This window comes from Hydractinia symbiolongicarpus, chromosome 12, assembly GCF_029227915.1.
Source record: "Hydractinia symbiolongicarpus strain clone_291-10 chromosome 12, HSymV2.1, whole genome shotgun sequence".
Lineage (NCBI taxonomy): Eukaryota > Metazoa > Cnidaria > Hydrozoa > Anthoathecata > Hydractiniidae > Hydractinia > Hydractinia symbiolongicarpus.
In genome coordinates this window covers 10,873,075-10,928,245 of record NC_079886.1, presented here as the reverse complement: position 1 = coordinate 10,928,245, position 55,171 = coordinate 10,873,075, and the positions used below count along the sequence as shown (strand labels likewise).

The following is a 55,171-nucleotide window of genomic DNA, read 5'->3' as shown; positions in this document are numbered from 1 at the left end:
TTTGCTAGCGAGTATGCCAGGGAGTGAGAGCAAATTTTGGACGCAGTCTGGCTGGTTTACGCATGCGCGGAGGAGTGGCGTTCGTTGGCAATCTTATTTCCAGGGCTTTTTTTACTTTTCCGTATTGAAAAAACTCAACAATTCCTTCCAAGATTGTGCATGCATCTGCATGTGCGTGCGTGCATGCAAGTGTCACAAAGACGTTTTAAAGACATCTTTTTTGAAGATTATTTGCTCACGAAATATGCGTGCAGCCAAATTACGTCTTAAACCTGCGTCGTGTTAAAAAGACGGGTGCCTAAATATATCGGAAATCAGGCAAAAAAGCTCCCATTTTGCCCGCTATAAGTCCTGAGGACTAAGTTGTCTTAAAAGGTGATCTGCATGTTCTTGAAAGAAAATGATCAGGCTACTCAAACAAGCATGAACCGACCAGGTATTGTCCTTAGTCACCAATCGTGGCTCAAAATTTAAGAAGCTGATTTTTTGCTTCTTGAAAAAAATGGTCTTTTCATTAAAATGGTCTGTCCTTTAAGGGTTAATGTCCTGATTTGTGTAAAGGTCCAATTATTGTATTGCATGAGGCATGGTTACTAAAAACAAATCTAATTTTAATATAATTTTAAAAATACATTTGCACAAGCCAAGGAGGTATAAAAGAGATATACTTTATGGAACAATGGATAACACAACAATTATGTTTCTTGGAGAAATTTTCCAAATAACAGTTTGCGCTCTAAGTAACATGACATTTCAATTACTGAACGAATGTAAACCTTGATATTTTTAAATTAAGGAGCCATTTAATTAGCAGAGATAGAAAGGTGTTCAAAATGAACATGACTAAGACTTTCCGTAAAATTAAACTAAGTTAATAAATGCTTGAAAAAAGCATCATACACAGCATTTTGCAGAATATATTTGACCATATGAGCGGAATTCATTATTTGTTTTAACAAACAAAATAGGAGAAATAACTTTGACTTTTACAGTGCCATCCTCAGATTATGTTTACTGTTATCATTGTTTCTTTGCGGAAATCGTCTCTTTGAACAAAGTAGCGATTATTGGAATTATATAGTGCCGTCCTTAAAAGAAGGGCAAAAATAAATCCGAGCCGACAAATACAGAATTTTTCGCTTCGATCTTGTCAAATATAAAAAAGCCATGGGGCATGGTTTTCCCATAGTTTCCCTGTGGGGAAAAAATAATAAAAAATTTCTATCCCTCGTGTTTTTCTAAGCCTAAAATACAGCGCACCTATCTCAGGGGTGACTGCAAATTACAAGGCTGATCTCTAGAATATAAGATGGTTAATTTTTTTTTGCCGTTGAAGAATTTACAGTTTTCCCTAACAATAAAATACAAATCTTTAGCTATTATATCGTATAATCTAAAGATAGGATTGCATATGCTGAAAATATTAGCTAAAAAGGTAAAAAATAACAGGAGCGAGAAGAAGGCTATAATAGCCTTATCACCAAGCCCCCAACCTATAAAAGGTTAGCATTGAAGATGATGAGGAGTTGTGTTATATGTGTCGTACGTTGTAACTGTCGTGTGTTCTAAAATAAATATAGATTGTCAGTAGTCAATAGTTTATGTTTTAGTTTATGTTTGAATTCGTTAAGTGATGTAATAGTTTTCATGTCGTTACCAAGAAGTGTATTCCATAATTTAGGTCCTCTGCTAGTTATAGAGAACTTTGTGAGTGTATAATTTATCCTAGGTTGAAAAAAACTGTTAATTAAAAATCTGGATGGATATTTATGTTGTATCTTCTGAAACATATTATTAAATACTCTTGGTAACATATTGTTTTCAAGCTTAAACATAAAAATAAGAGTTTGATAAATATTTAGTTGGTATACATTCAGTACATTGAGCTTTTTTTTAATAACTCTCTGGAGTTAGTGTATCTGTCAACATTTAAAATAATTCTATTGCATGTTTTTGTTTATTTTGTAATTTCGTCAATTTTGTAGCGTTGGTGCTGCACCACGCAATATTTGCATAATTTAGATAACAGTGAATGAAAGAAAAATATATGTTTTTTAAACACTTCTGATCTAGAACAAATTTTGCTTTAAATAGGATGCCAATATTCTTTGCGACCTTTTCTTCTAAAATATTTATATGTTCTCTCCAAGTAAGATTTTCATCAAGAATAACTCCTAAAAAATTCATGGATTGTGCTCTTTTTATACTTATATTATTATTAGATAAATCAGGAAATTTCAATGGTATATCATCCTTTTTATTTTGCCCGTGAAAAAGTGTGTACTTTGTTTAAGAAATATTTAAGGACAGTCTGTTTGCCTTAAACCATTGTGCCAGTTTAGAGAGTTCATTATTGATTGTGCGAAATAATGTTTTTATTTCTTTATGTGCATAAAACAGATTTGTATCATCTGCAAATAAAATTGAATGTAAAAGCTTTGTTTAAATCATTTACATATATAATGAATAAGAGTGGTCCTAATATGGAACCTTGTGGGACTCCACAGATGATTGTTTTGTAATTTGTACTTCTACCGTCAAAGAAAATGTACTGTTTTCTATTGGATAAATAACTTTCGAGCCACCGAATGTTTGAGTTTTTAGTTGATACCATAGTTTTTAAGTTTTTCTAGTAGAATTTTATGACATCCTGTGTTGAGGGAAAGCCTGCATAAATATCAAAGTAATCATTTGTGAACCAAAAAATTCGAGTCCGCCTTTAAATCCTGCCCATAATGTCCGACCGAGGAATATCATCAAAACGAGAATAATGAGCCTGGAAACGAAACTGCTTTAACGTTTAGTGCCATGTCAACGTAATTTTTGTCTTCCGAAGATGGCGGACGCTTTTCTGTAACGGAAAATTTGTAAGTAAAACTTAAAAACCATGAAGGATTTCTGAACCTGATCCTGATTATCATTTATCTTGCGAAAAATTGCATGTGACGATAGATGTAATTGGATTTGGTCAGTTTTCAGCAAACAATCATGGCAGAAATAAGAATTAGTGAGAATGAACGTAACGAAAATCGGAATATTAATGATGTGGATGAAAACGAAAGTCATGAAAACGAAGATCAGGCGCTATCATACTGCGAAAGGTGTGGAAAAAGATGCAAGTCTGCCCGTTGGGTCCTGCAACATCTACGTTTCTGTAAATCAAACGAGGTGAATGAAGACGAAGTTAGTCAACCTCCACCACAAGCTCCAAACAACTCGTTAGCAGTGGCAGACCAGCGAAACAATTTCGAGATTACTGAAAAATTCTATTGGGGAGATGTGAGAGGAAGCATTGCTAAAGAAAACCTTAAAACGTGTTATGAGAAAATCGTGTATTGGAGACGCAACTTGTTCATGTTGCCAAACGGTGCGGTCGGTAAATCGTTCATTCGTGAAATCACCCGATTGTTAAACTCCTGGTGTGAGAATAGTCCACTAAAAGAATGTGTAATGACAGCTATACACGTTATGCCAGCATTGCTGTTACAAAAACCAACAAAGACCTCAAAAAGTCGTGATCACGTCAATGCTCTTGAGCGGAGGTTAGTATACTGGCGAAATGGAGACTTTCTAAAGCTACTTGCTGAGGCAGCGGCTATACAGTCAAAAATGTCAAGCAAAAACACAAAAAGGGACATCAACACTATATCTCGGAGGTTTAAAGATTTAATGCAGAAAGGTAACGTTAATGGAGCGATTAAACTGATAACGAACAACATGACAGGTTGGGTATTGCCATTAAATAATCAGACTATCGATCTGCTACGGATGAAACATCCCGAAGCAAAAGAGGCTGACGAAGACGCGATAATGCAAGGACCAACGAAAACAGTCGAGCCGATTATCTATGACGTGATAGATGAAGCCATGGTTTTAAAAGCTGCACTATTGACGAAAGGTGGTGCAGGACCCTCTGGTATAGACGCCGATGGCTGGAGAAAGATCCTCACATCCAAAATGTATGGTGAAGGTGGAAAAGATCTTCGAACTGCATTTGCAAATGTAGTCAAGAAGATGTGTATTGAAGAATTTGATGATGGTACATTGGAAGCTTTGTTAGCATCAAGACTTGTACCATTAGACAAAAACCCAGGTCTAAGGCCAATTGGAGTTGGAGAAGTTTTGAGGCGAATTGCGGGGAAAATTGTTATGAGTGTTGTTAAACAAGATGTCGTTGCTGCATCATCTAAATCTCAAATGTGTGGACAAAAAGCAGGCAGTGAAGCATCAATCCACGCAATGAAAGTGATGTTTGAAGATGATAACTCAGATGCAGTTTTACTTGTAGATGCAGCGAATGCTTTTAACAGCTTGAATAGATCGGTATTACTACACAACATCGGAATTATCTGTCCTGAAATATCGACTTTTGTAAAAAATTGCTATACGCGACCAGCACGACTCTTCGTCATTGGAGGTGCTGAATTGCTATCTAAAGAAGGTACAACACAAGGCGACCCTGTTGGTATGGCGATATATGCAATAGGAATTACACCCCTTCTCGATTCTCTGGTGTATCTCATTGGTACAGATCATAACAAGACAGTGGCTTTTGCTGATGACCTCACCGCATCCGGCAATCTTGAGTCAATACGAAAATGGTGGGACAATCTGACGCGAATCGGTCCCAGTTTTGGATACTTCCCACAACCAGTAAAATCTTGGCTGATCGTGAAATCAAGTAAACTTGAACAAGCCAGAAAGCAGTTCGAAGGTACATGCATTCAAATTACTGTTGAGGGTGAAAGACACCTGGGTGCTGTAATAGGAAGCGTTGAATACAAAGAGACGTATGTAAAAGCGATGGTGACCAAATGGGTCAGGGAGATCAATCTACTGTCAGACATAGCAGTAACGCAACCTCAAGCTGCATACATGTGCTTTGTAGATGGCTACAAGAACAAATTTACATACTTTCTAAGAACGATCTTTGGCATAGAAGAGTTCCTGACACCTCTCGATGAAGTTATTCGACACAAGTTTATCCCTGCGGTAACTGGTGGTCACATCGTTAACGATAACGAAAGGAAACTTTTAGCACTCCCTCCGAGGCTTGGTGGATTGGGAATAGATGTGTTTTGTAAAAATGCAACGATCGAGTATGAGAACTCGAGAAACATGACAGCCTCGCTGAGAAGTCAAATTCTCATGGTGAACAATGAAGAAGGTGACAAGTCCAAACAACAAATTCAATCAGAACGACGCAGACGCTATCAACAAGATCTTGAAGCATTGCGAGCTGAGATGACAGACGAGGAGAAACGAATCAATGAATCTAATATGCGAACGGGAGTCTCAAATTGGTTGACAACGCTTCCACTTTTAGAGTGGGGGTACGATTTGACAAAGCAACACTTCTGGGATGCAATCAAGATTCGATACAACTGGCAACTGGAACGATTGCCCTCCAACTGCATATGTGGTGTTCGGTTTGATTTAAGCCATGCATTGTCATGTAAAAAGGGTGGACTAGTCACACTTCGACACAACGAGATTCGCAACATAACTGCAGACCTTCTCAAGGAAGTATGTAAAGATGTAAGAGTAGAGCCGAGTCTTCTTGAAATCAATGGCGAAAGATTCCAACAACGCATGGCAAACGACGGAAATGAATCAAGACTGGATGTGAGTGCACGCAGTTTCTGGATTCCTGACCAAAGAGTATTTTTAGACATAAGGGTATTCAATGCCTACGCTCAGAGGTACAGGAATATGGAAATAAGCAGAACCTTCCAGAAAAACGAAACGGAAAAGAAGAAGCAGTATAACGAGCGCGTACTTCAAGTGGAGAATGGTTCCTTTACACCTCTTGTATTCGCGACAAATGGTGCGATGGGCGATGAGTGCAAAGCCTTTTTTAAACGCTTAGTCGATATGATTGCTGAAAAACGGTCCATTCCGGTATCTTTAGCGACGAATGTCATACGAACAAAGATATGTTTCTCGTTGCTACGGTCGACAATTCGATGTGTTCGGGGTTCTAGATCGACGCTAGATAGGGATATTAATCTCAATGACTTTGCGTTGGCGAATAGAGCTTCAATTTACGATTGCATCTAAATGTACTGTTAAATCAATATTAGTTATATGTCGTTTCGTATTGTAATGTCACCCTTTCAATGTTCAAAGTGTTATCTTTCCATGTATAATGTCTTTAGTCATTTGTGTTTTATATTGTAAATTCTAGGTTGGTTTATGTTAATATATTATTAATTGGTTTATTATAAAAAATTTTTTGTCTATTTTGCTCGATCGAACGTTTGGATCAAAACATGTTATAAAATATGGCGCACTGAGCTGCGAGAAAAGTTAACGTGTTTTAACAGGAAGAAAAGTTTATCAGACTTTCATGCTAAAATATAACTTGTTTAAACTTGTTCATTTATCTTATTATATATATACTTTCTTATAAATGTAAATTAGGCAAAAGAGGTACATTTTCCTAACTATTAATTAGTGATAACACTAAGGCTTTTTTGTTTTCAGATTATTTTGTCTTAAAATGAAAGGTAACCTTTAAGTTTTCCCCAACCTCTTCCCAGGGATTGGCTGTGGTAACATTTTTATTGAGGCATTGTCATCCCTCATTTACAAAATAATCTTGTAAAGTATGACAAAAAGTTTACACCCAAAGCATAGGTGTAAACTTTTCTTACCAATATAGCGTATGATCCGCAAACTCTGTGAATCTGATAAACTCCATGAAACTGCTTTCGAAGCCTACAACAACTTACCAGAGCTCTGTCTGTCATTTTTAATGAATGAATTCGAATCAGGGGGTTTGATACTACCAATTAATCATTTTAGGGGTGTCGGAACTCGCGCATGACAAAAATTTGACGGTAAGGCCACCTATGTTGTGTTTGCGTCCTGAGGACCCCGCAAAAATGACTCAGTCAGGCGGTCTGGCGTAATTTTTCCCAGGATTTTCAGATTGGAGCAAGCAAATTCGTTTCCAGGGCCAAGACAGTATAGGGCCACTCGACATCGTTTGTAGAACATTTTTGATGCCTGTAAACTGTAAGTAGCCACAGGAGTGCAGTAAAGGAATTAATTTTTACCGAAATTATTTTTCGCAACTTTTTGTCAATTTTGCATAAATTAGTTCTGGCGAAAAATTTTTTTTGAAGAATATCTCGCGAAATTTTTTCCCGGTCTTTTTCCCACTTACTGACTCGGGTTTTTATTACCAAAAGTGAGTCGGTCTGAGGACGCAAACACAACATATTTTTGATGACGGCTCAAGTTCAGTCAGCTATGCACCTTTTTGTGATCTTAAAGTCATGCGTGACGGTGGTCATTTTGTCTATATATTGTTATGTCAGTTAATTTATTATAATTATGGTTATGTTATACTTTATACCATGATTTGAGAATGTTTTCTAACGAATATTTTTTTAAAAATATTTTTGCTAGTTATCAGAAAGCAAAAAAACATGTTTTTCAAATTTTACGGAGTTGAAGGAACCATCACGACTTTATTGGATGATAGTACATGTTGGGTCGGCTTATTTGTCCACTAATAAACAATGAGTTGCGAATGTTTACAAAGTTCCGTATAACCGCACACATCCTGACAGGCAAGAAAAGAAGGACCACATAGCCAAATTGAATCTTTATGCTAATTTATAGATTTTCAGAAATATAAGGTTAAAATGAATTGGAATTGATTTTTCTCAACTATTATTTTCTCTGTTTGAGACATTACCAATTTTGTGTCAGTTTTTTTTACACTAAATTTTTTCAATCGTTGCAGTCTGTTGATTTTTTTTTGCCTGTGCACATGCATGCGCATGTCCATTGTTCTCAATGCAAAATCAAAACATTACATTACGCCGCAACTTATCTATAATAAGTATATAGATGACTTTCAATGTTTACTTTTTTGGGGATTCTTACACATGCGCTGAAAAATTATAAACAACACGCGTCACGATGAAAGTCATCTATATTTACGATAGTTTCAAGGCAATTAAAGAATTCTATAAATTTCGAAAAAAATTGTCATATGTGAAGAAAAAAATAACCTCAGCAAAATTTGTGCCAACATGAATTTAGTTTTTTTTCAAATCACCTTGGCATTCACCTCGCTGTGCCGACGTGAATTATAAAGGCTGCAATCCTCTTTTGTTCGGTTTCCCTTTAGCTTTCCCTTTGCAACAAGGAATTCCTGCAAATGTTTTTTTTAATCTACTTCAGCATGTGTTGCTGATCTGTATGTTTTCACAGATGCAACAAAAATACTTTTTTGACAATCATTTATTGCTGATGCTACTTTCAGGGGCGTAAATAACGTGTTTATAAAAACAATCAAAAATTCAAATTATTTATTTAAAAATAAAGTAGATTGCACTATGGTGAGAGAGGAAGATTTACCAATTGATATATATTATAACAAGCTTCAAGGTAGTTTATTATTATTATTATTATTATTTTAAAACTTTGTAGATTTTCTAAATTGTGCATTCCATAAATTGTATCATGCAAATTCTAGGTATATGTATAAACGATAAACACTGATTAGAACTAAGATTATAGCTTGAACGTTTTCTTATTATGAAAAAAATTGTGTGACCAACTTCTTGTAAGTTAGCATGGAAAGAAGTCTTAGTGTGATACTTACGAATTGAGCTAGCAACTACCATTTAGATTGGTTAATTGATAGACGCCACTGCAACACAAAATGGCAAGATCAGGCTTCTTCCATCCGGGAGAAAATAAATACAGCAATACAAGATATGCCCCCTAACGAAGAAATCACTCACCTGCTTTCTGGAACCTGTAAGTTTTATATGTTTCCATTGATTTCAAGCCATAAAATTTGTAGTAAATATTATGCAGCCATTTTTAAAATGTTGTTTCACAAAGTTGTTTACAGTTATGTTGATAGACTCAGTATGTATTTTAAGTGAAAGGAACTCAATTTTGCTCTTATATAAAGAACATTGCCTCTAGATATCAATTATTTTCATTGTAAAAGAATAATTGAGTTACTAAAAGACTGTGGGGAGGGGAGTACAAATTTCTTTGGACAGTACTCATCAAAAAGAATGAAGGTAAAACTTTTTCCTGTCTAAAAGTGTATTTAATAATTATTTTACATGATAAAATTACCATGATTTGATTACTTTTTGTCCAGGATTGGCAAGAGATTATTCAGCTGTATGTTCAAGATAATGTGTACTTAGGTATTGTGAAATTTTTTACATCGATATTACCTAACTAAGGATCTCATGTTGATGTTGATTATACCAGTGTTTTTTTATTAAGCTGAAGCTGCACACATGCTGATGAGAAATGTAAATTTCGAAATACCAGCTTTAAAACGACAAATTGGTAAATCCCAGCAAACACAAAGGGTAATTAATAACTCATATATCTGATATTTTTTTAATTTTTAAAGACTCACTAAATCATTTGTGTGAATTGAAAAGATTCTCTTAGGTTGATCACTTTTTCTTGTATGCTATTTGGAAATCTGTTTTAGTTTTTGTTTAAGTTTTTATGGTATATACCATTTTAATAATGACTTATACCAAACTGTAAGTTATATGGCTCTATAAAAAAACCCAATCAAATCATCAAAATTTTACATACTTACAGGTGTTTTGTGTCCATCAGGTTATAATGCTAAATACTTAAGTCATACTAAAAATATTTTGGTTAGAGAAAATATGTTTTCAAAACCCAACAATTTGTCCCGAAAGAGGCTGTTATACACAGCTTTGTTTGCTAGTTTTTTTAAAGTAATTAACAGAGACATTACAATTTTTTTTGTAGGAATGTGTTAGAAAAGAAAATGATTGCAAAGCGAACTCTTTGCTTTTCAAAGACAAATACCTGCATGTCTGTAAGCAAATGGGGATCACAGTAAGTTTTTTTTTGTGAGAAATGCACACAAATTTTATGATTCTGGCTAAATGCAGGTTTCAGTTCAGTTGTTTTGATGTTCCGTTTTAAAAAAAATTAATGCACTCATACTTTTAAGCAAGTGTTTTGAAAAATTAAACCACTTGTAACTATTTTCACCTTACTCTATGTTCTGAATTTCTTATGTTCAAAAAAGCAAATATTTGTTCGATACACTTCATTTTTCAATTCATTTAACAAAAAGAAATGAATATTTTACATAGTTCTGGGATAGCTCATGACAAGATTTATTGATTCTTTATTTTAGGGTGATAACCCTCGGAAAGAATTGGTGCAGTTAGTGGATAAACTTCCAGAAATTTTCATGGAAATTGCGGAGAAAGTAAAAAGTTTAGATGAAGTGATAACATATTATCGTTCATTTGTCAAATTTGTTGTCCACAAGTATGTATTTTCAGAACTACTAATGTAAGAGTGAAGCCATGTAAACAAACACTAAAATGTGGGATAATTGAGACAGGGCAAGAAAATAATAATGAAATGGTATATTGTTGAAAATTTCATTTAAGCAACTATTTTTTCCAGTGGAAACCAACTTTACACCGATTTTGCGGGAAATCTTACTGCATTTTAAAATGCACCTTGTCTTTTAGTAAAACCACAGAAATAAATGATATTACACCGCTGCTGAAATTTGTAATAGACAGTGGTAATGCGACAGTGTATCAGTGGAAAACAGGAGAAGTTCCTTCTAAAGTGGAAGAAAATATTCAGAAGGTTGATTTAGAAGCTATGGCACAAATATCTGATCAAGATGTCACTGCTGACCAAGAAGATGTAATTGAGATTTCTGTTTTTTGTTGATTTCTTTCCAATTATGCATGTAACATAATTTTAGGACTCTTATTAAACTTTTATCACCTGACTCATACAAAAATGTGGTTATAACGAGTATATCCGATGATTTGATTGGTTTAAGGCTTATGTATGGAACAATAGTAACCAATTTGGAAACCATTTTTAAAATGGTACCATAAAAACGGAAAGAAGTAAAAAACAGATTTCCATCACTAAGAAAATTATAAAATTCTTTCCCCTAAAATTATATTTTTGCTTTAGTTCACATAAACAAATATTCGAATTTATTTTGTGAACTTGCAAAAGTTTAAAATCGAACAATCTTAAATTCCAATATTAGCAAAAACAAACTTGTGTTTTTTCTTCCTTTGACGACTTATGTTGAGTTTGGGTTGGGTTTCAAATTTTTGTTTAAATCAGAAAAATTATTTTCCAAATGGATACAGTCATTAGTAAAACGGATACGAACCAGTTTAAATTCTGCACTCTAAAATACAAAGCCCTTGTTCAAGAGACCAAACTTGGTCTATAATTCTGACCTTGTGCTCTGAATTTCACAGTACAATATCAAAACCGGTCAGTACCTGGTTGGTATTTTCCAAAGGAGCATTTTTAAGAATGTGCTTTTGCATAATGAATATTTATACTCATAGATTGACTGGGGAGCAGACGATGGTGCGATTGATTATGGAGATGCTGACATAGATTATGGAGAAATTGACTATGGAGATCTAGGAGAAAATGATGGAGATAATATCGACATATCAATATCAGCCATAACCATTGAAGATGCTGGCCTGGGTAAAAATATTTTTTGTGTATAAATATGTTATAGTAAGAGTTGTAAATAAGGTCTAAATACTCTGATATGATCGACGGGGGGTAAGATCAAAACATAATAGTTTTATTTTCTTTGTATTTATGTATATGAAATGGTGTATTCATATTCTATTGATTCCTTCTTTCAGAGAATCCAGAAGGCGGAGTGGCAACCGGGGAAGAAGCACGGTCTGTTTTAGAAAACACAGCAACGAGGAATGTTTTTATTGACGAGCTGATGGAGGTGGGTGAAATGTGCCTCAGCACGGTCAAATTTGATGTGTTTAAATTATAACTTTATCAGAAAGTTTCGCAATGAGAAACTTTCACTATTTTTCTAAATCCACCTTAATCTGTTTGCATTTAAAATTTTCAATTTCCTTAGTTACGCCCAAGAGCGTCAAAATAAATTCCCGGGAAATTTCTAAATTCGATTGATTCGCGAGAATTATTTTTTGGGGAAAAAATCTATAAAATATCGCGAATATTGCGACAAAAACTTCTATGGATTCGTATAAAAGGAGTAGAGATGAAAAACAGATTTAAATCTACTGAAAGAGTGGATTTCTTCTTTTTCAATTCTCGATTGTAATAATAATGTTTATTTCTATTCAAGTATCACAAGTAATAAGCATATAAAATTATTCCGGACATCCCTAATCTTATTAATATTCGTATTCTGTCTGTCTGTCCCCCCCCTCCCCCACAAAAAAGTGCACACGAAATAGCGTGGAATTTAAAGGACGGGCGGCCCCGTTGGTTTTTAATTAACAACTAATTTCACTTATTTTTAAAATTCTGTTTGAAGGCTATATTAGTATTTTAAAGCAACTTAAGATGGCCAAACAGAAAATAAATAAATAAAAGTCGTGTCAACATTTTCTCCTATTTTTATTAAAAGGTGGAAGCATTTTTAGAGCAACGAATAATTGAAATGAGCTCCGAAGCGGATATGATTACTGTGAATCAGGTAAAGATTTAGTGTATGTCTTTACGTAAGACGGGAAAAATGTAGAGGGCGCGACTGTATACATGAAGGGCTAGCGATGTATTTGCTGTGTTACTTTTAAAATGATTTCTTCAAATATTTGTTTTTTGTTAGGTTATATTTTTCAACTCAGGCGACTAAAGTTTTAATGGAAGAAGAAAATATAGCGTTAATTTATTTTTGAATATTTTTGTCTGAATACTGTACATACTTTCCCATACATTTCACTGTATATATCTTTCACTCATCATTCTGGGAACAGTGCCGTCACTACTATGAATTATTAGAAATGATTTTTGTTTTCAGCTACAATCAGCTCCTGAAATTATACAATACCAAAATAAACAGAAGTTGCAAAGTATGTTGGGTAAAGTGTCTTCTTTTATACGAGAACTGACAACTATGAAAATGCAGAATCTTTATCTTATCCAAAACTCACCGAGGTATGCTTTTGTATCATGCGTACGAATATTTGTGCGGGCCTGATGCGCAAACAATTGGTTGCGCGATAATAACAACTTTTTGCGCATTGGGCTGCGCGAATATTTGATGTCCGTGGAATATTTCTTTCTAGAAGGTGCGCGAATATTTGATGTACGTGGAATATTTCTTTCTAGAAGGTGCGCGAAAATTAAATTGAGTAAATTTTAAATAAGCGAAAAACGAGATTGACAATATCATGATAGTTTTTCCACACAAGATAATAAAAAAAATATTTATTTTGAGTTCTACATAAACAAATCAAGGTGTGTATTAATAACTTTGAAAAACCAAAAGCTCGGGGATGGTTTCGTTTGGATTGATTTAAAGAACCTGGAAAGTTTCTAGAATTCGTGAAAAGTCTTTAAATGGTAATCATATCCAATCCATAACTGCTAGCTTTGATATTTCTTTTTGTCGACACAACGGTAGGTTATATGGGCATCACCATTTTAACATGTCTGCGAAATAATTAGTGTTAGCTTTTGTTTTGAAAAAGTGTGTTAAACAGAAATAGCCAAATGAAAATTATTATAAACAAATGTAATAATAAGAATAAATAAGAGAGTTTGTACTTTAAATTATATAAAAAAAACATCAATAAAGTTTTAAAATCTTAACGATATGAAAAGATTTTGCGGCAAAGCACCGTCCATCTGAATGTAACACGTGTAAACGAAACTGACCAATCTGTTGTCATCGTTTAGATATGTGGATCGAATTGTGGAATCGTTAGAACAGAAATTAAAAATCTCGAAGAACTTGCTGCATCAGGTAGAAGCGTTGCAACAACGACACAAAAACGCTGTAGAACTTCAATTTGAGACGGAACCAAAACACGAAAATTTAGTGAAAAAGACCAAATTGTTGCAAAAACAGGTATGTGTTTTATTTTGATAATGCTTACATTTTAACGGTACTAAGCCCGCGAAATGATCTTTAAAATAGCATTTGCGAAAGTTAATATCTTATGAATTTATTTCATTTCATTGAAATCACTAAAGATATAACTGCAATGTAATTTCATTCCAATTCCAGTTATTCCTCCACCCTTCCCCTGGGTGGATTTCTTTTCAAGTACAGAATATTTAAATTCGTTTATTCTTTAACGACTTAATCTTAATCAGCTAGAAAAATCTTTCCGGTCAATGCTTCTCAGAAATTTGACAATCTGTTAACATTGTGTTAATTGCTTGTTTAAATTTTGTGATAGAAAGGCTGTGCATGCATGTCTTCGTCTGTTTTTAGATTGAAGAAGAAATATCGCGACGATATAAAAATCGGAAGGTGAATGTTATGGGTGAAATCAACACAATATAAATAAATTTTTACAGTTATTTAATTTAAGAGAATATTTCACTATCAAATTTTATGTCTTCTAAACCATACGGAGAGATTTTTTATCCGTGACATGGTGATGAAATGGAATATTGCTTGATGGGTATTACCGCGGGAATACGTTTTTCTTAAACAAATTAAAATTTTCAATTTTACAAATATTCAATGGTAGCTCGTTGTATAGTGTAACACCATTGAAAAGAAACAAATGGGAGATATTTGGAGAGGCTTAAGGGGATGACCTTTCAGTGCAGAACATCGTTATTGATGCTTAAGGGTCCTCGTTCAGGGTTAAATTTCCAGATATCTTTGTCGACTATGAATTCCATTCTGGCACTAGCGGTCTAGTGAAGTAGTGGAACAGCCACCCTTACAGTCTCTGGTCCACTCAACTTAATTTTGCTACCTACTGTGCAACATCTGCTTGTGGCATTTCCATGCAGCATCTTACCTCCGAGTTGCCTATGGTTCGTGCCATATATCGATTTCACGCCTATTTCCAAATCCGTAAAATTCTATCGGAGCTTGACATTTCTCTACCGGGCTCAGTTAGATTTCGACGTCTAAACAACCCCTTCAACAAACAAAAACTCCAGCAACTGGCTCGCGAGTTTGGAGTACCCGGCGGTGAGCAGGAGTGGAGGAAGGAAACCATCTTCAGTAGTTGGCAACTTTATCGCAAAGATTATCCTGGTTCAGGCCCCAGCTATCTTGACGAGGACTCGTGGAGTCGCTGGATCATTGAAAAATCCCGGGGCCTCACACGTATTGGTATTGAACGGTTATCCCAAAGCGTGCTCTTCTATGCCTACCTAATTCTCGAAAGCCAGGCAAATGCAAGATCTGGAGTCATTGGCAGCGCAATTGATGCTCACCGCCTGTACCTGACGACATTTGAGGACCTGCTAATTAGACCTAGCGACACGGGTAAGGAAATTGCCGAATTTCAAAATGTGCTGAAATATGCGCGGTCCAAGGTAGATTTTAGTGTTGCTCATGGCGTCTATATGATTCCCAGTGACATGAGCCTTCATATTGGAAATGTTGTGAATTTCACGAACAAAATTCTCATCAGCAGGGAGTATTTCTCTATCGGTGTTAACCCGAAGATTAACGCGACTACCCCCTTGGAAAGGCTAGGGAGTCGACTAAACATCAAGCACCAAGGCAAGATATTCTAGGGAAGGATACCACCCTACCCCTTGGAAAGGGTGGGGTGCGTTTGCCACACCCCCTTGAGAGAGGTAAGCATGATGACAACAAAGCTACCTTGATTACAATGGGGGTAGGGCTAATCATTGCCTACATCTGGCTCAAAAAATAGGTCTAATCTGTTGATCAACAAATTAGACTCGATCTTCGCGATCTACGATTTCCCCCTCTTTCCAACGTAGGCCACAACAAAAGCGACGGCAGCAGCGATTGTCATGTAGAGGTGTTTGGCTGCGTATTCGACAATTTTTGCTGCCACTCTAAAAAAAAACGAGACAACCGTGCCAATAATCCCCGGTAGCGCCACACCTGCCTTACCTGCCAGGTATTTCAAAAAATTTCCAAGCCTTTCCAGCTCTTTTTGCAAAAAGCCCTTCCCTGCGGCATTTCCGCCTGCGCCTGTTGCGGAACCGCCACCTGTAACTACGAGTACGATGATGGAAATCAGTAGACCAACAGCCGAGACGATGCTTGCTATAGCAATCCCTTACTCCTTGAACAAGATTCTATGCTTTTCAACCAGAGACTTATCGCCTTCTGTGATTTTCATCAGCGTTTCCTTAATTGCTTTCAGTTGGCTCTGAGTGTCGGGTGATAGTAAACCGTGTGCTTCTCGTACTGCTTCCTTTTGATCTTGGAGTCGTTCTAGATTTTCCCTAGCCTTGGCAATGTCATCGTTCCAGATAGTTTGCTGTTCCTCAGATAGAGTCGCAGACTGTGATAGCACTCCAGGTGTAGCTTTCTTCATCTCAAGCCTTTTCACCTCGGCTTCTGCTTTGGCGATCTCGCTGTCGTAGAAGATCATCTTGCTTTTCAAGTGCTTCAGGCTTCAGGTTACCCCTTAGCGTTTGAAGCTCAACGTTGAGCCCTCTTCTTTCACGCTTTGTGAAGGGTTCGCTGCCGCCCAGGAGAGTCTCTTCCATAAGGCTCTCCGTTTCATCAAGGACGTTCTCGAGCAGCGGCATCATTTCGATATCATCGGCCTTTTCTTCAACGTGAACAATCTCGTTAAGGAGTTTCTGAGCCATCGCTTTACTGCCTTTGTTTGGTGTAGTATATTCGGTAAACCCATGGCTCGGAAGGGATTTATACCTAACCTCCTCTGTATCTCGGCAACTCTCCTCAATTCACCATTCCTTTTCGTGATCTCTATGCCATCAAAAAGAAGCTGGTTTCCTCATGCCTCAAACTCGTTGTAATATCTCGCGATTGGCTGCCCCAGCTCCTCACCAAGGTGTTCGTAAAGATCGTCGACCTTTGATTTTAGTAGGTCTTCCCTCTGCCTTGTTGTTGCATCTTGTTGACCCTGCTCTTCTGGCGTTAAATTGGCATCAGGCTGGACGGGCCGCGTTAGCCTTCGCTCCTCAGGCCTACTGAAAGATCCATCCTCCTCTGGAATGTTTTCCTCTGGTGTAAAGTCGTCTCCTTCGTATATTGGATTAATCGGCATTGCATTTATTTGAAACAAAAATCAGCTAATAATAAAGCATGAGTAATATGTTCGGAACTAAGCTCAATCCCTAAGCGGAGATTAAAGCGATGCTGGCAATGAAAGGAAAGAACCAACTGACGAGAGACTTGCCGTTCTACCAGGCAGAGCTTTACGACAGGTTGCAGTTTGTCCTACATTTTGCATCGTATGGTGACGTTATCAAAGATAGAGGCACAGCAGCTGTTGGAAATACCGCGGCTAAAGCACCGGATGCCGCGTACAAGATCACTAATATCGCACTTTGACAAGGTCAACCACGAGGGTCTCGCTAGCGCTATGTTGTCGCGGTACAGCCGTCTCGCGCTACCCTTTGAAAGAGTACTGCAAAGTAAGGTTGTCACCATGAAAAAGGCTGATACCAGCTACAATGTGCAAATCGACACCCCTGCAAAAAGTTTGAAATGCGTTTTACTGCTCTTTGTATACCCTGGAAAAGTGAAAGCGTACTCGAGCGCTAACGAGGTGTTTTATAACCCAAAGATCAAAAAAATCTCGATCACTGTCGAGGGGGAGCCTAATGAGCTCTACTCACACGCGATGCTCCCAAAAGATCACCTCGAGCAGATCGTAAACTTATTCGGCAGTCACGATTGTATGGTGACGATTGGGCAGTTCTTCACGGAAAGATACGCTCTGTTTGTTGATTTTCGAGCATCACCTGACCACAACCTGCACGGTTCTGGAAGGCCATTACAGAGATTGTCAGACGGTATAACGTTGCATATGACAAAGAAAGCCGATGGAACTGGGGATATCCGCTGTTATGTGTATTTGCTGCAGGACGCCCAATTGAACATTCTGGATGTTAGATTTCAGTGTGGAGTACTAAAAAAGTCGCAGATCGCCTTGCGACTCAGCGTCAGCACACGCAGTAGCACTTCGCTAGCAGCACACGCAGTAGCAACGCGGAACATGGTTCAAGTAAATGGCAACTATCGGTGTTCTTTTAGCAGGTGAGGGGATTACTGCATTAGTATTTTCTGGATCAAACTTTCTATTCAGTAAGCTGTCAGGCCATGGTAAAGAAGAACGGAAACGGCACGATAAAGCGAATGAACAACTTCAAGCAGCTCAGCAACAGTGGGTGAGGGATCGGCAGGCAAAGATCGATTGGTATAACCATCAACGAGAGCTGAAAAGGCAAGCTGGAGAGAGCTTGAAGGAGCTCGGTGAAGGCATGAGGGAGTACTATATCGCAACAATCGAAAAAGCTCCAAAACTATCCGATTTTTACACACCTTCCAAGCAACAACAAGACGGAGAGGTGACGTTTATTGTTGGATCCTTAGCCCCTCTCGGGTTTGCAGCGTACAAGTACATGTAAAGTTGGAACTGTGTGGCAAAGCGCGTAGCTCTGCGTTGCTCAAGATCGCGATAGAACGTTTTTGACATCTAATAAAGATGTCAAAAGGAGTAACACATATCCCTACAGAGAAGGAGGCGGAAAAACTAAGTAAAATTTACTACAATCCAGAGTATCTCTGGGTTGCGCGAAAAGCCGTTAAATTGCTCGCTGAGCAGAGCGGACTATCCAAAAGGAAGGTCACTCACTGGCTGTCTCGACAACTCCTGTGGCTCCGACATATTCGAGGGCAAAAACACATCAACTATCCCCATTTTACAATCACGGAACCAAACAAGATGCACCCAGTTTGACATCTTGTACATGACAAAGTCTACGGCAACGTGTACAAATACATTCTCACAGGCATCGATGTAGCTTCGAGATACAAGGTGGCGATGATCGAGGACATTTATAAAGCGGGACCTCTCCGCTATCCGAAGATTTTTCAGTGCGACAACGGGTCAGAGTTCAAGTCAGACGTGACGAAGCTGTTAGAAAGCAAAGGGGTCGTGATTAAGCGGGCAACCACCAAGTACCACCATACTTTCACGGTCTTTGTCGTGTCACATAACAAGGTGCTTGCGGAGAGGCTCTTCAAACCTCAGGATGCACAAGAGTTGGTTTCTGACGAGACTAGTAGCATCTGGGTGAAAAACTTTACACTATCGTCAAAAATTTAAACAACACCAAGACTGCCATGATCGGTATAAAACCTTTGAAGATCCTCAAGAAAAGGCGAGGCACGAAAACCCACTACCTGAGGATGGTCTCTATCTCTATCTATTGCAGCCAGGAGAAGAGCATGGTGATGCGAGAAGACGTGCAACGGACGCCTGGTGGAACAAGAAACCGTATAGACTCGATCTTATAGTAGCGGGTAGCCGTCTGTTGTACTATCTTGATCGCCTAGCAGCTCCGCAGTAACGCCAAGGTGGATCGCCTAGCGGCTCTCCGGGAGCACCCGAAAGAAGCTTTGTGTCAGAGGAATTGATGCTGATTCCAGATGACGTTGAAGTACTTCAGAGCATGTCAAAGAGTGGTGAACGTGTAATGTGTCCCATGGGCTCGTGCCAATTTTGACCTTCCATAAGGGAGGGGTTTAGACCCCCTCCCCCTACAAGCGTGATCCGTGGCGTGGTTTCGACGCCTTGAAACATTTGGCGAATATCACCAACTGTTTTTTTGACTCACAAGAGTCACAAAAAGTCTGCATGCTTACGGCCTAGTCTTCTAGTGGTGAAACACCTAGATCGTACAAATCATCGCGAGTAAGGTTGATAAGCCTGAAGTGCTCCACGTTCCCTTCCTCTTCGAATCTATTGAATGCGTGTATACAATTAGGATTGTCTATTACTACAATCTCTTCGGAATTTGGAAAGTTGTCACTTAATCATCTCCTTTTGGTGGGAATAACACGTCTTTGAACACGCGCACAGTAGTACGGAAGATGGTGGTACTCGTCGTCGTCCTGCACGGTATGCTTCCGATGGATTATGATCACATTGTCTTTCCTTGGATCCCGCGCATGTAGTACAAACCTTTCTCGAAGCCTTGTATTTTCCTGGCTCTGTACTGCAAGTTGTCGATCTTTTTCCTCAAGATCGTCCTCCAGCACCATAAGTTGTCTATCCCTGTCATCAAGGTCATCTTCAAGGAGCGCCAGGACCGTATCTTTTTCTTCAATTAGCTCGCGCTGCTCCCTAACCTCATCTTGTAATTTTTCGACGCCTTTTCTCGCAAGCCATCTGGTAAGCTGTGCTGCCTTCGGTTTTCTAGAACGATGCACAATCTCTAAAGCACCGTCGAATGTGACGAAGGCATCGTGCCAATTTTGACCTTCCTTGAGGGGTACGGCTGCCGCATCCCCTATGATACCACGACGAGGTGTGGTTTCCAAGTCTCTGTATGTTGCTTTTATATCACCTATCCCTAAGAATCTCCCGAGATCAGCACTCTTGAAATGAGGTTGCGAGTGCTCATCGAATAAAGTCTCGATGGCTCCAGCAGATGCTCCTGGAACTGTGTTCCCCATTGCTGTTGACCTGCTAGGCGAAACGGCGTTAAACAGAGTAAGTTGAGAAGACATCTTTATTGGAGCAAAATGGTCCAACTACGACTTTTGTATAGACGAATCTATACAAAACACACCTCAGGGGAAGGTGTAAACGCCAGGTTTTGTCAGTAAAACATGTTTTGGTTGGAATGCCTAATACGACGATAAATTTTGTTAATGATGTGAAAAATGGAGAAGTTGGGGGCATCAGGGTTATATCGTATAAAGGTGCATCGCAAGGCTTGCTCGATATGTTTTTGTGTCTTTACCTCATAACCTATATCTCTATCAGCATGTCCAAATTCATTACATTTGATAGCTAATCTGTACTTTGGGAAGTACAAGTCGATCCTATATCCATCCACAATGAATTGATGTCTCATATCTTCACAAACACACAAAGCTTCTTTTGGGTGCTCCCGGAGAGCCGCTAGGCGATCCACCTTGGTGTTACTGTGGAGCCGCTAGGCGATCAAGATAGTACAACAGACGGCTACCCGCTACTATACGATCGAGTCTATACGGTGTCTTGCTCCACCAGGCGTCCGTTGCACGTTTTCTCGCATCACCATGCTCTTCTCCTGGCTGCAATAGATAGAGATAGAGACCATCCTCAGGTGATGGAATTTCGTGCTTCGCCTTTTCTTCAGGATCGCCTTTCGTAAGTGGGACTTCATCTAGCTTGATCGCCTTCGAAGGTTTCATACCGATCATGGCAGTCTTGGTGTTGTTTAAATTTTTGTCGATAGTGTAAAGCTTTTTCACCCAGATGCTACTAGTCTCGTCAGAGACCAACTCTTGTGCATCAACGACGACAATTTTCCTATTCATTCGAAGAGCTGATCCTTGGGGTCTATCAGAAAGACATATTCATATTTCCATAGCGAAGATCTTTCAAGGTATGTGCTATTCCACTGTATGGTAGGGCATAGTATCACTTTGTTGTAGTAGTGTCGCTTATAATCGTTCTCAAGCAAGTCCAGGACACGCTGGGTTTTCCCGCAGCTTGTCGGCCCAGTAAAGTTTGCCATGTGTGGATCTTTGACAATGTCTATCATTTCATTCAAAGCCGTGTTTGTCCTCCACGACAAACACGGCTTTTTCGCTGGACAGTTATTTCGGAGGCATTAGGGAACGTTTATACCAGCCTTGTTTGCGCAACACGGCCTTCGTTCTTCTTCTTGGTTAGAACTGGATTAGTAGACTCGTCACTCATTTCTTTTAACTCTTTTCTTCTCGACCATCGTTTTCCTTTTTCGTGAGCTGAGTGGTGTGATTCACGGTGTGTGCAGCGACTAACAGTGGAGCTAGAAATTTCCCGAAGGCGAAATACACAAGGATCCCCAAATCGGCCATGGAGTCCTTGATGATTGGGTCTTCCTCGATATCCTTTCTCAGACCCTCAGCACTATCGAGTTGAACAACGTTCCCTACAGCCTTCGCGTACATGCTAATGGCGTGCGAGGAGAGTGCCTTGGCGGTCTTTCCACCTTTCTCGTGGATCTTACGTTGAACGAATTCCGTATACGCTTTCTCGACTGCCTTGTTTGGCGTCTTGTCGATAGGTTTTTCGCGATGTTCAAAAGCTTCTGCTGGTGTATCTACTTCATCAAATATTTCTGAGATTGCAGACATCTTTATTAGAAGCTTTCTATACCTCAAAAAGCAGAGCACGATCAAGACGTACGGAAGAATTATTCCAAAACATATTTCGCTCAGAATGTTTATTCTTCAAAACAAAACCCTCGTAAGGGAACCCTCTGGGCGTTTGAGCCCAGAGGGTTTTTGATTCTGCGAGTATCCCACTCAGAGCCTTTTGTTTTCCATCTCCGAGATATTTTTCAGTGCTGTCCTGCTTTGCAGGCTTAGCGCACTTGCTCTTGATACTCTATACAGAATGTCGTGCCGTACTACGCATTATTGAACACACCTTTTTAAGTGTAAACTTTCAGAGGCCGTTCCTGCACATTGACATTTTTTATTAACCGGCATTTGGCACAATTATTCCCGACTGGCACAGTGTGTGGTAGAAACCGGGGCGATACAGCCGCCTACAGGTAAGGCATGGTCTTGCCCGCACATCCGTACCCTTCAGCCAAGTCTAAGCCTGCTACCACAAGTTTACTATATATCGAGCTTCGTATATAGCTATTCAGTATCACCTTGAGTATTACCTGTGTGAAAATAACCGGTTAGCTCATTTACGCATCATACAGAAAACCTCTTGATTATTCAAAAATGTTTATCAATTCTGAATAGATGAGGCAAATGAGTTTGATCTTGTTGCTACCGCTTCATACTGATGAGGCGTGACTCAAAGTTGTGAGAAAATTTAAAACACAAATCTATTCAACGCGACTTACAATTCCAAAGGCACCGTATGTATACCATCCTCGAGTACCTTCCGCTTATCGTAGAACGGTGAGAGTCCCAGCTTGTTCTGCTCGTACGTGATTATCCCCTGGTTGTGCACCCGGAAACCTACGTTTTTCGCAGTGTCTAAACTCCCCTTTAACGTGATCATGTACCTAGACCAAGTCACCGCATTCTGCTTCTTTAACATCCCTTTACACGAAAATTTTGTTCCCTCTTTCCCTTCGACGAAATAGCACTTGGCTGTCAGGGCAATCATCTGATACCCGATGAATTCCGCTTTGAATATCCCTCCCGTTCGACTCGAGTACTTATCGGTGACAAGCCAGTTTTTCACGTCTTTGGCGTACTCGTCGAGCAGTTCAAGGTGTACGACATCTCGCAACTCTTCTCCAGAGATGGCAAAATACGCCGAGTCCGTATCCATGTAGCAATACTCAAGGTCTCGACGGTCTACGTACTTGTCCAGGAAGTCATAGTAGAATGCGAGCATGCACAACTTCGCCAGCTGATAGACGGCTATACCACATTGGTAAGCTCTATCGATACTGACCTTGTGCTTACCTTCTCTGATCTCTTACGCATCTCCTATCTCTTCAAGGTCTTCGAGGTAGATACGGGCATCTCATCGCTGCATCGACCTTCCTTTCATCTCTGGTAAACATAGTACTCGCGTGCCTCGCCAGATCTTCCATCATCTTGCCGTAGAACGAGTTCCCCTTCAACTTGGCTGTATCTCCCGCAATACGCTTGTCAGGGTCTTTATCTGCTTGTCGTCGTGCATCCGCAATCTCTTTCGGAAACCATGCAAATGGCTTACCTCGAGTGTATTTGATGAACTGGTGAAAAGCAGTCACTTTCAATCCATGGTCAACGTACCATTTCAGTACGGGCGAATACAACAAGATCTTTTCAGCTTTCATCAACCCTAGTAGCTTACACGTACCTGAAACACGCTTGCGCCCCGTAGTTGTCAAGTACTCTTGCATGTGCTCATGGATTTGATTGTCGGGTATCTCCTTGACCACAAATAGCGGAGCCATCTCGCTGAATTTGTCATACAGTTCCAGAGGTAACTCGATATCGACTTGCGCAAAGCCGAAGAGCGATCCATTTTGAACACCTCGCGTCAGTATCTCGAGATTGTGCGCCGATGTCGGTGTAGGCACCTTGATCATCTTTTCCTCCCCACACGGAAAGTCTTCCAGCAGGGTATTCAGGTAGAGCATGTTCGCGTCGTACCCTAGAATGGTCTTGCATTTGTTTGGCTGCTTGTAAATGTGAGATCTGATACCCATCACGTCCCTCTCGTGGTACCTACAATCGCGGGGCCACCGACCATCCCCGTCTGCAAGAGCTCGTAGGCCTCATTTTTCGTGCACTCTGTGCATGATGCTTGAACCTCATTGCAAGCCTTGCACTTCTTGTTGAAGTAGTCTTCTTTACACTTATGCTTACAAGGCTCTCCTGGGGCGTAGAGCTCTAACTTGGGGCTCAGCCGTAGAGACTTGTTCAAGACGTAGCGCATCGACACACCTGGGATGCTTACCGCATCCTTCAAAATGTCTATGTCATCGTCGTAATACTGTAGCCTTGTCTTGTCCACGGCTTCAATGAACGGTTCCACGTCGGCTAGATTGTACTCGCGCAACCAGTCCATCATAGTGACGCAGCCTCGCTTGTAAAACTCTCCGCGAAATGTTTCATACTCTTCAGGAGATAGCGTGTTTTTTCCACTAAGACTACTATGGAAGACCTCGTGCTCAACGGGGCCGACATGGCTCAACTTGTCGTAGTTTGACAACCATTCATATGGAAACACGAGCTTTTCAAGCTTACATTCCAAAGACTTGCACCAACTGTCATAGCTCATGCCAGGTACAAGAAAATTCTTGATATCGAGAAATTTGAACCTCGAGGTTGTAAGGGACATGTAGTCGTTGTCTTTCTTTGCCACATTGATCTTTTCGCTATCGTCTTTGGCAATTTGCTCCACAAAGTACCGGTAGATGTGTGCTTTTTGCCCATAGACGAGCCGCCGTGGTGCCTTTTCAGAGTATGTCTTGGGCTCAAAGACTCTGATGTTGATCTTGAAGTGCCTCGCTATATCCTCGAAATCTACAAGCTTCGTAGGACGCACATCATTATGTTTTAGCTTGGAGTCCTCATAGCACTAGCGAGCTAGTTTGAGGGATTCTTGCGTGATATGCTTCTCGCGCTGCTTTCTCTCCACACAGTAGTGTACGGCAAGGCATCTCCAAAAGCATAAATTGTCCGTTCGTTCATCTTCCTTATCTAAGCTGTAGACTCACCTCTTCTTTCGCAGGCAATCTGGAAGGGGTCCGCACCCCAACAGAGGCTCACGTGTGCTTATAATCTTGATCTGTACATGATCGAAGACGATTTTACCTTCATATGCTCCTGGGGTCTCGGTGGTTCTGGCTGGTGGTAAATATGCCTTACTCCAAAATTCATCATCTTCCAGATCAAGACGCTTCATTTCACATTGTTCTATAAAAGCTTCGATTTCAGCGATGCTTGATTGCGACCTGGAGCTCTTACTTTTGTGATATAAAGATACACCACGTCTACCTTGGTGAATATCACAGCTGAAACTCTACACAGCATTAACGCGCATGTCTATGAGGCGTGATTTTTCGCATGATCGCATCCGTTAGTGGTTGGTTCAAATTTTTGTTGATTCTCCATGTTGGATATCTTCAATACCTGTGACTTTCTTATTTTTTTGTGGAAACAGATGCTCAATGTCTTCAGTACCTGTGTGGTTGCCTTGTATGTCCTCCGTGCCGTAGTAGTCTTCCTGTGCTTCCCGTTACACCTCATCATAAAGCGTTGTCCCTCTCAAAATTTGTTCCTTTGCCCTATTATAATAAAAAGTAACACTATCCTGCACACTCTGCAATCGATCAGCAAGAGCGTTGCGAGTTGTTACTACTGGCGCTGATACAGTGCTGTATACTTTGCTAATTGCATTCCTAAACCAACTCAATTCTCTTTACTATATACACATTTTGGACTTTCGGATTTTTTCTAAAGTGGACAGAACTTTGAGTAGGGAATTTCCCCTACTCAACTGGCGCATGATAGCACTTTCGGATTTGTCAGATGTCGTTGAAGTTTTTCGCGCATGCGCAGATGTTTTTTAAGCGTTGCCGTGCATGGGTTAATTTTTGCTGATGTCAGCAGATTTTTTTACTCATTTGAGGTACGAAAGAATCTGTGACGTCACAGATATTTTTAAGGTGTGGATTGTTTTTTTAGCGACGGTTTTGCGTTGAAAAGTGTCAAAGCAGTGTTACTGTACTTATAATGACCCCCTACCCTAGCTGGTTTCAAAACTGCAAAGGCAGTTAAGTAAGATGAAAAAAAAGTCAAAAAAGCTCTGACACAAAGCATGGGCGAGTCGACCCAGGGAGTATGCATTTCTTTATTCCAATAGGAGTTTTAAAGGAATGTGTTTAAGGTTGTTAAAACCTTCTGTATACTTCAAAAATCTCATTGACTATTCTTAAATAATCTGAGGTGTTCTTTTTTTAAATAAAATGCATTCGCTTGATGATGTGCACAAGTTGTTTATCATCAACAGAAAGATTATCATGCAAATTTTCTCCAGTGGAGTAAGCAATTTCAAGCAACTCGAATCCAGTGTGATGAAATTTTCGTAAAGACCGTCGCCACCGTTGCAACGAAAGGCTAAACCAATACGTGTGTTCCCTACGGGCAGTGACCAATTTCAACAACGTTGCCGACAGTAGGTGTTGGAGATTTCGATTTTTTTGAAAAAAGGGCGTCAGAGTATAATTGTTATACATGCAAGTGAGTAGTGAAGGGCCTTAATACTATTTTTGTCATTCTACCACATCATTTTTCACACAGAATGAAGTGTTTTTAGCAATATCTTTTTGGGAAGACTCGCACACCAAAAAGTGTACGCTAACAGTCAATCTGACGTTAGGACCTAGTCGGTTAGAATATTTTATACCGGGTAATATCAGTAAATGTCTTTTTGCGTGATAAAAATGAATGTGTCAATTACGTGGATATAAAACATGGAAGACAGAAAATTAATTAAATACAACAAGTGCAAAGATTTGGATCAACTTGTACTTTGTTATCAGCCATTAACTCATCTCGCGAGTCTCCATTTCATCGTTTCGGTAAGACTCTTTTTCAAGGCGCTAGTTAACAGTCAGTTTTTTATTTTAAACTTATCAAAGATAATCCCTGTGCTTTTATTTATTTTTAATACCCGACCTGGGCGTTTTATTCGGGTGAGGCAATCAGTCGGAAGTGGCGTTTATGGATCCCCCAATAAAGTTATTTTCAAAGGCATTATGTTCTAAGATCCCCCTCCCCCATCCCAAAGTTGAGACTCTGTGAAGAGTCGCTTGGAGCAACTCTGAATTAGGGGATAAGGGGCAGCTGGAAAAAGCAGTTTATATTTATTGGGGGATTGTAGGATTACCCTGAGCGTTTATTCGAGTAGAGAAGACTTTATTTTGATTATGGTGTTATATATGTCAAAAATACAGTAATTATAATTACGATACGGTATCTATATGTTTATTAAAAAAGTGTACTTTCTTAGCCTAAAAATTGCTGTCGTTCGACTTTTTCTAAGTTTGATGTTAATGGCAAACGGTGGTCAAAGGAGAAAAAGAGCTTGTCTGGTATGGTTTAGAGAGTTTTCGTTTTCGGCAGTCATAACAGACGAGAAGTGTGAATCTTTGTGACCTTGCAGTATGAGAATAGTAATGATATATTTCGTCGAGTCGTCTAGTTGCTATGCTTGCACGACTTGGTAGCTCACATTGGAGCTTTAACATGCAGTAGAACCCCCGTCTCAATGATAACAGTATGAATATAGAAACTGAAGAGGCTATCCCTGGGTATATAAATTGCAGCAAATAAAATATGATTTTAACAAAGCATGGCTTTACTTAGATCCATCACCCAAATTTCGTGGTTTAAATTACCAGATAGCAGCCATATGTTATCGATAAATAGAAATAAAAAACTGCTTTGCGTTTTTCTATAATGTTAAGATCCTTTCCCAAAGAACAATGACGATGCTGATGTTTGTATACGTGTTTCCAAATTGCTTTGATCGGATAATGTAGTGGTAGTTACGTTACAAACAGGCTTACAAAAGCCATTTTGTTTAACACGGGAAAGAAGTACAGGGACGAAATAACGCGGACTTTTACTAGATACTAAAATCCCTTCTTCTCTGTCCCCCTTATTTTTTAATAGAGGGGGCCTGGGTCGAACTGTTTTGAATCCATAATTGCAGCTGTCAATGCTAGAAAAGAACGAAGAAGTAGAGGAAGAAAACACGTTAATTTATCATGTTGTCGATTAAAAATATTTGGTTGAGTTCCATTTCCTTGACTCTGTAACTGTGGTATAAGCGGACACAGATATTGAATGCCAGATAACTTGTTTCTTGTAACTATAAACGATATTTTTGTTTTGTGTGTATAGCTATATAGCTAGCTAAGCTAGCTAGCTAGCTATATGACTTTTACTCAGATGCTAAGCTATAGCTAGCTATAAGGAGTATTTCAACCAATCTGTAAAATAAATAAATAAAATAAGCTAGCTAGCTAGCTACATACACACCAGGTCATGCGCTCTAGTGGGCTCTAAACTGGCTAGATGATTTTCCTTTCTTCATTGCATTGTGGTGCCATAGATTAGTGGTTATATTTTTCGTACTCTGTGTAGGAGACTGGGGTTCGATTCCTCTTGACGGCGATTCAACATGAGCGAGTGAATGTTACTGTAGCCCCGGGTTAACCCAAGCTATGTGCGGGAAATTCGAAAGATAGCACACTGTGTGGACCCTTGGATGTTGCCGAGAGTTGTCTAGTAGAGCACTGGCCCTAATTGGGTCTGCGTAGCTCAAAATGAGCATTAAATACACTAGGACTCTCCATCTAAGCCATGACCTCTCCTGGAAATAATAGACAGGGTATATCCCTCAATATTTTTGTGAGGCTAGCCATGTAAAATATGCACATCTATCTATCTATAGCCACAAAAATGTTGCTAACATCAGCACAGCAGGGTGTAATCCAGGTTTGTCAGTAGCCGTTAAAAGAGGGTGACGATAAGCCGCAAACGCCTGCATATATAAAGGCAGGGGTTTTCCGGGCAAATACTTGATTTTTTTTCCAAATACCAAACTCGCCCGAAAACGCTCGCACTTTTTATGGCGTATGTGGCTTATCGGGACCCTTGTGCCGTTAAATAGCTATTTCCCAACTGAAATTTATCTCTGAAATTTATCCCTGAATTTCCCAATCTAACCTATTCAGGTAAATCATTCTGTGAATAACGAATGTTAAAATTTTTAGACAAAAGGGGTGGGGGGTTTCTCTTTGAGGAGCCAACATTCCTTCATTTGTGCGACATGCACAAATGAAAGAATGTTGTACAAAATGGTACAAATTCAAAGTCTTATCAACTGCAAATAATTTTCATTTTAACATTATCAAAAACTGTTGATTTTCTATTTTGTGAATCGCTCTCCACACATGTCCTGAGGGGTGAAAGACATCGCACTTCCAAGTTTCTTTTAGGTGTGTGAAGAGGCGCGCATGTGCGATCCCACGCTATTCATGACTATTCACAACTTCGTAAACCATTAAGAAAAGAGTAAATATTGATCTAAAACTTCTATACCAGCGGTTAAATGCAAATAAAATTGCACTTAACGTTGCCAAAACCGAGGTTATTCTTTTCAGGCATCCCAATAAATCAATCAGCTATGATGTTAGACTTAAACTAAATGGCAAAAAACTATACTTTTCCACTTGTGTTAAGTATCTTGGGGTTATTATCGACTCTCACTTAAATTAGTCATTTCATATAAAAAACTTAGCTACCAAACTTTCCAGAAGTAATGGAGCAATTTCCAAACTCCGTCACTATGTTTCCTTAAAGATACTCCTCTCTGTATACTACTCTTTTCCTTACCTTCTTATTCCTTCGAAGTTTGGTGTATAACCCATAACATCCATACTGATCAAATCTTTAAACTCCAAAAAATAGCGGTCTGGCTCATCACCTTTGCTGACTTTAATCAACCCTCCAAACCTCTACTAAAGCATCTTAACCTTCTTGATATTTTTGATACCACCAAAATCTGTAATGTAACTCTAGTTAACCAAATTCTGAACAAAACCTCTCCACTTGACATAAATAGTCTTTTCAGTCTAGCGTATTTATTTATTTATAATGGAAAATTCTAAACATATAATGATGATCATATAATACAAGGATAACTAATCCATGGATCAGTTATTTAACTAGTGTGATGGTCTCCAGCTTGCTTAAAGTTTTTTAGCAATTTGTCTAATTAAAGTTCCTTTTTTAGTAGAACATTTTGTTTTTGTAATTAGTTATGTTCTCAGGAAATGAACTCTTACTTATACTTATACTTATACTAGGCCTGAAAAATCTTACTAATTTTTCCCTGTTATATATATAACCATGTATTTGTTATATCAAAACTTCACTTTTCTTTTTTAATGCAACAATGAAATTATTTGAATTTATGATTTAAAATTTTGATTTATGTTACAAGGAATTAGTATTGGGAAGATGTTTTGGGTATCTGGGACTATATAAAATTGTTTTTCTTTCTGAGTGAAAACATTTGTCCTTCTCTCTGTAAGGCTCTCAAAAAAATTCCTAATGGGGCCTGTATTACTTAATGTATTACCCATGTATTGTTCTGTAAAAAAGATGTTACGGTGCCATGCACTACACCGGCACTGTTTCATGTTATAATGTGTCAAATTTATTTCATAGTATGTAAATGCTGAAAATGCTGTGGGTAACTTTAGACAAAGTCTTTTTTGCAAAACAACACCATTCAATGCTGATGTCAGTTATGTCAGTTATTTCAGTCATATCCGTTATATCCGTTACTTTTTCACACACATAGGCCAGGCAAACAGAGTTGAAAAGTTAATCACACTCTCGAACATGCCCGCACACGTAAATAACCCATGACGGAGCCCAGAAAGGCCTCATAATTCGTGAAAAATGATTATGCCTACATTAGCAACAATTAGCACATTTTAAGAGTTTGGACTTAACCAAATATCCTACAGTACATTAAGAACAAAAATTTTCAGACGGAAAACTTTCGGATTTTTTGTGATCTGAAAATTTTTCCGAAAAAAACAGGACTAGTGCATAGAAATTATATATAGGGTAATCAGAAAATCAATAAAAACTGCAGTTTTTGAACCTATTATTTTGAACTTATTATTTTTGTTGTTTTCCCCTTTGATTGAGGCTCTATCTATAAAGTTGAATCCTGAAGACCCTTTTTAGATCTTGATTGAATATATGTACACTATAAATGCTTCTAACCTTTTTGTGTCACTTTCAGTAACCATTACTCTTGAAATCTGATTACAATTCATTCAAAAGACTTACCCATACATTTTATGACTTTATAAATCTTGTCCGAAAATTTTTCCTCTGAAATAAAAAATTGTGCCCGAAAGTTTTTCAGCTGAAGTTCTTCCGCCAAAAATTTTAGTTCTTAATGTAAGTCAACTCTAAACATTGACAAGTTCAAAATGTGTGAATCAAATATAGAAATAGCCTACGCAATTACTTGTGGTGGTGAACTTTCAAAATTAGCTGCGTTGTCTTAACATATTTTGACTAAAGATTGTGTACTACTACTAGAAAAGAATAGTTATTATGCTATTTCTTTGTTTAATATTTTGTAATTTTATCTGTTCTTAATAAATTTTCAAGAAATAGATTATAAGTAATGCATATTGCACGAAGATACTCGCCTCCACCACCTGATCCTTATCCTTTACCAAGTTTGAGACTGGTAATACTGTGCGTATCAGTAGCAGTAGCATTAAGCATGGTTGTGGTGATACTTCTTATTGATGTTCGTCCTCCACCACTGTCAGATATATTTTTGACTGCTGCTTACTTTCCACTTGGCCAAAGTTTGATGCTTAAGACACGTCGTTGGACAAAGAATGAAAAAAGTTGTCAAAATTATGGAATACCAAGATTTAACTCAAACTTTACAGACACATTGTGTGGACAAGCCATATGGCAGAGCTCTGCTGATTCTGAAGAAGGTGACCGATATGTGAACAAAATAGAAACTGTTTACAGGTTCTTTGTGAATGATAATGTTAGTGCAGAATATTATAAATGGAACTTGTTGAATGGTGCTAATTTGCAGCTCCCACTTCAACATTATTCTGATGAAACAGACATTGCACCAAAAGCTGGTCAAGAATATCATGCATTTAAATGGGACCCTTTATTATATTATGTTCAAAAATCAGTTACTGATAATGACACATCAACGAAGGAGAGAAAGGTGTGCACTAAAAAGGAGTGTAAAAACACTTTCCGCCACATAGTCTATATATTCAGGTATGTGATGTTGCATTCAATGACAAGATTATTCTATGAACCAGATATGCCTATCCTAAGACATGGTTTGATATAGTTTATGCTTCTTTGTTTCATGGTTCAGATTGTTTATCGCTTTTATTTCTAGACAAAATAATGCATTTGCAAGACTCATTATTTTTGGTTTTAACCAAAGTCGTGATGCCAGATTAGGTGTTGATTTTGCTGGAAGGTAATTTTTTTTGATCACATGCTCGCATTTTGTTTATCTGTGCGTCTCAAAGAATTTTTTGTAATACTCAAATTATGATTGAGTTGCTTATTATGAGAATTTTTAAAACCCTTGTGACCTTGACTGTATGGGTTTGTTCATACTAATTCGCGGGTAAACACAAAAAAGTTATTACGCACAACTTACACAAATTATGCACAAAGATTTTAATGCATAAATAAATGCGCCTAAAATAGAATTATTTTTACTATGCAAAATTTTGTACGAATGTTTATAATATAACAGGATATTTTCGCAGCATCTTATCACAACCATATGTTATTCACAATGCTATTCTTTTATTACGAAGACTAATTAAATGTTATAGACTGGCTGGTACAATGGTAGACTTGATATCTCAAAACCAACCTTCCTCCCTTGATGCATTTATCATAAATTTCCAAACATGGGTGCAATTTATTGTCCGTACTTTACCTTTAAAGATAATCAACAAAGGTGAGGTTCATTACACAACATTAAGGAAGAAATTGTTTGTGGTAGAAAAGATCAGCGAATTAAATTTTGAAAATATGATCTTATTGCTAAGAATGCAGAATATAATTAAGGCAAATTTGTAAACATTAATTCCACTTTCTTCTCTTTGGCACTCTTTTCTTGTAACTTTATTTCTATCAAAGTAACCTTATCACGTATACTGTAAAACCTTTTTGCTGATATTATTTTACATTTTTACATTTTACATTGCATTTCAGCCTACCTTGGAATCTTCATGCTCGGTCAGGGAGTGATGGCGCTCTTTAACATAGAGTCGTGGCTTACTTTGATAGATTTGTTTACAAATCAACTTCAATTGTTGTGGCAACATTTAGTTGGTAAGGCTTTACTTTGTTATCAGTCCTGATAAATCATCAAAAATTGATTGAGCGTGCAAGAGGCATTTTAAATTCTATGTTTGAGACCTTTTACTACTAGATAATTTCCTTTGCAGGTTTGTTATGAATTGTAATCGGTTTATGTGCTTTTGTTTCAAAATATCTATGCTATTTTGTCTTGATAAAAGTTTGGTCTTGCGACTGAACGAATTTTGTGCTAATTTCATTAGGATTTGGTGAATCAAGACCAAATATTTTCAGTTATGACGTTTTTCTGTTTTGGTTATCTTTTTTATTTGTTGTATGTAATCGATATTTGGTTTGCAGTCATTTATTCTGATTTTTTTTTTATTTTACCATGAGAGGTGTGGTACAACATTAATATGTCACATTGTGCCATGTTGGAGGCTTGTGTCTTTTAAAAATGATCAGTCATCAACTTTTTTAACTACATTTTTTATGATACGCTTTTTTCTTGTTTTCAGACGCATCGATTAAAGATTTGTACTTTCTTGCAGTTGCACTGCTTCTTCTGTTGATACACAGAACACAGATTTTTCTTATGGTAGGTGTGAAGCGTCTATTATTTTTGTGCTGTGTCAACATGGTACGTACCCACGAGAAAAAGGGTGCAACCGGGTTGTTAAGTAACCTAAGAAACCTAGATTATTATATTTGTTTCCCACTTGAAAACCCGAGAAATATTTCTGTACGAGGAATGTTTTTGAATGGCCTTTTTTTTTGAATCATCGCTATTTTTGCAGTTACTGTGATCTCCTCTTATCTTGTCTATAGTCAATAGGTATATATATATATCGTGTTTCGCCACCTTATAAGGTAAACATTTCATGATTTTTTAAGGTCCGAATTACCTATATAACTTGAATCCGGATGGTGTTTGAGCTAAATACGTAATAATGTAGTATTTTGCGGAGCAGAATTATATAAAAACCAACTTCATGTACTCCCCTCCCTTACAATTGCATTTTGGATAGCCAATCTTTCAAAAAACTAACTATACCATTAAATAAAGCTCGACCCCTGTTAGGTAAACTTTGAAAAGTCACTCTTCAAAAAAGTTTTTGTATGACTAGATAGAACAGCAGTATAAGCCTAACACATTTACGCCTTAAGTATGGCAGAATTTATCTCTCAGTTTGATTTCCATGCTTCCTTATTAAAAACATAGGGCCGGTGAAAAGTTCAATTATTTCAATAATCGAGATTAATTTCCGTATTGATGTTGTCCCGAACTAACCATGTATGTCTAAAGTATATAGATGATTTGTAAGATCTGTTATGATTACCTTAGTAAAGGGAAAGTACCGCAAAGAGTTTTGACATAATTGTGTTTAAAGTAACCTAAAGAGGCAATAAAGCTATTTTGTGAGAAAATGCCTAAAGCGGGAGATTGCACGATTAATTCTGTCAAATTGAATTTTCGAATTTGACATGTCGCCACGTCAGTAAATATATATTATTCCGTAAAAAACAACTGTTTTATTTTTAGCCTTACGACGAAATGCACAATGTTCACAAAAAATGTAGCAGCTTGTTGACATCTGCGGTGGAAAAAACACGCCGTCAAGCGGACTCCGTCAAGGATGACATTTTACTTCAATCGTGAAGGGTCTTCCATAAGCAATATTTATTGATTTTTAACAAGGGTGTTGAAAGATATATTGTAATATTTTTTTGTTTTGAGATATGAATTTTTGTTGTTGTTTTGTGTTTGCACATTATGAGAAGCTGTCATTTTGCAAGATGGCGTTTGTTTGTCATCGTTTTAAAGACAGCTAAATTCAATACCCTTTTTTCATTTCAGTTAAACGTGCGTTTTCTTTTATGGGTTTTAGACTTGAAAAAGTATTTCTCCACAACACATCACATGTGCCGCCATTGACAGCTTTGTATTGAACAATAATTTCTTAAATTAGATTATGTTGTTTTTTTCTTCATGAGAAGTTTTTATTTTTATATTGATGATGCGATGTGTAGGTCTCTTATAACGGAGTATATTTTATTTATTGTATCAGTTAAATACCTTTTCTTGTTGGAGAACTAACGGAAGTAGAATGCAATTTTTATTTTGTTCATTCATAATTGGTACTTGTAATCATTTCCCAAATCTCTTTTCTGGGCAACTGTTGTTTTTGAACTCTTGATACACAGTGGAACCTCCCTTAAGCTGACATGCTTTGAAGCGGACACCTCTATGGTGTGGACAGTTTGATTTTTGCGCAACCAAGTCTTTTAGAAACAACGTGACCACAATACACAAAATAAAAATTTACAGAATTACAGCCCCGGAAAAAAGAATACCTTCGTTTCCAGGGCTTTTTTATCTGACATTGGAAGGCGATATGATAAGCATGGCAAAGCCCCTTGAAACAACGATATTTGAAAATTTTCACTTTTAAGATAGATAAGCGCTTTTAGGAAACATAATAGCCTGACGGCGGTCCGTCATTAGTCGGTTAGGACGCGATATTTCCCCCGGGGTTTTTGTATGGAGTTGAACTATGGTACGCAGCTTTGATGCAAAAACAACGGTACTCTTTGGATAGGTGAAATCATTTTCACTAACTCGAACATGTATGTTTTGAGATGACTATTTCAAAATACATACATGTCGGTACAGAAACGAGTGGCGGTGGCTAGTCTGTATCGGCGAAAGTAACACAGTGAAGCAGGTCCAACCACGTGCTGTGGTTGCTATTGATTTGACACATTAGATTAGCCTTTTTTAAACAGAGAAAAAGTTGTCTTTGCGGTCGCACCGGTGTGTCACCGTACTAGTATAAAAACACAAGATACACCAGGTATAAATAACATGTCCTTGAACTTTTATTATTATTTGAAATTATTACAGAATATTAAACATGCTATAAACGTGTGTTTGTTACCGTAAAAGTAAAAATAAAAAGAATGTTTATGGTATAAATAAATTTAAATAAATGTTTATGGTTAAATTTCTTCTACGTGAATGAAAAATAGCGAACTGCTTAATCGAAAAAACAGACATAAACATTTAAATATGAAAGGCCTCCGTTCCGTGATCCGTTCTGCCGGAATGTCATAGCGTAAAGAGCCTTGGGGAAGAGGTTGCTGTACGGTATAAAACTTTTTATTTGCGTTTGGATTAAAATAGTAAACAAACTTGTTGCCTCCCTTTTGAAATTTTAATAGGTTTACATCATCATGCCGGAAATAACGCCTAAAATATACGAAAATAACAAATTTATTGAAGCAAACATTAATTGCCTGCTTTCATGTAAAAACAAACTAAAAGTTAATTTAAGTGAAAGAACATCTATGCGCGGGATGCGCAAACAGCATGGCAGTTTTTACAAATTTTAAAAACAAATTCAGAGAGATAAAATTTTGCACCGGAAATACAATAGCTTAACTTACACAACAATAAACAGAACGAAGGAAGTTTTGTCACTGTTTCAATAGCTGTTTGTACACTCCATTGATAGACAATGCTTGCTTCTGTGAACAATCAATAATGTCATTGTTCATGGCGTGCATCATTGTGTTTTTAATGAGTTCATATTTTGAAAGATCAAATTCAAGATGGCAGATTCATTGTTTTTACACTTAAACTTAAACACTTTAAAAAACTGTGCCCTTTGTTTTCACTTGACAAAATCTAGAAGTTTTGCATAAATTTTACTTTGTTGATTTTGTTTGTGTCCCTGTTCACAAGACGGGGGTAGGTACAAAAATGTGTAAAATTATACTGTTTATATAAATTACACTAGTTTCATCCTTTTATCTTAATTATTGTAAATTTATATTTGTATTTTAATTTAGCTTGCTTTGCACTTTTAAGACAACTAGATGTAATTTAATAATTTGGTAATTTTTAAAAAGCATTTAAAATCAGTATTTAACCCCCGTCTGTAAGTATTATTTCCGCTGAACCATTGCTCAGTCAGGCTAGAGTTTATTGTCAATATAGATACATTCAGACCACAGTCCCTTTTGTGACGTAACAATTACAAGTCTTAAAATAATTGGGAGTTAAACACGAAAAAGGAAAATACAACCAAACGGTTAGCGAAGATCAAACGATCCATATCTCTATAGCTAACGCGACGTTCAGAGATCCTTAGTTCGTCGATTCGGCACCCGGTTCCTAAAGTGGAACACGGCGGAGGATGGCGAAAATAAGGGTTTCGACCTTGCTATTGCTAGCTTTGTTCATTGGACTCGCAAAATCTCAGATAACAGCGCCTGGAGGTGAGTGTCTTTTCAAAATTTATTGTTAGAAAGCATTTCTCAGACGGTTTACTCAATTTTCGTAATTGTTGTTTCTGTGTATACTTATTGTATCTATTTCATTTATTGCTACCATTTCAGGTACTATCCATTTCATAAAATCAAATGTAAACTTTTATAATGATTATAATAAATATAACTTCATTTAAAAAAGTTTAGAAAAATTATAGGGATCATGATAAACGCCAGCACATTTTAGTGTTTAAGAGGTACTGAGCTTCGAAATTATAGTGTCGTTAAACTGAATTAGAATTACATAAGCACTGAACTAAAATTTTAAAAAAGCTGCTGCGAATTATTATTCTGACTAAAAAACACGAAAAGCAAACAAGTGCAACACCAATGGAAAGAGATATCTGATGAACTCACTTATACATGTATTCATCCCCCACGCCCCTAAAAACGGTATGGTTTTTGCCTTTAGACCCTCTTGGACATTTTTCTACGTATTTTTATTTTTTATTTTTAAAGTTTTAAGATACAGTAGAGAACCCGAAAAAAAAATTTCACAGTTAACACTAGACAACGCCATGCATTGACACTGACAAAGTACATATGACAACTGTTAGAGTGAAGTATTCTATCATGAGTGAGACCACGGATATTGTTTTGATAATTTTAAAAAAACATAAACAAATATAAAATGATATTTGCACACTTCTTAAAAAAATAAAATAATCTGACATTGGTTGATTTATCTACGTTCACTTCCGGTGAAAATTTACGCACGATTCATGATTTAAAGAAGGTACGAAATTGAGCGCTCTTTCAAATTTATTGACTTACACGAAAAAGTAGAAATCCTTTTGAGCGGGTTATTTTAGACGAGAGGTAAAAATTTCGATGTGAGTGAAAATGTGTTGGCTAATATTTTGTTTTTTTTCACCAACCACCGTGTTACCGACTTTATTCTATGACTACGCAAACTTTAGCTTATTTAGTTCACTAAGACCAAAAATGCCCCCAAAATAGGGGGTACAAATGTTGAATATTCTAAAGTTCACATATTTATTTAGTGATATAAAAGAAAGAGAATTCTAAAACTCACTAAAAGTTGTGTAAAATTTGGTCGATAAAAAGGACAAATTTAGAGAAGAAAAAAGAATAATCGTGAAACACAACTCTGAGTCTTTTTATTCCTTTTTTAATTTACAAATTTTTAAAACTATTTTTAATTTGAACATACAGTAAACTTGCAAAAAAAAATTGAGCAAACTTAGAATTTTCACAGCAACAGTGATATTATACTTAAGTAAATTCTCAACATGCTCAGTAAATAAATAAACATCTTTCTTAACATAAACAGCGATCTTCTTTCAAACACTTGACTTTAACAAAGTAAAAACAATATTATTGCATTGCTATTTCTTAAAAGATAAAGTGAGACAACTGTGTCGCCATAGAATAATTGTTTATTTTGCCGCTCTTCATCCACGGCGTTAGAATAAATTACACAAGCCTTTATAAACTTTCCCATCGCTGATAACAAATTTTGTGTAAGTCACAAAAATCACAAACAACAAAATGATATTCCTCAGCTTCGCCAGCGCTAATTAGGCTTTTCTATCTAGAAAAGGCTGGCTGCCCTTCTCTAGATAAAAAAGCGCTAATTATTATTAGGTGATGCTTATATACATATGTTTGATATAAACTTATCCGGAAAAGTTTTTTAAACTTGAAATTCCTGTTGATGTTGAATTTCAAATATTGAGAAAAGTTTTTTGGTCAAATGAAACTTTTTTAATGTAACGATTTGTTGTTTTTTTTAAATTAAAGATCATTATTAAGTTTAAAAGCAAGGAAATACAAAAAAATGCATTTGTTCATCGTACATTATTAGCAGAAAATAGTAATTTCGAAGCCATTTTAAGTAAAACGTGGGTATTAAGGAAGAGGCGAACATAAAACTAGTTTGTGGCATTTGTGGCAACAAAAATTAAGAGAGCCGTTAACCCATGGAAAAATCTACAAGACCGATTTGCATTGCAACTTCGTAGCATAAATAATTGATAATTAACAGTCTTTTTTTGGACAGGAATACTTATAAGATATAAGTTATCTTTTCAACCTCGATCCCAGGGCTCTTATCTCTTTCTTTACACTTATCGAGGTTGAGGTTGGTACATTTTAATGCCGTTCTCTGTTCTTATTGATTCTTGCATTTCTCTTTTATATTATTGTTCTCCTTCAACTTGGGGATGTTGCTGTTATCTCACCTGCAGAGGTTTGTTGTACTTTGTTTAAAAAACTTTCCACGTACACTATCATGTTATAGCAAGTGTTCATTTTTTTAAAAGAAGTACTATTTTTGCAGGCACAAAAAGGTGAAAAGGGAGTAAAAGGAGGTCGTGGACCACCAGTAAGTAAAAAATCTCCCCTTAATTTTACAAATCACTTCAGTAGACAAGTTCTTCAAGGATGTTAAAACGGATGTTGTTTTTAGGGTGATGACGGAACAGCTGGAGCAAACGGAGGAGTAGGACCTCAAGGACCCGAGGTATGATCTTTTTCAAAGTCTCTATTCAAAGTCGACTTTAAAAAAGAAGTGAGCAAGTTCTTACCTATTTTTACTTGGGTTGATTGTATATTCAGGCTTTTCACTTAGGGAGAAGAAGGATTTGAAGGTGACGAAGGGGATGAAGGACCACAAGGACCCCCAGGACCACCAGGTCGTCCAGGAGGAAATCAGACTGTATGTTGAACTTAATCTCTTCTGCAATTCATGGAAAAAAGAAGGAATTTCAAGAATGAGTAATCATTAAACTAGTTCTTTTTAGGCTATCGTTGTTGTATATGGACCACCTGGACCAAACGGACCAATCGGTCCGCCAGGAAGAACAGGACCTAAGGTATAACTTTTAAGACCTAAGGTGTAATTTTTTTGCTGTTTGTGTATGTGTGTGGGCACAACTGTAGTTAGGCGACGAAGATGATTTTTAATTTTTAAAATGCTCTCAGACCCCTAAAACAGCATTTTTCAACTTTGAAGTATACTGTAATTTTTAAAAAACATTTATAAAAATCGCCATGAGCCGTGAAAATGGGAAAATACATCAAAATCATAAACGGCATAATCTAAGCAGCTTGTTCATCAATATGTTTTATTGTTTAGGGATACATTGGTGAAACTGGCGAACCTGGAAGTCCTGGCGATTCTGGACCAAGGGTACGCAGTATTTCTTATTTATGATTTTATTTAATAGTAGTAGTCTCATTAGACAATTCTGCACAAATTAAAAACGATAAGTGATTGTAATTGCGTGTTGGCAACCTTTGTATCCAATTTCATGTCTGTTTTTTATATCACTTTCAGGGTGAACCTGGAGTGGTTGGTCCAAAAGGAACTGCCGGAAAAGATGGAGTTAATGTGAGTTCTAATTGGCATATTTTTGTGCCAGCACCGGATATGTTTTAAACATTTAATAAACGCTTACAATTTCTGATTTAAGGGACCCAAAGGCGAAACCGGAAGTGTTGGACCAAGTGGAGCTACTGGTCTTCCTGTAAGTATAATTACAAACCTTTCTTTACTGAATAATGAAGGTTTTTTATCCCGGCATCTTATCTTCTTTAAATTCATTAGGGCCTTCCAGGACCTTCTGGACAACGTGGTGCTAAAGGATCCAAAGGAGAATCAGGAGAGATAGGTAATAAAGGCGCGAAAGGTGATGCAGGACGAAATGGAGAAGAGGGTGATTCTGGCCTACCAGGAACAAAAGGTGAACCGGGGTCAAGAGGTCCAAACGGGACAGTTGGTTTTGCAGGACCTGACGGACAAGAGGGGCCAATGGGTCCTCTTGGAGACGCTGGGCCAGAAGGAAATAAGGGACCTAGAGGACCGAGAGGTCCTGATGGACCGCCTGGTGTTGCTGGACCACCCGGAGAGAGCGGAGCTACTGGACCGAGCGGGCCAACTGGGCAACCTGGAAAAAGAGTAAGTATTGGACATAAAACAAATCCAATTTTTTTTATTTGCGAAATGATATAAATGGAAAATTTCAATTTAAATTAGGGTGAGCCTGGTTATCAAGGTGCACGGGGTGCCTCTGGAGATCGTGGGCCGACAGGTCCTACTGGCCAGGACGGGGGCGACGGTGCTGCTGGTGGGCGTGGTCAACCTGGACCACCTGGTATGCCTGGATCATCTGGACCAGCAGGTCCACGTGGAGAAAATGGTAAACCTGGACAGAGAGGTTTAAGAGGACAACAAGGAGAACAAGGAGGTCCGGGTTTACAAGGATCTGTTGGAGAGCGAGGAGATAAAGGACCAAGAGGGTTAGCAGGACAACCTGGTATATCTGGACCCCCTGGAGAAAGCGGAGTTGATGGTAGACCGGGACCAGCAGGTCCACCAGGTAATCCTGGTCAAAGGGGAACCTCTGGTATGCCAGGTTCTCCAGGACTGCCAGGATTTCCTGGGATTAAAGGTCATGTGGGACCAAGAGGTTTCAGGGGAAAATTTGGAGAAAAAGGAACTCGTGTAAGTCATTATTAACTTCCTTTATCTGCAACTGTTTTAAAACCTTTTTATAGAGATATGTACCTATCATATAGGGTGAAACTGGTAGAACTGGTCAACGTGGTATTCCTGGTCCTCGTGGTCCACCTGGAGACCCTGGTTTAGCTGGTCCCGACGGAAAAAATGGGGAAAGAGTATGTGCTGTTTATTAATACGTTTATGATGAAATTTCAACAGTAAAAGTACCACGTTTTTACCATTTTTAAATTGATATTTAGGGTCAACCCGGAAAAGATGGAATACCTGGATCACCTGGCCAGTCTGGGCCTCGAGGTATTCCTGGCAGACAAGGCTTAGCTGGTGAAAGAGGTGACAAGGGTGCAAAAGGGCGTCAAGGGGATCCCGGATTTGATGGTACCCCTGGAGAGCAAGGAGAAGTAGGACCTAACGGTGACCAAGGATTACCTGGACCAAGAGGGAGAAAAGGAGACCAAGGGGATCCTGGAGATCAAGGTGCACGTGGTGCAGCTGGTTTAACTGGTCCGCAAGGAGCAGCAGGACCACGAGGAAGGCAAGGAAGACGTGGAAAAGCTGTAAGAAACTTTGCTATCATGCCCACTCCGCAGGTTATACATATAAAACAGAAACATATTAAAAGCAAGTTAAATTTTGTTTAGGGTAACCCAGGTGAGAGAGGAAATGATGGTTTACCTGGAAGACCTGGTGAACGTGGATTCCCGGGAGAGCAAGGAAATCCTGGTGCTCCTGGATCGCCTGGAATTTCTGGACGAAAGGGACCTGCTGGTCAACCTGGCCAAAAAGGTTCTCAAGGTGATCCTGGTACGCCAGGTGAGGTTGGATCCCCTGGAGCAGTTGGAAGACCTGGAGTATCTGGAGAACAAGGAGCTCCTGGAGCCCAAGGAGATCAAGGAGAAGTGGGAGAACCCGGAGATCGAGGAAGAGATGGTCAACCAGGTTTAAGAGGATCAATGGGACCTCGTGGTCCTGTAGGCCCTAGGGGTAATCCCGGACAACGTGGAGACTCTGGAATACCTGGAGATGATGGCAAACCAGGAGCCTCTGGAGCACCAGTAAGTTATTAAAAGTGCTTAACTTTAGACTTCATGTTTACAGTACTAACATAAAAGCATTGTCATCAAATCAACTGTCTATTAATTTTTCCAAAAGCAATACGTTAATTAAAGAAGTTGTTCTTTTTTTAGGGTCCAGCCGGACTTGGAGGAGAACCTGGACAACCCGGACAACGAGGTGGTATGGTAAGTCAGCCTTCAGCCAGCGTTCCTAAATTACTGGATTTAAATCAATCATTTTTTTGGATGATATGTTTGATTGCTTAATTTAGGGAAGTCCTGGGATATCAGGAGCACCTGGAGATGTTGGTGCTAAAGGTTTAAAAGGTAACAGAGGAAAACGTGGCAAAACAGGAAGTGCTGGAAGAGTAGGAGATAATGGAGTAAAAGGGCCTCGAGGACCAAAAGGCTTAAGAGGTCAATCTGGAAGACAGGCAAGTGTAAAATCAAAAGAATTAGCTCATTCAAATTTATTCCTATATATTTCAACAAATCTTTTATTTCTTAAATGTAGGGAATACCCGGTTTACCCGGTAATACTGGCGTTCCTGGACCTGTAGGTCTTTTAGGCGAACAAGGTCCTTCAGGACCACCAGGGGCTGTTGGAAAACCAGGACCCAAAGGAGACAAAGGACGAAGTGGACCTGATGGTCGCCCAGGTACTAATGGTCGACCAGGACCCGATGGATCGAATGGTCTGGACGGACGTTCTGGAAAAGATGGAAGTCGTGGTGTGCAAGGGAACCCAGGACCAAGAGGAAAGCAGGGTCTAGCCGGATTTGTTGGAGGTTCTGGTGCGCCAGGCGTTCCAGGACGAAGAGGACAAAGAGGACCAACGGGGGAGAAAGGTGCTGATGGTAAAAATGGAGTTGATGGAGAACCTGGTGATGAAGGTCCACAAGGACCACAGGGAGCACAGGGTGAATCCGGTTCTGACGGGGCTGACGGTATTCCAGGACGAAATGGAAGTCCTGGTTTAACTGGACTAAGAGGCGATAAAGGTGAACGTGGATCAGCGGGTCTAAAAGGCAAGAAAGGTGACAAGGGACAAACAGGCCCCGATGGCCCACCAGGTGCACGTGGAGATAGGGGGTCAACTGGAGCATCAGGAGCAGATGGAGACAAAGGAGACGATGGAAGCAAGGGGGAGGCTGGACTACCAGGTCCTTTGGGGGCTAATGGTGATCGTGGGGATACTGGCAAGAGAGGAGAAAAAGGTGATATTGGCTTTATGGGATTTAAAGGAAAAAAAGGTCCAAGAGGCTCAAAAGGAACCAGAGGATTGCCTGGGTATATGGGAGAACAAGGGGATCTTGGCCCTAAAGGAAGACAAGGTCCAACAGGACCGAATGGGCCAGCTGGAGTTTCAGGGCCAATGGGACCACCTGGAGTTAAAGGACCAACTGGTGATCCAGGACCAAAGGGTTACAGTGGAAAAGATGGACGGCAAGGTCCACCTGGACCTCCTGGGCCACCGGGTCTCACTGGACCTGCAGTGCTTCCACCGTGGTTGGGAGGTGGATTGGCAGAAGGAGAAACGAAAGGACCAGATGAGGAGACAGGTCCTGAAGAACCAGGACCAAACCCAGAAGAACCTACACCAAATATCAATCCTTTTTTCCAAGTATATAAATATTACTCAAGCGACACGAAGAAAACAAATCCTACCGATAAAGATCTTGATCATCTTGAAAAAAAATTTGCTGAGAAAGTACAAAAGTTAAAATCTGAAGTTGCAAAATTAGAAAAACCGGACGGATCTGAGTCGTATCCGGCACGCACCTGCAAAGACATTCATGCCTTCCATCCAACATTCAAATCTGGCATGTATTGGATCGATCCTAACAAGGGATGCAAAGAAGATAAGATCAGAGTTCATTGCAACTTTAACATAACCGATGAGGAGGATATGGTAACAACATGTGTCTATCCACAAAACAAAATGGTGCGTACCATTTGCTTTCATGCTTAAGGATATTTAAATATTTTTTAATCACACGAATAACTAAGGTGAACATTTAAACTTCAAAAATAAGAGAAAATTAAAAACATGCTTGAAATTGGAAAACTTTAGAACATTTAAAGGCTCCCTTAAAGTTGAGTGTTCTTATAAAAAAATAAAAGAAACGTTTATTTTCATTATTAGTTCGAATAATAGAGGAGCACTCAATGACGCATGAGATTCTAGATTAATTGCTTTTAATTTATATCATTATTCTTATTAATACTTATTGTTTTACGTTATTAATTTAGACTATCGAAAAGGCAAGCTGGGGAAGTAAACTGTTAACAAAAGCGCAAAAGTGGTTCGACGAGGATCATGAGCTTGGAAAGGTAAGCTACATATTTTAGGACCGAGAACGTAAGTTTGACTTTTTGTTAAAAATTAAAAACATCTTTACACCATCCTGAATCTCAATTTAAGTTTAGTAAGATTCGAATATAGTTTTTCTCTTCGTTGCAATATATACATAAATGCAATAAAAACCAAATATAGGCGAATAAGAATGATTGATTTTTTTTAGCTGCAATTTAGACATTCAGATATAAACCATTCTTTTAATGTTTTAAAAATGCAACACTTTTAAAAAATGGTTATAACTTTGTTTTTTAGCTTGCTTATTCAGCAGAATTATCTCAACTTACTTACCTCGGATACTTAAGTAAAGAAGCCTTCCAAAACGTCACCATCCATTGCCAGAAGTCGATTGCGTGGTTTGATCGACAGAACAACAACTACAAGAAATCCTTAAAATTTAAAGGTACTGACGAACAAGAATTTAAATACATTCCAAAGGACGCTAACGATGATGAGTCTAAATTCTCTCCCGAAGTCCTAAAGGACGATTGTGCTTTCCTCTCGTCAGCATGGAAGGAAACAGTACTTCGCTTCAGTAGCAAGAAGTTTATTAGACTTCCTATTGTCGATATGGCACCGTGGTACAACAGTGATGCCAAGTCGCAGTTTGGACTAGAGTTGGGTCCAGTATGTTTCATGTAGGACTACAAATAGCAAGATAAGACAATTACCCTAGTGACGTAATCACTAGTATTTTAACACTCTTTTTAAAGTGTTTATAGTTAGATCCTGATTTTGTAAATTTTTGGTACATTGCTTGATTGTACGCCATTCCCCTGCGCTTTCCCCCTTTTAGTCGGTTCCCTAATGCGTGCGCGCGTGCGAAAAAAATAATAAAAATATAAAAATCTGAAAACTGGATTTCTTCATTCTTCTTACCCTGCTTCAAATTTTCAAGCTAATTTTATTTTCGCAAACATAGTGTGTAAAAATTTCTTGAATTGACTATTTTCCACTCAAGAATGAAACAGTATGGATCAGATTGAAAAATTCTGATTTTTAAACTGTTTCGTAAAATTATCCGTTTCGATTCGTTTTAATTAAAATTGAAAGTTGAAATCATTTATAATTTCCTTGTAGGGGAGAACGGATTTATTGAAAGCATTGTTCGTTTTTCATTCTAACCTATTTTATTCTTAAGTAAAAATTCAGCTGCAGAGATCAGGACATATTGACAACAACTGCGATAAGTATTAGCATGAAGAAAATTTTCCTAGCTTCAAGAATCATTAAATCTAAGTGGAAAATTAAAAGCAAACGACATTCTATTTGTATTACCATCAATGTTGATATGTGAGAAGTTCTTGTGTGTGTCAACGTTACCATTGCTGTTACCGAAATTGTGCAAGCTTACAAACCACGTAAATCGATTAGACATGCCGAACAGTTAGCTAAACGGATCGATTCTTAGTAAAAATAAACAAGGGAGTAATTATTAGTTAAAAGGTGAAATACGCGTGAATTGGTAGCGGAATAACAGTGACATTAATCAGGGAGATTTCAAACAATTAACCTCTTCGTGTACGATGACCACGGATGAGGACATGTGCAGGTTGTGGAGAACGGCGGTCCTAACGGCAACCTCGTTCTAAGGGCATTTTGACTTTATAACTTAATAACGTGGTAAGAACTACTCAGGGGACAAGAGAGTCTGGGGACAACCATAAGAGGGCGAAGCAGCTTTTCCAATGGTTGTGCATGGCAAGGAGGAAAAGGTATTTTTTTTGAGGTGTTAACAGTATGAAGGGTGTTAAAAATATTTTGCTGACTCCAAAATTATAACGAAATAATTATTATTAATAATAATAATTTGAGAAAATAAATTATCTTGTTTTGAAAATTAAATTTCACACTAAAAATAAGTGTAAAATTTGACCTTTGTCGCACTAAAATAATAAACAACAATTTTTTAAATTATATATATTTTTTATCACCCTTTTTTTTTATCGATTTTCGTTGTACTTGCAGCTGCTTGTGCCATTCTATTATTTTTATCTATTATCATAGATCACTAAAAATAAAATAAAATAAATTAACATGTCCCCTAAATTATCTGCTTCGCACTAGAGGGAAAAAAGACCTTAGCCGCATTTCAAAATGCTTGGAGAAAAGACTAATAATACATCAAAACCTTTACCACCGTTAAAATATATACAAACACACAATTGCAGTCTGATGCCATACTTGGGACAAACTTAATCATTTAGATAAATGATATTCACGTAAAGTACTTGGTTTGATTATCGCGGGTTAAAAAAATTAAAAATGCAAAATAAGATTTTTTAGCACACTTTACTCTTCTGTACATCAGAGAAAATCAAATTCAAAACATTAATTTTTGAAAAAGGAGTAAGATTTGCATTAATCCACCTGAAAGTATACTTTCTAATCTGATGGACGCACATGAATAATTTGTTAAATACCCTTTTCTCGCTAAACAAATAATTTTTTATTATGTGCCAATGCGATGGATACCTTTCAAGCAATAACAAAACTTTAGGATTAGAAATATTTTACACTATTTTAGGGATATTTGGTTATAAAATTGTGCGTCCAACAGATTATACCGGTCCTTAAAAGTAGATCCATGTTTTGGCAAATGAGAATGCCTTGCTATAAATTATTTAAAATATCAATCCTTATTGTAGTCATTTGAGAAAACTAAACTTTGAATGATACCTTTAATTCATTAAGTTTCCAGACTGATAAAACTCAAGTGTGCATCCGACAGATTTTCACTGGTTTTTATGTGTTTGATGAAGCTTAATTCTACGCATCTATAAATTTTTTCTTATGGAAATCATGCAGGTTACACTCATAGCGTGGAGTGGATACAATGTCAAGTTTGTAAAAATTGGTATTGTAGAGAGCAATGCTTTTCAATGTAGATACTTGTGTTCCGAGCTCAATGTTCAACAATATACAATCTGTTGAACGTACCAAAAAAGAAATTTCAAGTTTAGCTAAATAAATTCCTATTTTTCTTTAATTTTGTTGCACATTTTCTCCATTTTAAGAAATTAAACTAGCTGTATTAAATTATGCTCAAAAAATTTTTTTTTGAAATGCAAAACACAGTGGCCCCAAAATTGTTTTTTTATAAAATTGTATGTTTTTCATGGTTTGGATATTTTTGGTATTTTTGTGCGTCCAACATTGTGCGTTTAACAGAATTATTAGCAAATATCTATGATCCTATATTTTTTAAAATCTGTCAAAATCTGTTTAAAGTCTGTCAACATGATAAAGCTTCTTTCATTAATCGGATTTTCAGTGGTATTTTTTAAAATTCGATAAAATCTGAGAAAGAAATCACGTTTTACTTTTTCAAAATAATATCGTTTCGTCCAACAGATCGTCTCTTATCATTATTTTCAGCTTAAAAAAAAATTAAGTATTGTATTGTATATTATTTTTTAGTTTTATCCATAGTCACAATTTCGGAGTTGCAATACATTTATTAAAAAGTTAGTAGTTCGTTTTTTTGAGGCTTTTAAACTATCAAATGTGTGTTCAACAGATTTTTGAATTAAATAATAGCCCCCTTCGCGCAAAAAATATTAACAAGAAAACATGCTGTTATGCCCCACTTTGTAATAATTGCCCCACTTTGTAATATCTGTCCCACTTTGTAATAACTTTTGCCCCACTTTGTAATTTCGGAGCTGCCCCACTTTGTAATTTTTGGTTTATTTTGCTTATCAATAGCCTTTCAGACGCTCCCATAGAAAAAAGCTTTAGAAGGAGGTTGCGCGATATAAATTCAAAACGAAGCACACTGAAAGGCTACTCAAATTGGAAGTTAGTAAAAATGATAAAGTGAATATATGCTTGCAGGTACATTTTGATTTTAGGAATAGTTTTTGGACCAGACATGTTTCGCAAATTTCTTATTTTGATTTTGTTATGGAAATTAAGGTTCGTATTGTTAAGTTACATTCATCCAATGCGAGAACACGAGTATGAGATAATAGCGGAGTTGATAATGAACGATGAACAATCCAAAATCCCAGTGAAAGACAGGACTGCCACTCACAGAAGCGCGTACATCAAATACTGGAGATTAAAAAATGATCTGAAAATAGATTCGAATGGATTAATTTTTTTTCAAGGTAAACGAGTTTTGAAAAAAGTGAATTGAATAAAGTGGTAGCGAAAACATTCAAAAAAAGTAAATCCGCTGGATATAAAAAACTAAGGAACAGAGCTGCGGACATATATGCGGGAATCAGTGGCAGAAAAATTCTCAGTAAAACATCAAATGATGCTGAGTTTAAAAAATTTACTGTGAAATTCAGCAACAAAGCAGTTCCTAAACCAGTCACTGCAAATGAGGTACAATCGTGGTCACAATATGTTGGCACAAGACAACGAACTTCGAAGTTCGCCACCACAAGTAATTGCGTAGGCTCATTCTATATTAGATTCACACATCTTGAACTTGTCAATGTTCAGAGTGGACTTAGGTTGTTTGGTAAATACAAAATTCTTAAAGTGTGCTAATTGTTGCTGACGTCAGCAAGGCTATTAATCACGAATTTCGGGGCCTTCGTGGTCCCCGACGTGAATTATTTTGGTGTGCGGGCGTGCTAAAGAATGTGACTAGCAACTTTTCAACCCTCTCTGCCTGGCCTACTTGTGTGCAAAAGTAGCGACTTTGCAGCCTTCCGGCTGCAGAGTATTGACTATTTGACTGTTTTGTACATATTTGGATAACGAGTAAAAAACTGCCTTAGTCTCAATATTTTTGTCCACGATTGTAGGTTCTACTCATACTGTGATCATTTTAAACAACCTCGTCCCCAGGCCCATTTTTCTCTTTTTGACGATCTCGGACATCGAGAAGAAATTTCTTCGCGCCGTCTCGGATATCAAGAAAGCGAAAAATTGCCCTGGGAACGAGGTTGCTGGCTAGTACCACTGACTTCAAAACATACAAGCAAGGTTAGAATGGAGCTTGAGAAAATTTACAATTTACATGGGACCCCTAGTATTTTACAAAGTGACCAGGGTTAAAGAGTTTTATGGATCAGTTCAAAGGTATTGTCAAAGGAAAAAAATAAAGATGATTAAAAGCAGACTTTACCACCCTCAATCACAAGGGAAAGTAGAAAGATCGCATAGAACTTTACGAAAAAAGATATCATACGATCTCAAAACTCAAGGTCGTGTTGGTGTAAACTGGGTAGAAAACCTTTCAAAATATGCAGAATGCTTAAATAGCGACAAGTGAGAGGAACTTGGATGGAAGTCAGCATTCGAGGTATATTATGGACGGAAGTCAAATGAATTAGTTAATTGTGGATTTCCTGTCGAGGGTCAGACAAAACCAGTTATTCAACCTGTGTCACCATCCACTTTAAATCAAATTCTAAAACGAAAACAACGTATCGAAAAGGCCAGGGATAAGGTGAAAGCAAACAACAAGAGAATTGGTGATAGAACTGTAGCTTACTTTCGTAAAAGAAATAAGTGTTCAGAGTATGAAATCTGCGATGAAGTGTTGGTCAGACATGGAGAAAAACGAAAATGTAAAAAAGCACCCAAGCATCGATTAGTTCTGCATGGAAAAGTGTTGAAGGTGGGAAAATACAAAAATAGGTATTTTGTGGAATTTAAATCACCAAAGTCTGACAGGAAAGAGGCCGAATGGTTTCTGGTGGAGGACATTGCAGATTTCAAGAAATGTCATAAACGGAAGAAAAATGGAAAAAGTCTGAAGCAACTTCATAAGGAACAACAAAAATTATATCAAAAGAATTTGTTAGTACCACTTACAAGGCAAGATCGCTTTGATATTTTTCAAGATCAAGGGTATTCCGTTTCATACGACCCCCTTGGTGATGGAAATTGCCAATTTAGTGCTATAGCACACGCGCAGACTCAATATGGAATTTTCAGATCTGCCCAAACAGTTAGAGCCGAAATTGCGAGGTTTTTAGAGGAAAATCCCTATGATAATGAAGGGTGGCCACTCGAAATGTACGTTGAGATGCCGTTTAGTGAATATTTAAACAGAATGTTTCTAAATAGGACATATGGTGATGAGCTAACGTTAAGAACTGCCTCTGAGCTATATAACATTGAAATAACGCTTATCTCAACCCTGAGACCTGAAGCTCAAGTTACCATAACACCAACAGACTTTTGCCCTTTTAATAGAATAACATTAGGACATTGTGCCGAAGACTGTGGAGAACACTATGTTGTCTTGAGTGAAAATGAAAAAGAGACAGTTGAAGGTGGCGAAGAGAATAATGAAACATTTGAAAGGAGAGAAGAGGTTAATAAAGCGTTATAAAACAGGGAAGAGGAAAACGAGACAGATGAAGGTAGCGAAGGAGGGAACGAAACTGTTACTTTAGGTAAGAAAGTATCGAAACTCTTTTGCGTGTTCAATAAAATCTTATCAGTCACTGCGTTTTACCTATAAAGTGAAAAGAATGGTAAATAGTCTTATTTTCCATATTTTAAAATTCAATTCTGAGTTTATTCAACTTAACTTTTGGTATAATAATTTCCCTAGATCGTCCACAACGCGACACAAGAAAGCCTATGAGGCTCAGACATTCAATTGGAAGTCCGAGCTTATCTTACTGCACAGGGAAAGGTAAGCACATTCGTTATTGTATCATTTTGTATTGTTATCCTGTAACAAAAACAATAACATATATATTTTATTCAAACTTTAGTTCGCAATTTCAACTTCGATGATTTGCCATCAGAAATTATAGAAACGATCTTGATGTTAGTATTGCAATGCAGTGATTACAATTGGCCCTCGCATATCGTTGCCACATATGCACACTTGGGAAACGTATGTAAATTTTGGAGAATTGTTTGTGATCCCGAAAAATTACGCAAATTTTTGCGTTTTGATTTTACGTACCGTATAAAAAGATCCTTCCACAAAAAAAGCTAGAATAGCATCAAATTCAATCCGGGTGGGCATGCAAAGGACTGTAAAAAGTGCCAGCTCATTCTCTAGAATGGTGATAGAGCTGAAGACCATCCTGAACCATCCGAAATGGAACACGGCATGGCTAAATTTACAACTGCTGGCCTATGGTTGGTATATAATAGAAAACATTGTGTGGAAATCGAAGAAGTGATTTTTAGTCTTTTATTCATTCCAGCTTTTATTTTCGATAGTCTTCGTTTATGTTCTAATGTTTTTTGACAAGTAAATTGCTTCCAATAAATCACGCAGGTAGAAATTGTCGTATCTTTGTTCACATTTTTTATCTTTCTTTCATTCTATTTAGAAGTAGTGCTTTTTTACCTGAGTTTCATTTGTAGATATACCCGAGGTGACAGTTTGAGGTTGAAATCCTCGAACTGATTAGTCTGCATGTTATGCTAAGATTGCTACAAGTTTATTTCTTATGTTATGTTATGCAAAAAACACATTACCTACTGTTTGTATTATATTTCTGTTATGTTATGGTATAAAAACACTTCAGCTAGTACATTTTTTCACAAAAAGAAAGCCAGTGCATGTAATGTTACAACGCTTGCTAATAAAAATTAAAAGTAATCATTCTACTAACGTGTGACACGCCTTTCATTGCAAATAACAAGACAGAGCATCCAGAACACCGATAACATAACAAAAGATGACGTCATAAAAATTGCATATTGGTCAGCATGCGAAAAATCGAAAACTACAAAGTGGGGCAAGACATTATTACAAAGTGGGGCAGCTCCGAAAATTACAAAGTGGGGCAACGATGAATTACAAAGTGGGGCAGCTCCGAAATTACAAAGTGGGGAAAAAGTTATTACAAAGTGGGGCAGGTATTACAAAGTGGGGCAAGATAATTACAAAGTGGGGCAGATATTACAAAGTGGGGAAATTATTACAAAGTGGGGCATAACACATGCGTCTTTAACATCTGTGCTACAAGTGATTTCAAATGGTCACACGTACGCAATTCGCTGGGCCGAGAGCGTGCAGCAGGTGTTATAAAATTTAGTATGTAATGTATATAAAGCATTCATGATACATAAAGACTGTTTTGCATTTAGGATCACATTATTTTTTGAACGTACGTAAATAGTTCAAATCAATCTTCTTGGCTTAAGCCAAGAGTAATTTTTGAGCATGATTGTTGAATAAGGATGAAGAAGCGCAGCAGCGTCCCCTGGCCTTGTTAGGTTTTTTTTATTACGATGTAACCTAAAGCGCCAAAAGGTCAAGCAGAAGTTTCCCCCTTCTGCTACCCTATCTGTGTGAACCGCAAAAAGGGACCGCGAACAATGTTACACCATGGATAGACTCAGTGCAACCTGCAAGAAAACTCAAATATCAGCAGATATAACCAAGAAAAGTCACAAGACTCAGTACAACTAACTTCAGTTAAAAAATATAAAACAAGCTTCACATGAAGTCAGCATGCTAAGCATCGGTGTCGAAACGCCGGGATAAGCCTTCTGCGCAGCCTGGCGTTTATTACCCAGTGGAGCGCCTAATAAAAACTGCAAACAGCGTCACACATTCAGGTGGAGCGTTTTAGTACAGGTATGCAGTATGTCGTAAATCTAGTGAGGCGGCTGCGGCATTGAAGTGTCGGTTAATATATACTTTTTTAAATATAACTTTAGCTGAAATAAAAACACAGTTTACAACTAGTTGCTACCCCGTCATAGCAGAAACAGTCGGCCAACCTTTTCGAAGAACGTTCCTAGTAAAAATTTAAAAGTGAATTTTGCTTCTGGCTGAGAGCTTAGTACAAGTAAACAATGTTGTACATCTATATAGGTGTAATATGTGATATTTCCTGAAAAAAACTTTTTAGCACAGTTTACAACCTGTTGTTACAAGTATTTTGCAGATAAGTTTCAGTAAATGTTAATAAATTAATCGTGACACTGGACTAAGCTCTTAGTACAGGTAAACTGTCCAGCCTTTCGATGCTTAAGTAGGATATTGCGTAAAATTCATATACTTTTAAGTTTTAATAAGAAACATCAAGCGTTTTTTAAGGACATACCACTAGTGGGGTTTCGTAAGGGAAAGAGACTAAAAGACATGCTAGTTCAAGCTAAAGTGCCACCACTTAGGAGAAAAAGTGGAGAAAGTTGTAGTTGCCTTGGAAAACGTTGTGTTGTTTGCTCCTTTGTCAAATACCACCAATTTTGTTTCAAGAGAGGGTAAGGTATACGACATTCGCAAACCAAATTTGAATTGTAATTCAACAAATATTGTTTACCTGTTAACATGCAAAACTTGCAGTATTCAATACGACTAAATTCAGACAGCGATTTAACAACTACAAGTAGTGCAATTCCAGTCATTTAGGCAAAACAGTTTCTCAACAAGAGTTTCATATCATTTTGATCTTTCTGACCATAATGGTTTTTCAAATTTCTGTTCCACTCTAATTGACCAGGGTAATAACCAACAATCTGTTCGCAAGAGGGAGCGATTTTGGCAATATAAATTAAACACTTGAGACCTTAATGGTTGTGAAATTGCTGTGCCTGTGTAAATCATGCTTTTTACTTATTTCTTTTACTTTTATTATTAGACATTTTTGCAGGTAGGTAAGTAGTCATTTGGTTGAGATTGGACTATTGTCAAAGCACGATGTGTTAGTAGCTTTTGTCTG

At 37.7% G+C, this 55,171-nt stretch overlaps 3 protein-coding genes across 4 annotated transcripts; all 3 read left to right on the top strand.

Moving 5' to 3' along the window:
• The first annotated feature begins 8,257 nt into the window (after nucleotides 1–8,257).
• Nucleotides 8,258–14,382, top strand: LOC130621677 (CDK5 regulatory subunit-associated protein 3-like). Its single transcript, XM_057437007.1, has 14 exons — nucleotides 8,258–8,406; nucleotides 8,650–8,781; nucleotides 8,956–9,056; nucleotides 9,140–9,188; nucleotides 9,271–9,359; nucleotides 9,781–9,870; nucleotides 10,178–10,314; nucleotides 10,524–10,707; nucleotides 11,382–11,529; nucleotides 11,697–11,791; nucleotides 12,449–12,517; nucleotides 12,842–12,978; nucleotides 13,723–13,894; nucleotides 14,264–14,382. The coding sequence occupies exons 1-14, from the start codon at nucleotides 8,355–8,357 to the stop codon at nucleotides 14,333–14,335; spliced, it is 1,527 nt and encodes a 508-aa protein (XP_057292990.1). The 5' UTR covers nucleotides 8,258–8,354; the 3' UTR covers nucleotides 14,336–14,382.
• A 16,983-nt stretch (nucleotides 14,383–31,365) lies between these two features.
• On the top strand, nucleotides 31,366–35,445 carry LOC130621676 (uncharacterized). Its single transcript, XM_057437006.1, has 6 exons — nucleotides 31,366–32,281; nucleotides 32,409–32,492; nucleotides 32,860–32,987; nucleotides 33,245–33,364; nucleotides 33,850–33,929; nucleotides 34,875–35,445. The coding sequence occupies exons 1-6, from the start codon at nucleotides 31,650–31,652 to the stop codon at nucleotides 34,989–34,991; spliced, it is 1,161 nt and encodes a 386-aa protein (XP_057292989.1). The 5' UTR covers nucleotides 31,366–31,649; the 3' UTR covers nucleotides 34,992–35,445.
• Nucleotides 35,446–37,368: 1,923 nt separating this feature from the next.
• Nucleotides 37,369–46,416, top strand: LOC130621874 (collagen alpha-1(I) chain-like). Of its 2 annotated transcripts, XM_057437232.1 has the most exons (19): nucleotides 37,369–37,612; nucleotides 39,832–39,875; nucleotides 39,966–40,010; nucleotides 40,095–40,148; nucleotides 40,257–40,343; nucleotides 40,429–40,500; nucleotides 40,764–40,817; nucleotides 40,965–41,018; nucleotides 41,101–41,154; nucleotides 41,235–41,585; nucleotides 41,664–42,131; nucleotides 42,206–42,304; nucleotides 42,389–42,703; nucleotides 42,788–43,201; nucleotides 43,334–43,387; nucleotides 43,474–43,635; nucleotides 43,716–45,146; nucleotides 45,455–45,535; nucleotides 45,816–46,416. In XM_057437232.1, exons 1-19 carry the CDS (start codon nucleotides 37,531–37,533, stop codon nucleotides 46,200–46,202), a joined length of 4,308 nt encoding a protein of 1,435 aa, XP_057293215.1. In that variant the 5' UTR covers nucleotides 37,369–37,530; the 3' UTR covers nucleotides 46,203–46,416. The 2 variants fall into 2 exon arrangements, with proteins under 2 accessions (XP_057293215.1, XP_057293216.1); XM_057437233.1 differs by lacking the exon at nucleotides 39,832–39,875 and having other exon boundaries at nucleotides 39,964–40,010.
• The last annotated feature ends 8,755 nt before the right edge of the window (nucleotides 46,417–55,171 follow it).

What these genes read in the sequence shown, in the direction of transcription:
- LOC130621676 (XM_057437006.1), top strand. Translation starts at nt 31,650, where the DNA reads ATGCATATTGCACGAAGATACTCGCCTCCACCACCTGATCCTTATCCT. An exon ending in TTTAAAGATAATCAACAAAG is followed by an intron (nt 32,988 to 33,244) that starts GTGAGGTTCATT and finishes ATTGCATTTCAG; the next exon opens with CCTACCTTGGAATCTTCATG. An exon ending in GAACACAGATTTTTCTTATG is followed by an intron (nt 33,930 to 34,874) that starts GTAGGTGTGAAG and finishes TTTTATTTTTAG; the next exon opens with CCTTACGACGAAATGCACAA.
- LOC130621874 (XM_057437232.1), top strand. Translation starts at nt 37,531, where the DNA reads ATGGCGAAAATAAGGGTTTCGACCTTGCTATTGCTAGCTTTGTTCATT. An exon ending in CTGTTATCTCACCTGCAGAG is followed by an intron (nt 39,876 to 39,965) that starts GTTTGTTGTACT and finishes CTATTTTTGCAG; the next exon opens with GCACAAAAAGGTGAAAAGGG. An exon ending in TTGGAGAAAAAGGAACTCGT is followed by an intron (nt 42,132 to 42,205) that starts GTAAGTCATTAT and finishes CCTATCATATAG; the next exon opens with GGTGAAACTGGTAGAACTGG.
- LOC130621677 (XM_057437007.1), top strand. Translation starts at nt 8,355, where the DNA reads ATGGTGAGAGAGGAAGATTTACCAATTGATATATATTATAACAAGCTT. An exon ending in AATCCCAGCAAACACAAAGG is followed by an intron (nt 9,360 to 9,780) that starts GTAATTAATAAC and finishes TTTTTTTTGTAG; the next exon opens with GAATGTGTTAGAAAAGAAAA. An exon ending in GTAAGCAAATGGGGATCACA is followed by an intron (nt 9,871 to 10,177) that starts GTAAGTTTTTTT and finishes TCTTTATTTTAG; the next exon opens with GGTGATAACCCTCGGAAAGA.